The sequence below is a fragment of the Vigna unguiculata genome, chromosome 2 (assembly GCF_004118075.2).
Source record: "Vigna unguiculata cultivar IT97K-499-35 chromosome 2, ASM411807v1, whole genome shotgun sequence".
Classification (NCBI taxonomy): Eukaryota; Viridiplantae; Streptophyta; class Magnoliopsida; order Fabales; family Fabaceae; genus Vigna; species Vigna unguiculata.
In genome coordinates, this window is record NC_040280.1 from 15,986,025 (window position 1) to 16,058,113 (window position 72,089).

The 72,089-nt window shown below is 38.0% G+C and overlaps 4 protein-coding genes across 4 annotated transcripts; 1 reads left to right on the forward strand and 3 right to left on the reverse strand.

Annotated features, from left to right (window-relative positions):
- Nucleotides 1–24,069: 24,069 nt before the first annotated feature.
- LOC114174356 (putative pectinesterase 63) lies at nucleotides 24,070–25,773 on the reverse strand. The gene is made up of 4 exons (XM_028059194.1): nucleotides 25,257–25,773; nucleotides 24,977–25,183; nucleotides 24,643–24,884; nucleotides 24,070–24,523 (listed from the first exon to the last, which is right to left on the reverse strand). Exons 1-4 carry the CDS (start codon nucleotides 25,746–25,748, stop codon nucleotides 24,364–24,366), a joined length of 1,101 nt encoding a protein of 366 aa, XP_027914995.1. The 5' UTR covers nucleotides 25,749–25,773; the 3' UTR covers nucleotides 24,070–24,363.
- Nucleotides 25,774–26,741: 968 nt separating this feature from the next.
- LOC114174518 lies at nucleotides 26,742–36,208 on the reverse strand. Its single transcript, XM_028059354.1, has 9 exons — nucleotides 35,660–36,208; nucleotides 35,367–35,498; nucleotides 34,825–34,950; nucleotides 34,538–34,763; nucleotides 29,838–31,444; nucleotides 29,466–29,753; nucleotides 27,817–29,387; nucleotides 27,104–27,456; nucleotides 26,742–27,046 (listed from the first exon to the last, which is right to left on the reverse strand). The coding sequence occupies exons 1-9, from the start codon at nucleotides 36,206–36,208 to the stop codon at nucleotides 26,742–26,744; spliced, it is 5,157 nt and encodes a 1,718-aa protein (XP_027915155.1).
- A 2,562-nt stretch (nucleotides 36,209–38,770) lies between these two features.
- On the reverse strand, nucleotides 38,771–39,694 carry LOC114174520. The gene is made up of 2 exons (XM_028059355.1): nucleotides 39,598–39,694; nucleotides 38,771–39,447 (listed from the first exon to the last, which is right to left on the reverse strand). The coding sequence occupies exons 1-2, from the start codon at nucleotides 39,692–39,694 to the stop codon at nucleotides 38,771–38,773; spliced, it is 774 nt and encodes a 257-aa protein (XP_027915156.1).
- A 25,713-nt stretch (nucleotides 39,695–65,407) lies between these two features.
- On the forward strand, nucleotides 65,408–67,111 carry LOC114174350 (putative pectinesterase 63). Its single transcript, XM_028059187.1, has 4 exons — nucleotides 65,408–65,924; nucleotides 65,998–66,204; nucleotides 66,297–66,538; nucleotides 66,658–67,111. Exons 1-4 carry the CDS (start codon nucleotides 65,433–65,435, stop codon nucleotides 66,815–66,817), a joined length of 1,101 nt encoding a protein of 366 aa, XP_027914988.1. The 5' UTR covers nucleotides 65,408–65,432; the 3' UTR covers nucleotides 66,818–67,111.
- The last annotated feature ends 4,978 nt before the right edge of the window (nucleotides 67,112–72,089 follow it).

Sequence of the window (72,089 nt, forward strand, 5' to 3'; positions counted from 1 at the left end):
TGAGAACTCAAAAGGTATCCTGCCTCATGATCACACAGGAAGCTAAGTCGCTATGGCACAGAAAGTGTGACCACATAAGCTTGTGACTACTCTAAAGCTAAAGAAATAATGTCTCATAGGAGGCTTGCCATATATGTCCTTCAAAGACAATCTTCTATGTGAATCATATGTCAAAGGCTGACCTTCTCATCATGTATGGGATTCTAAATCGTGTTCCGATAAAAAGGTCTAGTTTAATTCTTGACACTATGCTCAAGGCTAAGAGGTACCCACAATATCCTCTCCCATATTCTCTCTTAATTTGAAGGATTTGCGAATACAAGGGAGTTGACACCACCGTCGAGCTTTGTCAAAGTACCATCCGTGCAAACGAGATTGTTGAGAGATCTCTCAAACAGTTAAAGCTCGTTCCTCTTGGTATAGAGATGATATGCCAAATTATGAAGTTGAAGATGAAGAACTCCCGCCTACTGATCCCATACCCCCTACTGCACCACATGTTGGATCTTCAAGTGGTGCTAGTTCATCCTTCTCTATAGAAGACAACATAACAAACATGAACAAACGACTAGAAAAATTATTTCTTCTGTCTAACTCTCATCATGAAGAGGATGTTGGGCTAATTAGGGAGATTGATACTAGAATTTCCCATCTAGAACATTGGTTTGATGAGGAGTTCACTCATGATGATGACATGAGTGCAAAATTTTAGGGGGAGAATCTCTAACTTATGTTTTACCACTGCTTGTATGTTTTATTTTTATTTATTTATGAATAAATTAATGATCAAGTGTTTCATTTTTTTTTGTGGTATAAAAATTATCCCAAATAGGGGGAACTTTCGTCCTTTTCTCTAATGATAAAAAAGGGGGAGAATAAGTTTAAAAGAAGAAGACACTATTTTATCTTAACTATTCTCTTTGTAAGTTTCTAAATTGCAGGAAGCAACAGGTACTTTAAACATATTTTTATCATCATCAAAAAGGGGGAGATTATTTGCAAAAAGAAGGAAGCCCATTGATTTTGAATGATGATCAAGAAATGAATGATGATCAAGCAAGAATGAAGACAAAATGTTTAAATGTTACTTTGTAAAATAAAGTAAGTGTATTGTAGAATAGTTTAATTAAACTTAGAATCAGCAACATTTCATTCGTCTCTCTAAAGGTCTCTTATTTTTCGAAAACCTACTGGAATAATCGATTATCACTATTGATAATCGATTATTTGTGCAAAACTTGTATTTTTTGAAAACCTACTAGAATAATCAATTATCACTATTGATAATTGATTATCCTTGGCAGTTGGAACATGACATTGCAGTTTTTAACCTAATTTTCGAAATCCTACTGGAATAATTGATTATCTCCTGAAATAATCGATTATCCTGTTCAAAATTTGTCTTTCAGGAAACCTACTGGAATAATCGATTATTCTTAATGATAATCGATTATCCTTGGCAGTTGGCACATGACGTTTCAGTTTTTAACCTAATTTTCGAAAACCCTATTTAAGGAGTTGTAGTTCAACTTCGAAAATACATTTTTAAGATTTAGAGTTCTTGTGCTGTGATTGCAAAGTGTTGCTCTGTGAGATTCTTAAAGAAAGCTTTGAAAAACCTAGTGTGAGTGAGTGATAACTTTTTCTAAGTGACTTCTTAGAAGATTGAGTGTTGTGCTGTTGCTAGGAAAGTTGGTCATCCTCTGTATGATTCAGGGGGAGTTTTGTTCATCTCTTGTGGTTGTTCAAGAGAGATGTTTTCTAATCCTTACTGTTATATAATCGGTTGTAATCTGTTTATTATAGTGATTGAGTTAATCTATTTGTTTAAGAGATTAACAACTGGACGTAGGGTCTTTTGATCTAAACCAGTATAAATATCAATGTGCCTCTTCTTCCCTCAAACTTTTTATTTATCTGCACTTTCTTTCAAAGTAATTGTTAATTAAGTTAATCAATTAAATTTGAGAAAATTTTTTAAAACCTGTCAAGATTTTTAAAAATCCAATCCACCCCCCTCTTGGTTTTTGACCGTTGTTTAGTCATTCCGCTGCGCGATACCAACAGATCTTAATCTTCTCACTTATGTCCCGTACTATAATTAGGTTTGTTATCAAAAAGTGAACCTACTAAGCCAGTTACATCACTATCAAACTCAATAGATTTACCAACCATACTTACACCTAAGCAGATACAAACATCATATACTGATAACCGGACCAACTGCTGCCCAACACGAATGAAGTCCCCATCAAGAACCCACTGATACAAAACTTCCCTAATCAAGGGGTAGTTAATTTCTAACACCTTTCCCAACTCCAAACACCACCTAAAAGGTGTAACTTGGATTCTTTTACGATGACTGGGTTTGAGTAGATTGTTGGCTTCAACCATATAATTAGTGTCACACATATGCACAATTCGGACCTATATTTACACGAGAAAACAATGTTACTCAAATATAAAAAATAAACAATTCTATTGAAATTAACACAAGGACTAAAAAATAACTTGTTCATCCTTGTCTTCCTTCTTTGTCTTCTTGCTTTTACTGCACACTTTTGGAGAAAGACTTACTTGGTGTTTACGACCCATCTCTAACAATTGTAAACTTAATTGATAACTAAAATGGCGAATAATTTACTCCTACAAAATCATTGCAAAATATTTACCATAGGTCATCACATAATTAAAAAAAATCAACACAATTTTGAATATAGCTTAAGTTACAATTCAGGTAAATGACATCAATCATACATTAATTAGAAGTACCCCATATTGACTCAAAAACATGATTGTTCAAAATTACCCCATACCACTATAACATGATTCTTCAAAAACTATAGACAACTCACGTTCTACCAAAAACTACATAACACGTCATCACTTATGTGCACAAACATCATCATATAAAATCAGGCAGATGGAATCAACCTAAATTAAATTTTTTGGGTCTGTTTTGAATTGGGTTTTTTGTCGTTGCTATTTTTGGAGCCATTTTGAAGGTGTTCCACGTGAGTCCTATTTCCCACCTGTTGCGCCTGACTGTTGATATGAGAAGCCAAGGTGGTTTGCTTCTTGAAGATTTGATGAAGATTGAATGAAGCTTTTTTGAACTATCTTGAAGCCATTACCATTGGAATGAAGCCTACATTGATGAAGGAAAGGAGATTTGATGATATCCATGGTGATCAAGGCTGGAACGTGTGCTTTCCATGTAGTTACATCATTAAGAAAGTGTATTTGTAGTTTGTAATTCATGTGGTAGACCTTATAGCATTAATTAGATGTAGTTTGGTCTTGATTGTGTTTTTAATTTGCTGAATGGTTTTTCAACAGGTTAAAATGTCTCTTTTAATCTATTGAATGATTTTTTAACAGGTTAAAAGGTTGGCTGCAGTAGTCTTAAAGTACAACAAATTCAATTAGTTGATTTAGTTTTTAATCGACTGATTTCACTTAAGTCAAGTGAAATCAACTGATTGATTTGAAAATCAACCTGTTGAATTTCGTAACAGTTTGACTATTTAAGCTGTGATTTTCGAAAGAGAGGTAAGTTGATCATTTTAGAGCACAATTTGGTTCTGGAAACTTGTGGAAACTCTCTCCTTCGTGATCATAGGTGTTGCAACTGTTGAAGATTGATCTTGGATCAATTTTTGGAGCTTTTGGCTTGGTTTGAATCTTGGAGAAGGTGGTTTGTGGTAGGCTAGGCTGTGCTACCACTAAGGTTTGATCTTTCTCAAGCTTTGTGTGTGTGCCTGGTGGTTTTTTAGGTCTGTAAGAGGGTTCTTGCTTGCTGGTGTGATTCTTGTGTTTTTGCATATTTTGGAAGTGTAAGGGTGGATACTTTGTAAAACTTTTGAAATAGTGCAAAGTCAAGCTAAGGTTGCCTTGACAAACTGGATGTAGCTCAGGTTTGAGTAAACCAGTATAAAAATTCGTGGTGTCCTCTTTTCTCTAACCTTTCTCTCTTGTATTTTCATTTTAAAGTTTCAAAAACTTGTGCTTTAACCATCTTTTTCATGTTCTTGCATGTTTTCATAGCATATGCAGCATTGAGCATGTTTGTATAATCATTTGGAACTGATCTTGATCATTCTTGAGCATTGTTTCAATCAATTGATTATACCAGAACATAATCTGTTTAGTAAAATCAATCTATTAACTCTGTTTTTGATCGATTGAAAGTGTATAGTTCAGTATCGTTTGCATCTTAACTTAGTGATCTATTTGATTCAATTAAAGGTGGTTTCTAGCTTGCAAAGATAACCTAAATTTTTAACTAGCCAATTCAACCCCCTCTTCTTGGCTTTTGGAACCATTTCAAAACTAACAATTGGTATCTAGAGTAAGGTACTTGAAATTTGATCAAGTAAGGTCCTAAATCTATTTTGAACTACTTGAAATGGTTGAAAACAAGTTACCCTTTGGTGAAGGTGCCTCAATTCATAGACCCCCTATGTTTAGTGGCATTAATTACCAATTTTGGAAAATTAGGATGAAAATCTTTATTGAATCAATAGATCAAGGGATATGGGATGCAATCATAAATGGACCATATACTCCTAAGCATATTTTTGATGATGTGAAAGTTAATAAGCCATGGACTCAATGGAATGAGGAAGAAAGGAGGAGAGCCCAATATGATTGCAATGAAAAGAATCACTTCATCTCTTAACATGGATGAGTTTTTTCGTGTTTCATAATGCAAGAGTGCCAAGGAAATGCGGGAGGTTCTTGAAGTGACTCATGAAGGAACCAATGATGTTAAGAGAGCAAGAAAGCATGCCTTGATTCAAGAGTATGAGCTATTCAAGATGAAACAAGGAGAATCCATAACGAATGTGCAAAAGAGATTCACTCACATAATCAACCATCTCATAGGCTTGGGTAAGGAATTTGACAAGGAAGAGTTAAACATCAAGGTGCTAAAATGTCTTGATAGATCTTGGCAACCAAAGGTCACGACTATCTCAGAAACAAGAGATCTATCCACTTTGACTACAGCTGCATTGTTTGGTAAGCTTAGGGAGCATGAGATTGAGATGCAAAGGCTTAATGAGCTTGAGTCAAGTGAGAAAAAGGTTAAGAACATAACCTTGAAGACTAACACCAAGAAAAATGAGGAACTCAAGGATGAGGTGGCTGAATCAAGTGAAAGTGAGAACTTGAATCTCCTTGTCAAGAGGTTTGGTAAGTATTTCAAAAGGAAAGGTATCAAAGGTAATCCCAAGAGGTATACTTCCAAACACAATGAATCAAACTCTTCTAATTTTACATGTTATAACTGTGGAAAACAAGGACATATCAAAATTGAATGTCCAAATGCTAACAAAGAAAAGGAGAAGAGTGTTTATAGGAAAAAGGAGAAGAAGCCAAAGGAGAAACGTGCATACATTGCATGGGAGGACAATGATGATTCAACAACAAGTAGCTCCTCACAAGATGAGAGTGAAGAAGCCAACTTGTGTCTCATGGTTGGTTATGAGTCATCTTCCTCAAGCCAAGTAAGTTCTCTAGACTTAAATGACTATAATCAATTGTTGCATAATTTTGAAGAGTTGCATAATGAAGCAAACAAGATTTCTGCATTAAATAATCGGTTGAAAGGATTAAACAATTGGCTGGAAAATAAAGTTAGTCAACTGAAAAAAGAAACAACTGATTTAAAAACTAATTTTGAATATTTGGAAATGATTTACAGTAATTCAATCGACTGTTTTAGAATCAGTCAGCTCAAAATCCTGTGAAAACTGCACAATTTTGAAAAATCAAGTGAAATACCTTATAAAGATCCGTGCAAGGTTCACAAGAGGAGAAGCAAACTTAGAGGTTGTTCTTAGTTCACAAAATTGTGTGTTTGGCAAAGCTGGACTTGGTTTTAATCCTTCTTTTCAAAAGAAAACCAAGAAGTTCTCTAGTTTCTTTTCAAAAAGTATGCCAAGTGACATGCCATTCATTTCATGCAACTATTGTATGCAAAAGGGTCATGTTATTAAGAATTGTCATGCTAGAAAATATGATGTTCCTAAAGGGATTATGAAATGGATCCCAAAAGGATCTAGAAAGGCATAACCATGATTGATCCAACATATCAAAGGGTACCAAATAATCCAAATATGTTTTGCAGGTAATGAAAAGTGATAAGAAAGATTTGTGGTACCTTGATAGTGGTTGTTCGAGACATATGACAGGAGATAAAACCAAATTTTCAAAGTTGGTGTTGAAGGAAGAAGGGTTTTTAACCTATGGAGAAAACAACAAAGGAAGAATCCTAGGAAATGGTATAATTCAAACACAATTTGATAAGTATAAGTCAACTATGTGATAAAGGCTTTAAAGTCATGTTTGAACCAAATAGTTGTTTGATATACGATGCACATGGTAGTATTGTTTTGATAGGCAAAAGTGTCAATAATATATATCTACTTGACCTGCATCATGCATCATTTAGCATCCATTGTTTGCTTACAAAAGAGGATGATACTTGGTTATGTCATAGAAGACTTTGTCACATACACATGCAACATTTCAATCGACTGAATAGAAAACAGCTGGTTGAAGGACTAGCAAAACTCAAGTTTGAGAATGGTGAAGCATGTCAAAAAGGAAAACAAACTAAGATCTCTTTTAAATCCAAAAATTTTGTTTCAACTGAAAGACCTTTAGAGATGCTTCACATGGATCTATTTGGTCCATCTCGAACCATGAGCCTTGGTGGCAATCTTTATGCATTAGTCATTGTTGATGATTTCTCTAGGTACACATGAACTTTGTTCTTAGCTGCCAAAAATGACACTTTTCATGCTTTCAAAAGACTTGCCAAGATGCTTGAAAATGAAAAGAGTTCCAAGATAGTGTCTATTTGAAGTGACCATGGTTGGAAATTCCAAAATGAAAAGTTTGAACACTTTTGTGAAAAGCATGGCATTAACCATAATTTTTACCAAGAACCCCATAACAAAATGGTGTTGTTGAAAGGAAAAACATGTCACTTGAGGAACTAGCTAGAACTATGTTGAATGAAAACTCACTACCTAAGTACTTTTGGGCTGATGCAGTAAATACTGCTTGCTATGTTTTAAATATAGTGTTAATTAGGCCAATTTTGAAGAAAACCCTTATGAGCTTTTCAAAGGGAGGAGGCCTGTTTTAAGTCACCTAAAAGTATTTGGATGTAAGTGCTTCATCTTAAATAATGGCAAAGAAAGTCTTGGCAAATTTGATGCACAAGCAGATGAAGGTGTTTTTCTAGGTTATGCTACACAAAGTCATGCATATAGAGTCTATAATAAGAGATTGGTGACTGTTGAAGAGTCTATGCAAGTTGTATTTGATGAAACTAACCCAAAGTTACAAGATCAAGTGCCAAAGAATGCAGATGAAAAAGATCTACTGTAGGAGCAGATTTCTGCTGTAAAAAAGTCCACTGCTGCAGGAAATCAGTTGGCTGAAAAGGAAAAACAGTCGACTGAAAAAGCTGTAGACAACAAATTGCCCAAGGATTGGATCCAACCTAGAGGTTTATCAAAGGACAACATCATAGGTGATATCAAACACGGAGTATCTACTATACGTAGGATTGTATTTTGTGAACATGTTACATTTGTATCTCAAATTGAACCTAAGAATGTGAATGATGCTTTGAATGATAGTAATTGGATTGTGGCTATGCAAGATGAACTTAATCAATTCATAAGAATTGATGTGTGGTTTCTAGTGCCTAAAACAAATGATATGAATATAATTGGAACCAAATAGGTTTTTAGAAACAAAATGGATGAAGATGGTAATATAGTAAGAAACAAAGCTACACTAGTTGCTAAAGGTTATAATCAAGAAGAAGGCATTGATTTTGATGAAACTTATGCACCTATAGTTAGGCTAGAAGTTATGAGATTACTCTTAGCATATGCTTGCATGTGTAACTTTATATTACATCAAATGGATGTGAAACGTACATTCTTGAATGGTTTCCTAAATGAAGAAGTGTATGTATCACAACCTCCTGGATTTGAGGATCATCTCTATCCTAACCATGTTTTCAAATTGAAAAACGCCTTATAGGGTTTGAAACAAGCACCCAGACAATGGTATGAAAGGCTAAGCAATTTTCTCTTATCAAAAGGTTATTTTAGAGGTCCAGTGGATAAAACACTCTTCATTAGAAAACATGAAAATGATGTTATACTTGTTCAAGTGTATGTTGATGATATCATCTTCAGTAAAATCAATCTGTTAACTCTGTTTTTGATCGATTGAAAGTGTATAGGAGTTACATGAAAATGGAATGAGCTAGTGGTCTTAACGTGAGAAGCAAATTTTCCGTGAAAAGTTAAGTGAGTTGCATCAGGGGAAGTGGTTTGGAGGCTTGTACCAAGGCTCGCGTTGTTTTTTATTTTTAATTTTATTGGTTTTATCATTGTTGGGGTTATTAGGTATAAGTATCGATGAGTAGAGGTAGCTTCTGGTTCTAGTTTTGGGAACTTGTGTATGGACTTCACTCCCACATGGGAGTGAGCGTGAAGGGTAAGTCGTTGTAGGGTTCTCCTTCATACCTAGAGAACTAAGGATGACTTTTTTGCCTGTGCAAGTTAGTGGAAAGGATCCTCTTCTTCTTATGTGAGGTAGTGGAAGATGATGAGTTTGAGTGTTGTACTCTCTTGCCTGTGCGAGGCAGTTGACACAGGAAAAAATGTTTTGCTCTAAGTTCCAGCTAGTTGTTGAGTATAGTGCTCGATGTGTGATTCACCGAAGTTGTTACTCGTAAGTCCTTGAGGAGTAGGGGAGACATGTCTGGTGTTGCGATGATAAGACGACTCGAACCATCAGGTTTTAGAAGAATGGATCATGTGGTAGGGAACATGTGACAAGAAAGCTAGAGTGGGGTAGTGATTATCATGCAGAAGTAGTTTTACTTGGTTGGATGTGATGTCTAGTATTACTTGTAATGTCTTTGTGAGGATAAATTTTGCTTTGGAACTTTGGGGTAAGAATTATGGTTGTGGGTTCTGCTTCTTTGGAATGCATTTGCAAGATTTAGTGTGATCATATATATGTAGTAAGGGAGCTAATCATTATTTATTTATTTTTTTGTTTTTGGTTAAATGCATAGTAATATTTTGAAGTGGGAATATGGAATTGTAAAGGAGGCTATATTTTTCTTTTATAAAATGTTTGAAGTTGGGATGATAGGATGAATTTTCTAGATGATTATAATATTATTTTTGGATGTCTCTTCTATTTTATGGATGAGTTTATGGTGAGATGATGATACCATGTTGTTGACGTAATAATTCTGTTGGAAAAAGTGGATTCTCTTGTAAGGTGAAATAATAATTTTTCTTTTTTTCTTAGGTGTAATCTTTGAGTGAAAGAACAAGTGATCTAAGAATTTATATTGGTACGGGAAATATTATTGTCATGGTTAGAATTTTTTTTTTAATGTTAAGTTGATATGATGAGGTATTATGGTTGTTGGGATATATGGAAATTTTTGTTATTAATATGTATTTTGATGGCATTTGATAAATATTTTTGTGTGGACAACAAAACATTTGTTATGAGAAATTTTTGGTTGCGGAGATTTCTTTATGATAGGTAAGTTTATTGATTTTGGTTCATGTTCATCTGCAGTTGTGGTAGGGATTCTTTGCATGTGAAATTGTTTGGTATTTTATGATTGAATTTGTTGTTGTGAATGTGATGTTGAAGTGAATTGGTGGTAAAATTATGTGCCTAACTTATAAGTGCATAATTATATTTGGTTCATTGTGGTTGTATGAATTGGTAAATGAAATGGATTCTCATAAGAGCATCGTTTACTTGAGGGCAAGTTTAAATTCATTATGTGCATTTTTCTATTCGTAGTTGTTTAATTAGTTGATTGAATCTTTGTTGCGGTGATGTGAAATACACCTAGAATGGAAGATTGATAGGCATGGTTCAAAGTTTTGTGGGTGGTTAAGTGTGGATTAGTGTGGTACAGTACTATAGGGTGTATTTCAAAGTTGGGTGTTTAAAGATTCATAAAATTGTGCAATTTCATATAAGTTTCATACGTTGGGAGAGTGTGTTTTTTTTGTCTGCACAGCTTTAGTAAAATTAAGTTTCCCGATTAGTTACCAGTTAGATTGAGCTAAAACTTTGACAATTGATTGCTAATATGTTGTTCTTCAGTTTGACCAGTGGGATCATCGATTAGAGGTGAAAAGTAGCATAGTTAGTTAGAAACTTCTCATGGGTTATTGGTCAAAGGCTCAATTCTTGGTGTGTGCATTTGGAGCAATTATATTTTTACAAATGTAAGACCTGAGAAAAACATAAAGTAATTCGAGTGAGGTTATAAAGTGACTTATATTTTAATGAGAACTTTTGTTGGCGTAGTGATAAGGTGCTAATAAAGAGAAACACATGAAAAAATTAATTGAAAAAATTAATTGATTGATTTAAGTTGTTATTTTATTCATTTTAATTAGTTATTTAATTATGGAATGTGAACTATATATGTTTATAATTTTGTGGTGTGCATATTATTATGAGAAAGCATGTGGCTTAGTGGTTGGAGATATGTGTTGGTGTGCAACAAGGGGTTTGAATCCGGCTGACCTAAATAAGGGTGCACTTAATAGGTTGGTTTTATATTTTCTTTTCTTCTCTCCAACTGTTGTTACCACTAAAAAGAAGAAATGACTAAGATGGTTGGCCTAAATATGGATGCACTTAATAGGTTGGTTTTAGTTTTTTTGTTCTCTCCAACCGTTGTTACCACTAAAAAAAAGCAAATGAATAATATTCTTTTTGTTCCATTTTTATTTTTTTCTAGATGCAAGTAACCACAAAAGCAAAGAAAATAAGTGGCTTTGATTCTAGGGTTTGGTAGGAGAGTGAGGGATAAGAGGGAAAGGCAATAATGAGGTTAAGGGGCTAACAAGAGAGGAGGACTTGAATGGTGGAGCGTGGAGGTTGAGGCTGGGAACAAAATGTGTCAGGAAGAATTATTAAGTAGGGGAAGTTGACCTTGTTTTCTAATTTTATTTTATGCTTGCCATAGATGCTTGAATGTCATATGTTTCCTTGTTATGTGTGTTGTTATTCAGAGTTTTATGTGAGCTAAATGGGTTTTGGGAAATTAATCACGTCCTAATTCCCAAGCAAAGGTAATAACGGTTTTGTTTAAAAACTATGCAACTGGTTTCCGCTATATCATGACCACACCATTTAGGTAACTAAATGAAAATTAGTGATAGAAAACTGTTGACAAAAAGAAGAAGATGGACATCTTCCTCCATTAAGGAGTTTTGATGATGATGATGACTTATGAAGAAGTATGGAGGACTTGATGATGATGCATGGAAAAATGTTGAAGACTTAAAAGAATGCTTCGATTCAAGAGATACATTGAAGACTTAGGAGTTTAGTTATTTAGGTCTTGTAATATGTGTGTGTTATTTGAAATAGTTAAATTAGTATGTCAAGAGTCAAACGGCAAAACTCAAGTAGTAGAGCACCAAGAGAATTTTATTTATTTGCAAAACTCACTGGAATAATCGATTATTCTTAGTGATAATCGATTATCTCAATTAAAACTGATTTTTGAGAAAAGCCTCTAGAATAATCGATTATCACTGCTGATAATCGATTATCACCTGTTGATAATAGGTTATCCTGACTGATAATAGATTATCACAGCGAGAAAAATATTTTCATAAAAGTTTATCTGATAATCGATTACCAGTTATGATAATCGATTATCTATGGTAGTTGCGACTTAACTTTTCATATTATTAACTGTACCGCACCTAGCCAAACTCGACCAAATAAGTAAACAATATGCATATCAAGGCAACCAAGTATCCAGCCTAGGCCGAGTTAGCCTAACCTGTACCGGTTTTAACCTAAACTAAACATCTAAGGGGACAACCTGAACCTCATATCACCAACATAAGCCATCAAGGCAAGTAGCCGGCCTAGACCGACTACTCCAGCATATCCGATAAGATTAGAGCCTAGGCCGACCACTTCAATAAACTCAGTATGATGGAAGCCCCCGCGTTCAATAAACCTTAAGGGCCCAGGCCCACTCACAGCCCAAGTTAGAGCCCAAGTCAAGGCCCATCCCATGGGATGATCAGACATAGACCCCAGCAATTAAAGGTACGCATTCATTAATCACTGATTTGACTTTAGGAGAACTTTGACTTACTTGAGCTTCGGAGACTCTTCTGCAGGTAACCCCTCCTGGGTCCAAGCTAACATGTATCGACCGGGAAGAGGCCAACTGAGGAGATAGCGGGCTACATGGTAAGGTGACGCTTGTGCCTAATCTATCTTATTTGTTTTTCTGCAGGAACAATTGGCGGCCACCGTGGGGCACGAGACGAACACCTCTAGTACCAGTTTTTTCTCTGAAGATGGTTTCTACCCGCAGCAGAGCTGGAGCGAACAAGCAAGCGGATGTTGGTCCCTCTGGACCTCCCAGCATCACCCTTGACTTGGCCGCCATCCTAGACGGCCAAGCAAAGATGCAACAAGAACTCGCAGACCTGAAGAAGCGCAGTGCTGAAGAAATGGAGGCGCTAAGACAAGAGAACTCTCGCCTCAGGCGAAGGATCGAGGCGGATCCCAACCTGAAGGGAAAAGCCAAAGAAACCTCTGAAGCTGTGAAGTCTCCGGCTTTCCAGCCTACAGAGGAAGAAAGTGAATACAATCCCACCCCCCACACCTTCACTACCACCCAACAGACACCCGTTACCTCTACCCATCCCCATCACTTTCCATCTGGTCAACCGGGGCTCACCGCACCCCCAACTCCCGCCCCCACCCTCCCTACCACCCACATCCCCTACAACATACCCACCGCCCTCCATACCACACATATCCCACCCTACAACTCACAATATCTTCCCACAACCCACATTCCTCCTCACAACATCACCTCCACCTTTCCTGCTATGATCAACCACCCACCCCCACCTCACATGCCCCCCCTCACCAGCCCAGACGCCGCCACCCATTCACGGATTTCATCACCAACACCCCTCTCCCGGCCCAGTAGGAACCATTCAACCTGGATCGCTATACCGGCGAAACTGACCCTGACGAACACCTGAAAGTCTACATCACCCATGTCGCCCTGTACACATCCCAAGACGCAGTCTTTTGCAAAGATTTCCCTACCACCCTCAAAGGCCCTGCCCTAGAATGGTTCACCACTCTCCCGCCCTACTCAATCGATAGTTTCGACATCCTCTCCCACATGTTTTCCACCAATTTCGCTGGAAGCCGCCCACATTAAACCACCACCATATCCCTACTGGGTATCAGACAGGAACCCAATGAACCACTCAGAGCGTTCATCGATCGCTTTAGTAAAGCCGCCCTTCGTACACCGCACCTCAACCAGGAGATGATCCTCCAATGTATGACTCTTACCCTACAACCCGGCCCTTTCGCCAACAACATCTACCTCCATGTACGAACTCAAGCTACGTGCAGCCGACTACGTCCGCATGGACGAAATGCAAACCCTTCACACCAAATTCTGTAACGACTACGCCGCCAACACCTCCAACCCCACCCCACAACCTCACCCACGCCCTGATACCCGTCCACGTGAACCCCGCCAACCTCGCTTCACCAGATATGCCCCCTCACAGTAGCCCGCTCCCGCATTCTAGACGAAGCCCTCCAAGCTGATCTTCTCCCCCCACCACGCAAGACAACCACACCTCCTAACGCCGACATGACCAAATATTGTCGGGACCATCGCAACCATGGTCACACTACGGAAGAATGCAAAGCACTCCAGGATAAAATAGAAGAACTGGTCCGTGCTGGCCACTTTCGCCGCTTCATCCGTAAGGATGACCATTCCTCCTCCTCTCGATCCCGCCACCCCCCGCGACCTGACCACAGACGCCAACCAAACGACGCCCATCACAATAGCCACCCTACCCAACCCAACAATCAACAGCCAAAGCCCGCCCACACCGACATCACCCCTGCCGACCCTCCCTTACGAGGCACCATTAACATCATCTCTGGTGGCTTCACAAGTGGAGGCTCCACCTCGTCTGCCAGAAAGAGACACTTCCGCCATATACAATCCATCAACCATATCACCTATTCCCACCACAGACGTCGTATGCCCCCCATCGTACTCACAGATGACGACTTCCACGGCCTCGACCACCAACAGGATGACCCCATGGTCATCACCGTTGAAATCGAAAATTATGCTGTTAAGAAAGTCCTTGTGGATCAAGGCAGCTCAGTTGACATCCTCTACTGGGCCACCTACCAAAAATTAGAACTTCCTGACACCGCCATGATCCCATATGATGAGCCCATATACGGCTTTTCCGGCGAACAAGTATCCACCCGGGGCTACATAGACCTCCACACCGTCTTTCGGGAAGGAACCCAAACCAAAACCATCCCAATCTGCTTCCTTATAGTCGATGCGCCAACATCTTACAACATACTCCTGGGCCGTCCTTCCCTCAATACACTTGGCGCAGTCATCTCTACCCCTCACTTGGCCACGGAGTTCCCTGCCCCATCCGGCGACATCCTGACCATACACTGTGACCAGCGCTTGGCACGCGAGTGCTACATGGCAAGCTTACAACCACAACTCCAATCCAACAAACCAACCATATCGAACGACCCCCTGGTTCCCGCATAGCCCTATCCGGCGAGGACCTTGACCCTAGAATAGGCCGGGATGTCCGCCTTGAACCAGTCGAGGACACCACTCCTCTGGAGCTCCCCAATGGCCACTCCATTAACTTAAACTCTGATGAGCGTGCCACAATCACACCCATCCTCATTAACAACACAGATCTTTTCACCTGGTCGGCCGCCGACCTCCCTGGAGTAGACCCCCAGGTGGCATCCCACAAGCTGTCCATATATAAAGAAGCCCGCTACGTATCCCAGAAAAAACGCAAGCTTGGGGAAGAACGTCGACAAGCGGCCAAGGTGGAGGCCGACAAGTTACTGAGCGCAGGATTTATAGAAGAAGCTCAATACACCACTTGGCTTTCTAACGTTGTCTTGGTGAAGAAAGCCAATGACAAGTGGCGGATGTGTGTAGACTACACAGACTTGAACAAGGCTTGCCCTCGCGACGCCTACCCCTTACCCAACATTGATCGACTCGTAGACAGCGCGGCAGGAAACAAGGTGCTTAGCTTTTTAGATGCATATTCAGGTTATAACCAAATCCCCATGGCCACAGCAGATATGCACAAGACCGCCTTCATCACAAACGATGTCAATTACTTCTATAGGGTCATATCCTTTGGCCTCAAAAACGCCAGGGCAACTTACCAGCGACTAATGGACAAAGTCTTCAGCCATCTAACAAGACACTGTGTCGAAGTCTACGTCGATGACATGGTTGTCAAGTCCCCAAGCCATCATCAACACGCTGAAGACCTGGCGGCAGTGTTCTCCGCGCTGCGCCAATATAACCTCCGCCTAAATCCCGACAAATGCGTATTTGGCGTCGACCGGGGTAAATTCCTTGGTTTCATGCTAACCCAACGCGGCATAGAGGCTAACCCTGAAATATGCAAGGCTATCATCGAAATGTGCAGCCCCACTACCATCAAAGAAGTCCAACGCCTCATCGGCCGCCTCACAGCCATCTCTCGCTTCCTACCCAAACTAGCTGAACAAACTCAACCCATAATCCAACTCCTAAAGAAATCCGCCCGGTTCACGTGGACTGATGATTGTGAACAGATCTTCCAAAAACTTAAAACAACCCTAACCTCACCCCCTATCCTCCACAAACCAGACACCAGCCAACCCTTACTGGTATATATCATGGCCACCGACTATACCGTCAGCGCAACGCTTGTTCAAGAAGTAGAAGGCACACAACATCCTGTGTATTTTGTGAGCAGAACAGTTCAAGATCCTGAAACCAGGTATCAGATGGTAGAAAAACTAGCCCTATCCTTGGTCCACGCAGCACGCCTCCTCCGCCCATATTTCCAAAACCACACCATAACCTTGAAGACCGACTACCCAATCCAAAAAATATTACAAAAGCCGGATCTAGCCGGACGCATGTCATCTTGGGCCGTGGAACTGTCAGAATTCAACATCTGCTATGAACCCCACGGCCCCATCAAAGCCCAGTGTCTCTTAGACTTCGTCAACGACCTACAAAAAACACCCGTTGAGGACCAGTGGACGCTTCATGTAGATGGCTCCTCAAACCCAAGGGGTGCCGGTGCTGACATCGTCTTAGAAGGCTCCAACGACATCCTCATCGAGAAATCCCTTCACTTTGCTTTCAAAACGTCAAATAACCAAGCCGAGTACGAAGCCATCCTCGCCGGCCTTTCCCTAGCCCGTGAAGTCGGCGTCAAGAAGTTAACATGCAAAACCGACTCCAAACTCACCCTAGGTCATCTAAATGATGAATTCCGAATCAAAGACCCCATCCTCCTACAGTATTACCATCTGGTCCGTGCGATTATTCAATCCGCTTTCGAACAAGTCCGTGTCGAACACATCCCGAGAACCGACAACGTCAGAGCCGACATCCTTTCCAAATTGGCTAGCACCAAACTCAGAAACCGTAATCGATCCCTACTACAACAAACACTCTCCACACCTTCCATCACACACACTTGCCAAACATTAACCCACACCCCAGCAAGCAACGTCACCCCCTCCCAAACCCAAGACTGGACCACCCCCTACATTCAATACCTCAAAACCGGCAACTTCCCCCTCGACGCAGACAAAACGTGGCTGGCTAAAGCCGCCAGGTACACTATGGTAGGCGATGACCTCTACAAACGCGGATACGGTCAACCCCTACTTAAATGTGTCATGGCAGAGCAAGCCCAATATATCATCAAAGAATTACACGAAGGAATTTGTGGTTATCATTCAGGCGCATGCACCATGGCTACAAGAGTTCTCAGAGCCAGATACTTCTGGCCCACTATAGAAGCAGACTGCCAGGATCATGTCAGGAAGTGCAAGCCATGCCAGAAGCACGACAACCTTATTCATCAGAAACAGGAACAACTACACCACATACTGTCCCCATGGCCATTCGCTAAGTGGGGAATGGACATCCTCAGCCCCTTCTCACCCAGCAAGGGGCAAGTAAAATTCTTAATCGCAGCCGTTGATTATTTTACCAAATGGATCGAGGCCAAGCCGCTAACCACCATCACGGCCCAGCAAGTCCAGCAATTCGTGTGGAAGGACATTATATGCAGATATGGTGTACCACATACCATTATAACAAACAATGGCCAACAATTTATTGACAAGGAGTTAGCCAAATTCTACACCGGCCTAGGCATCAAACACATCACAAGCTTTGTAGAACATCCACAAACCAATGGGCAAGCAGAGGCAGCAAACAAAGTTATTCTCGTAGAGCTGCGCAAGAGGTTGGATACCGCCAAAGGCCGATGGCCTGAAGAGTTAATAGAAGTACTATTGGCTTACAGATGCACCCCTCAATCATCAACAAACGAATCCCCATTCAGCTTAGTCTACGGCGCAGACACCATGATACCAGTAGAAATTGGCGAACCATCCCTGCGCTGAGAACTATACGACCCAACCCACAACCACCAAAACATGGCCTTACATCTCGACCTCCTACCCAAACTCAGAGAAAAAGCCCAAATACGCAATCTAGCTGCCAAACAACGAGCTGCTAGGAAATATAATGCAAATCTACACCCACGATCATTTGTAGTCGAGGACCTAGTATGGAGAATGGCCAGCAGTGCTAGAAAGAAGGATTGCAAGTTCTCCGCCAATTGGGACGGCCCGTACCGCATACGAGAAGATGCAGGAGGAGGAGCTTATCGCCTAGAGCAGTTATCTGGGGAAGAGATTCCCAACACATGGAATGTATCCCACCTCAAGTTCTGCTTCAGCTAAATGTATATTGTAATCGAACCCAATACTTGTAACCCCGAGTGTACTCTTTTTCCTCACTTTGGTCTTTTTTCCCTAAGGAGGGTTTTGGCCAAGGAGGTTTTAACGAGGCACCCCTATTCAATAAATAAAAAGAAGGGTTCCCTACTTTATGACTTTATGTCTTTACTTTTGGTTAATTCATTTAAGTTCCCCACCCTTACCCCAAGTAAGCGGCCTGGGTCGAACACCCTTTACTTTTGGTTAATTCGTTTAAGTTCCCCACCCTTACCCCAAGTAAGCGGTCTGGGTCGAACACCCTTTACTCATGGTTCATTCGTTTAAGTTCCCCACCCTTACCCCGAGTAAGCGGCCTGGGTCGAACACCCTTTACTTTTGGTTAATTCGTTTAAGTTTCCCACCCTTACCCCAAGTAAGCGGTCTGGGTCAAACACCCTTTACTCATGGTCCATTTGTTTAAGTTCCCCACCCTTACCCCGAGTAAGCGGCCTGGGTCGAACACCCTTTACTTTTGGTTAATTCGTTTAAGTTCCCCACCCTTACCCCAAGTAAGCGGTCTGGGTCGAATACCCTTTACTCATGGTCCATTCGTTTAAGTTCCCCACCCTTACCCCAAGTAAGCGACCTGGGTCGAACACCCTTTACTTCTGGTCCATTCGTTTAAGTTCCCCACCCTTACCCCAAGTAAGCGGTCTGGGTCGAACACCCTTTACTTTTGGTTAATTCGTTTAAGTTCCCCACCCTTACCCCAAGTAAGCGGTCTGGGTCGAACACCCTTTACTCATGGTCAATTCGTTTAAGTTCCCCACCCTTACCCCAAGTAAGCGACCCGGGTCGAACACCCTTAAACATACAATCGCTTACGCCGTACATAACATACACCACAAATCGTCAAAATTCGATAACATACAGAAACTAATCGCATTAAGCATGAACGCAAAGAAATGTACCAACGCAACGAACATATTATACCAGATAATACAGACATAGGCTCAATAATACTTTTACAAATTTAAAAAATCAATGTCCTACTCTACTAAATCATGGGCCACCTCTGCAGCCTCATCCGCTTTCCTCTCTCCCTCTGTCGTCTTCTCCTCCACCTCCTCAGCATCCCCGTCATTCTCCCTCATCAACTTTCCATCAACTATGTCCTTATCTACACCGAACCTTGAATTCGAGACGTCTACATCTGGATGGAAGAAGGCCGCCTGCCGCAACCCCTTCTCAAAACCATTGATATGCTCCTGGATGACGCTGTTCTTCAAATCATCAAGTTCCCCAACAGCCCCATCATACTTATCCTTCAGGTCCTCATAGTCTTCCTCCAATTCCCCTATACGCTTGTTCAGTTTATCCTCAGAATCCAAGCAACACACCTTCCATGTTGCCAGCCTTTTCCTCTCCGCTTACCAGCCTTCTTTCTCCTTTTCTAAAGCCGCCTTCTCCTCCTCCCGCTTATCCACCTTACCCTGCAACTCCCCAACCTCCTTTACTTCCCTTCTGTAAAGAGACCCTACACGCCGGCTCAGGACTAAGGCCTTGCTCCCAAACTCTACCATGGTTCTCACAGTATGGTCCACGTCCATATTATCGATAGAGTTAACAACGGTATCCGGGAGGTCGATCGAGATATCCTTCCTAACGGATATCTCCGGCAACTCGATCAACCCGGCTTCAGGCCCCTTCTCCCCACTAGCCGACCCCGCCCCGCTAGCCGTTCCAAGAATAGCTGCCCTTATCTTCTTCACATCTTTGCCCTTCCCGGGTCGAGGCGGAAGCTCAGCCTTCCTTTTTGTCCCGCCATGTACGTGCACCTCCACCACCGATTCCTGCAGGTTGGGAAAATCAGCTTTCCCAGCCGCCTTGGCCTTAGCGGCCATTTCTTTCCTCAATGATTGAAAGAGCGCCAGATTCTTCTTGCCAGATTGCGCCATATGCCCTACAATAACATATCACGACTCGGATCAAAACAACTTAGCATTATTAACACAGCTTAAGTAATAAGCAGATACCTTCAATATCTATTATCGAATGCACCGAATTATAAACCCTAACTAGGCCCTTAGTGGGCAACTTATCCACAAACTTCAACAACATCCCCACCACCTCCTTATCACCAGCCGACAACTCCTCCACTCCCATGTCTTTATATCGAGAAGGATTGTTGGTCCAGCTAAAGGGAAACTTGGTACTCCCATCCGCATTCAAAAAATGAGATTTACCCCCTTCCTTGATGATGACTTTGAAGTACCCGTCCTTGAAATGCTTGAAAGACTAGGAGAAGGCATCCAGTCTGCTGATGCTAGGGCGGCTTATCAAGGATAGCCAAGTAACCAGCCGCCGAGGTCTAGTATCGTAGAAATACAAAAAAGCGTAAGGAGTGGGCTCCAAGTATAAAGACTGGCACAGGATGCGAAAAGCCTGCAAATAAGCCCAACTGTTCGGATGCAGCTGTGTGGGTGCCACATTCAACGCCCGCAACACGCCCATGGTAAAATCGTCTAGCGGCAATCGTACATGAAGTTGAGAGAAGTGGGACATGTACATGTAGAAGAACTTTTCGGTAGCCCCTTCCTGCCCGTGGCATACCCGGTCGATAGCACTGACCCTCTCCAAAGAAACAATACCCCTACTGACACCCTTGGAGATAACAAGTGTGCAATTCAACCAAGAGTTCAGTAAGCGGGACCACCTGAACAGAGACGACTGATCACGAACATCACCAGCCACTCACCCGTAGTCGCCTTTCGCCGGCCAGTTGCTCTCCTCTAACTCTTCGGGGGGATCCTCCCGAACCTCCCTCACAACCTCCACTGGCATCCCACTGGTACCAGCCATAGAACTCGTACCCTCGTCACAACCTATCTTTACTCCTCTCCGACTTAGTACTCTCGCTACTACTAAACGTAGACATGCTATCACTACTAGACATACCTGGTTTTGTTTTTTACGAGAAGATGTCGGTCGAAAGTGGGAACTAGTCGGACAGTATTACGTGCACAAGATCTCTGGATTCAGAATTCTCGCAAATGAAACAAGTAACCTCCCATCTATTTTCAAATCCATATTTATAGTCCACGATCTCAAACGACGAAAATCGTCCCGCCAAAATGATACCCCAAACCAATCGACACCATCATTACGAAGGATATGACACTTCAAAACGACGGCGCCAAAACTTTTTCGATTTGACCAACTGACACCCCTTCACCTACCTTCTGACAGTTACAAATTCTTAGCCTTAACACTGTTCACCACACTTAAAGGCTGGGGGACTGGTGTATCACACCTAACCGGTTCCGCTAGCATATTAACACATATCACCCTTGGCTGACAACTCATATCGGACAAGGCTGGGGGACTGGTGTACCGCACCTAGCCAAACTCGACCAAATAAGTAAACAATATGCATATCAAGGCAGCCAAGTATCCAGCCTAGGCCGAGTTAGCCTAACCTGTACCGGTTTTAACCTAAACTAAACATCTAAGGGGACAACCTGCACCTCATATCACCAACATAAGCCATCAAGGGAAGTAGCCGGCCTAGACCGACTACTCCAGCATATCCGATAAGATTAGAGCCTAGGCCGACCACTTCAATAAACTCAGTATGATGGAAGCCCCCGCGTTCAATAAACCTTAAGGGTCTGGGTTAGGGCCCAGGCCCACTCACAGCCCAAGTTAGAGCCCAAGTCAAGGCCTAGCCCATGGGATGATAAGACATCATTAATGCTCTATAAATACACATGGACACCAGCAATTAAAGGTACATATTCATTAATCACTGATTTGACTTTAGGATAATTTTGACTTACTTGAGCTTCGGAGACTCTTCTGCAGGTAACCCCTCCTGGGTCCAAGCTAACATGTATCGACCGGGAAGAGGCCAACTGAGGAGATAGCGGGCTACATGGTAAGGTGACGCTTGTGCCTAATCTATCTTATTTGTTCTTCTGCAGGAACATTAACCTAATTTCTAAATAGGCTTCTATAAATAGAGTGGTAGGCTTTCATTATCAAAATACAGAAGTTAGAGAAGTCTGAGTACTTGAGAACTCTCTGTGGGAAGACTTTAAAAAAGCTAGTGGGGGTAGAGCGATAACTTTCATCAAGTGGGATCTTGAGTGATTGAGTGCTACTACTATTGCTAGGAGAAGTCGATGATCCTTTGTGTGATTCAAAGGAGGTGTTCATTCCTTGTGTGATTCAAGGAAGGTGTTTTCATCCCTTGTGGATTTCAAGGGAGGTGTCTTCATCTCTTGTGTGATTCAAGAGAGGTGTTTTCTAAACCCTAATCTTTCTTATCATTGATTGTAAGTTTGGTTTATTTTAGTGATTGAATTAATCTCATTTTTTAGAGATTAACAACTGGACGTAGGGTCTTTTGATCCGAACTCGTATAAATACTTTGTGCAATTTTCTCTTCTCTACTCTCTTTATTTTATTATGTTTATTAAAATAAAGGAAAGAATTTTAATTGATCTTTGATATTAAAAGGGAAAATTTTGAAAGCATAATTTTTATTAAGAACCCATTCACCCTCCCTCCTGGTTTTTGCCCAAACGCCAAACATTCTGCTCCGTGATACCAACAAAAACTAACTCAAACTGGATGGTGAATGCTCAGCATCCCAAGCGTGGAAATGTTTGCTTTGTAATTGGTGCGGTGGAGGACCTTGGTAAAAATGTCAGCAAGTTGATTGTTTGAACGAATCGGAAGAAGACGAAACAAGTTATGTTGAATCCTTTTGCAAACCACATGACAATCAATGTCAATGTGCTTGGTAGGTTCGTGGAAGGTGCGGTTGTGAGCGATGTGTCTTGCTGATTGACTATCATAGCACAACAAGGAGATTGGTTTGAACTTGTGAGTCTTGGAGGATATAGCTAATCCACTAGATCTCACATGTAGTGGTTGCAAGATCCATATATTCATCTTCTAAAGAGGACCTAGAGATGGTGCTATGCTTCTTAGTCTTTCAGGAGACCAACGAACCACCTAGAAATATGCAAAACCAGTAACGCTTCTTTTGGTTTATGGGCATGTAGCCTAGTTAGAGTCATTGAAATTGGGTGTTGACACTGGGGAAGAGAATGAGTACCCTAGAGAGGAGGACTACCGAATCATAGCAATCAAGAGTGTATAATTGAATCTAGGAGTGTTTGGAGTTGAAGTCTTTATAAATTATATATTTGGCTCTATAAGAACAATAACCAAATTTTGGTGTGTGCAAAAATAAGTTGAGAGGATATATTTTTCTCAACTGATTCCACCAAAATTAATAACAAAATCTTAAGGAAAAAAGATTAAAAATGCCTTTAGAGTAAATAAAAACTTTATTTAAAAATCTAATTGAATAAAAATATTTCCTAAATTCGTCAACTATTGTGAAATGAGCTCATATTTAAAGGAGGAGAGATATCAGGCAAGAACTTATAGAAAGAAGGTGGAGTGAGAAAAAGAAAAAAATAAAAATAAAAGAGACACCGAGAGAGAAAACAATGAAGGAAAGTCTCACACCCAATTTTTGTATTTTCAACATGATTTTATCTATTTTAAATGTTTTATTAAATAATTGTCTTTTAAAATAACGAAGGAAAATCTCAAACCAAATCTTTATATTTTCATCTTAAGTAAATGTACGTAACTGTATGTCTATTGATTTTAATCTTAATTCTTTTATATAATTATAATTGATAAATAATACTTATTTAAGTTTTACTTAAAGAAATATATTAATGGAAATACATTCTAGAGTGACTTTGCGTCTTTAGTTATTGTTGTTTTTAATTTTATTTATTTTGAATTTCTACTCAATAATTTATTTTTAAGCATATAGGTAAAATACTTTTATCCACATATTATTTAAAAGTTACTTCAGATATAACTTATTCTTGTAAATCCTATTCAAAACTTATTTTAGTACCTGAATTTGATAACTGAATTTCAAGCACCTTATTTAGGTAGTTAAATTCAGTAGCTTAGTAACGTATTTCTTATAATGTTGATGCAATAATTTTACAATATTGAGAAGGATTTATTGTACGTGCAACTTACTTTGTTGATGTTCACCATCTTCAATTTCAATTTGATTATGTATTTAATTAATTACAAATATAATCACAATAGGGCTTCAAATTAAAATATAATTCATATTATAATCGTAATTACAAGGGCATAATAACTAATTTAAAAGTATTATGCAATAAGAACGAGAAGGTTTCTTGAGTGATGAATTTTCTGAAGGGTGTTAAGACTATGCATGCACTAGGTGGCTATGGACTAATCATAATATACAATGATCTCACCTATAATTTGAAAATACTAAGCTAGACGAAATAAATTATAGGACACCACAATCGGAGAAGGTGACCAATATTCCAGCAATTCATGATGCACTAGAATGTGTTGAGTAGTAGTAATTAATCATACTTTGGGAGGAGGAAGTAACCATTTTGAGCCTTCTATCATACCAAGACCAAGGTAATGCTTAACCTCTGCGTATTTAAGTTTCCTTGTCAAATGAGAACGCCCTGTGGCATCTGCACCAGGTCCTGTGTTCATATACTCTCCAAAATAAAGAGTTCTGCAGTTGATCAAGTATGAAAACGAAATATTGTTTAGAAGTTTATAATTAAAACAAAGAAATAGGAAGTATTATGCATCACAAAACCATTGTCATGAAAAATTAAATTAGAAAGTTACTTGTCATATTCCTTGTGATTATTGTTACTCCACCCTGCCTTGTTGAAAATGTTGCCCATGTTACAGTAAGAAAAGATCACTGTGGAATAACCAAACCATGCTCTTCCCAAGTAAGCACCTGTTCCAGTTCCAGTAAGTTCACAATGGACAAATGAGAAGCCATTGTCCTCTTTCTTACTTTTTCTTGCTTGTGCGGTTATAAAAGTAAGCCCTGAATCACCTAGCGTTCTTATTTCACAATTCTGCATCAGAAAATAAAACCTCAATATTTATTGAAACTATATTTTGAGCACCATATATTAAATGTAAATGGAGTTTAGGAATTTTTATATACCACATATAATGACTTTCCACTTCCAAAAATGTAATCAACAGTTCCTTGAATGTAGCAGTCTTTGAAAAAATGTCTATTTGCATCATCCAATAATGTGTCTTGGTAACTATAAATCTGGCAATTATAAAATGTGGCTTTGTCTCCAGAAATTCGTAATGCAACTGCTTGACCTTTTACCGTGTTTAGACCAGGTCTTGGTGCGGAGTTCTAAAACATCAAATTCGTAAACCACATAAGAAATTTTTTAACAGAAATGTTGAGGCATTCATAGTATACTAACCCGGATTATTATGTTTGCCCCCACAAAATAGTCTGATAAAACAGACAATGTCCCACTTTCAACAGTGCCATATTGTTTTGCCGTGCCTCCATAGGTCAATGTTGGCATTTGCCCTGGGGTCCCATAGAAGGTGATGAAAGGTTTGTTATTTGGAACAACGATTTTCTCTTTGTAAGTTCCAGGTCCAATATGCAAAATTACACGCTTCTTGTTCCCGTTAGGTATGCTTTTAAGGGCATCGGTGATGGTCTTGAATTGCCCTTTGCCATCTTGCCTTACCTTAATCACCGTCTGACCTTGTTCAGCAGCTACTAATTGACTGTCTAGAGTACCCTTTCTGTTATTTAAAGGCTTTACATTATTTGAAAACCATTGTCCTAATTGAGTCTTATCAGAAGGCATTGGTGTATCGGCAGACAACACAACCTGGGTTGTCAGAAAAACTACCATCAGAGTCAGCTGAATGCTAAATCTTGTAGGTTTTGAGGCCATATTTGAAGTTATTTTCTTTTTTATGTTTTTTTTTTTTTTTTTGTTTTGATGAATACACAATTGCAACTCAATTTATAAGAGGTACAGAACATTAGGGACTCTAAGTTTGAAACATTGCATATATCTAGGAGAGTTATTTTCATTCAATGGCCCTTCTCGTTTGAAGCTAAAATTAACTCGGAAGTTAAAAGTTGAGGCAACTGAATTGTTACAGTAGATCATACACGTATATAAATTGAAACAGAAAATATTTTCTCCACACATAAAATAGCACAATATTTGATATGAACCTTAATGGAGATAGGATCGAATAAGGGTCTTGAATGGATTGGAACAGAATTGACATGGAAGAGAATTGGATACGAATCAAACTAGGACAGAATCACTCATCACTCAATTCCAAAACGCATCTGACTTAGCTATGGACGTTATTATTCATAGAGTAAAATCTGATTCTAGATTTTGAACCTTTTTATAATTTCAATGGAAATAGACCAGCGGATTTAACATTCAAAGGAAAGACAATGGAGTACAAAAAACCAGCAAAACTTACAAGACAATTGAGGATAGCATCACACCATCCCACACGCAACCATTATACACATAAGCTTCACACCTATGATGGCTGGATGTTCTTTGATTCACACAAAGATTAATGAGCATCACACTCACCCAAGTTCTTCACGAAAAATGGAGAATAAAATTTCATTCAAAAAAAATATCTGTCTGTTGTTTTCCAGCCACATTGTTTTTGTCTAAAAGCTGAATTTGCTACCCAAGGTAACCACCCACTACCACAATAACCGCTCCACTAAGTCTAGCAATGCGCCACATGGCTTGTGCTGAAAAAGGCACCTTACATACCAATAAAAATACACGGAAATAACCCCTAAACACATGACAATAACGAATTAAAACATTACATTAATTAAAACACACACACATAACACGCTAATAAGTCCCCATGCCACCATGTGCCACCAATCAATATTTTCACGCCTTTTGGAGCTCAACTTCATCCTTAGCTTCATCCTTCCAAGTGATCAAGTAAACAAGCTTATGTGTAGGATCCTTGACCACATCTTCTAAGAGATTTAGAATTAGCCTTTGTAATGTTGCCTTGGTTTGCTTGGCCTTGGATCTCGTCATAGGACCTCCTATCCCTTGTAGAGAGTTCTCCTCTTCTTTGGTTAGCTTGGATCCAGGCTGGTGAGAGATGTCCTCATCATTCCCTCCCTCTTGAACAGGATTGGTCTCCAAATCCGAACCATTTTTCTTCAAAGCCGAACCATCTTCACCTGCATCAAACAAAGATAAGTCAGCAACATTAAAAGTAGGAGACACATTATACTTACCTGGCATTTGGATCTTGTAAGCATTGTCATTGATCCTTTCCAAGACTTGGAATGGTCCATCTCCTCTAGGCAGCAACTTGGATTTCCTTTGTTCGGGAAATCTCTCTTTCCTCATGTGTACCCACACCCAATCTCCTGGTTGGAACACAACTCTCCTTCTACCTTTGTTAGCTTGTTTTGCGTAGCTCTCATTCTTCGTGGTGATTTGATCTTTAACTTTCTCATGAAGCTTCCGCACAAACTCTGCCTTTGCCTGTCCTTCAGTATGCTTAAACACAGAAATGTTAGGCACAGGTAATAAATCAAGTGGAGATAAAGGATTAAACCCATACACTACCTCAAAAGGAGAATGATTAGTGGAAGAATGGACAGCTCGGTTATAAGCAAACTCAATATGGGGTAGGCAAGCCTCCCAACGTTTCAGATTGTGCTTCAACACTGCTCTAAGCATAGCACCAAGTGTCCTATTAACCACCTCAGTTTGGCCATCTGTTTGGGGGTGACAAGTAGTAGAGAACAACAACTTAGTTCCTAATCTACCCCACAAACTTCTCCAAAAGTGACTCAAGAACTTAGAGTCCCTATCACTCACAATACTCCTAGGCATACCATGTATCCTAATGATCTCTTTAAAGACAAGGTCAGCAACGTGACTAGCATCATTTACCTTTTTGCATGGAATAAAGTGAGCCATCTTGGAAAACCTATCTACCACAACTAGTATGGAGTCTCGGCCAGTACTTGATCGAGGCAAACCAAGCACAAAATCCATGGACAAATCCACCCAAGGGTGTTCAGGAACAGGAAGAGGAGTGTATAAACCTTGGGGAAGAACTTTAGACTTAGCTTGTCTACACTCAATGCATGACTCACACAGTTTGGCTACATCCTTTTTCATGTTAACCCAATAGAAATGCTCATGCAAGATGTCATAAGTTTTAAGCACTCCAAAATGACCCATCAACCCCCCTCTATGTGCTTCCTTCACTAAGAGTTCTCTAATGGAAGATTGAGGAACACATAGCCTATTTGCTCTAAACAAGAACCCCTCAAATCTATAGTACTCATCCTTGGCCATCTTTTCACACTCCTTGTACCTTTGGCCGAACTCTTTATCCTCCTCATACAACCCCTTCAACACTTCCAAACCCAACAACTTGGTCTCAACCATAGATATTAGCGCATGTCTCCTAGATAGGGCATCCGCAACCACATTTCCTTTCCCTCTCTTGTACTTAATGACATATGGAAATTGCTCTAAGAATTCAACCCATTTGGCATGTCTTGTATTAAGCTTACCTTGACCCTTGAGATACTTAAGAGACTCATGGTCACTATGGATAACGAATTCCTTGGGAAAAAGATAATGTTGCCAAGTTTTGAGGGCTCTCACTAAGGCATAGAGTTCCTTGTCATAGGTAGAGTAATTCAAGGCTGCTCCACTCAATTTTTCACTAAAGTATGCTATGGGATGGCCTTCTTGAAGTAGAACAGCTCCTATACCTATGCCAGAAGCGTCACACTCTATCTCAAAGGATTTGGAAAAATTGGGCAATGCTAGGATGGGTGCACTCACTAGTCTTTGCTTAAGAGTTTGGAAAGCTTTCTCTTGTTTTTCCCCCCACTTGAAGCTCACGTTTTTCTTCACTAACTCATTTAAGGGGGCTGCCAAGGTGCTGAAATCTCTCACAAATCTCCTATAGAAACTAGCCAGGCCATGAAAACTCCTAATATCACTCACGGATTTGGGTGTTGGCCACTCTTGTATGGCCTTCACTTTGGATTGATCAACTTCTACCCCTTTTGAACTCACCACAAAACCCAGAAATACCACATGGTCTTGACAAAACATGCATTTCTCAAGATTAGCATACAACTTTTCATGTCTCAAAGCAGATAACACAGAATGCAAATGTTGAGCATGCAAGTCCAAATCAGCACTATAGATCAGAATATCATCAAAATACACTACCACAAAATGCCCTATAAAATCTCGTAGAACATGATTCATCAACCTCATGAATGTGCTTGGTGCATTAGTTAATCCAAATGGCATAACCAGCCACTCATACAACCCAAATTTGGTTTTGAAAGCAGTTTTCCATTCATCTCCTTCTCTAATCCTAATTTGGTTGTATCCACTTTTCAAATCAATTTTTGAAAACACTTGTGCACCATGCAATTCATCAAGTAAATCATCAAGTCTAGGAATGGGATGCCTATACTTAATGGTAATGCTATTCACACTTCTACAGTCACTACACATGCGCCAAGAACCATCTTTCTTAGGCACCAAAATCACAGGAACAGCACATGGAGATATAGAATCTCTTACCCAACCTTTCTCCAAGAGAGCTTCCACTTGCCTTTGTATCTCCTTGGTCTCCTCGGGATTGCTCCTATACGCTGGCCTGTTTGGAATGGTGGCTCCAGGTATCAAATCCACTTGATGTTCTATTCCCCTCAATGGTGGTAATCCACTAGGCAAATCCGAGGGGAATACATCCTTGAATTCCTGCAAAATAGAAGAAATAGAAGATGGCAAGGAAGTGGGAAATTCAGGGTTAGTATTCAAAACAGGTTTGCATATAAGCATATATAAGGGTTGCCGTGCTAACAACACCTTCCTCACTTCCCTCTCCTTTGCTATCTCTCTCACATTGGTGTTTCTCTCCTTGCCTCTCTTTTCCTCTCTCTTAGTGTTTGATCTTTTCTCGTCACTCACACTCTCTACCACGCTCCCACTCTCAACTTTCTTTTCTCTCATGATTTTCTCTTTCAACCTCACTTGATCATGACACACCTCTTGTGGGCTTAAAGGTTTAAGCACCACCTTCTTTCCTTGATGTGTAAAAGAGATCTTGTTGGAGAATCCATCATGGATGGTCTTGTGGTCATGCTGCCATGGTCTCCCCAACAATAGATGACACGCCTCCATAGGCACCACATCACATGAAATCACATCAGAATAAGTCCCAATGACTATGGCCACCTCCACTTGCTGCTTCACTTTAATTTCTCCTTCATCACTTAGCCATTGCAAACGGTAAGGTCTAGGATGAGGCTTGGTAGGAAGATTCAACTTGGATACTAGCCTTGTACTAGCCACATTAGCGCAACTCCCACTATCCACAATCACCATGCAAAGTTGCCCTTGGACAATACACCTAGTGTGGAAAATGTTGTCCCTTTGGCTTTCATCCATGGCTTGTATATGAGATCCTAATAGTCTCCTCACCATCAACAATCCCTTCTCGTTCATTTCTGGTCCAACATCCTCATCCTCCTCTCCTTCAGATTCTTCATTTGCATCTGACTCACTAGAATATCCTCCATCATCTCTAATCACCACAGTCCTCTTGGTAGGACATTCATATGCATAGTGCCCCTTGCCTTGGCATTTGAAGCATGTAATGTCTCTAGTTCTTTTTGGTACAGCTTCATTGCCCTTAGAAGGCTTAGGATCCGCTTCTTTGGTGGCCTTGGTACTCATGGCCGAACCGGTCTCTCCCTTGGCCGAATAGGGTGATGACTTATATCCCTCCCTCTTAGCCTTGTCCTTCCACCCATAAGTAGAAGACGACGCCATTCTCCTTGAAGCTCCCTTCCTTTTGAGTTGCTCTTCTACTTGGATGGCTTTATGGAGAAGATCCTCCATCTCCACAAACTCCTGCAACTCAACCACATCACGGATATCATTATTCAACCCATTAATGAACCTAGCCATTGTTACCTCAGGATCTTCCTCAAGCTTAGCTTGGATCATCAACATCTCCATCTCTTTGTGGTAATCCTCCACACTTCGGCTTCCTTGAGTAATTCTTTGAAGCTTAAACTTCATATCCCTTTGATAGGATGCAGGGACATATCTCCTCCTCATGAGCCTCCTCAATTCCTCCCATGTGTCTACTGGTGGATCTCCATCTCTTTGCCTCTCCCTTTGAAGCTTGTGCCACCAAATCAATGCATAGTGTGAGAATTCGGATGCTGCCAACCTCACCTTTTGTTCCTCCTCAAAGTTGCCGCAATCAAACACATTCTCCATCTTGAGCTCCCAATTAAAGTAAGCTTCGGGATCATTCTTTCCTGCAAAAGAGGGAATGTTTAGTTTAATTCCTTGGAGAGGATTGCTCCACTGCTCCCTATTCCTCCTTTCTTCATCATATCTCGCCACCCTTGTTTCTTGCCTCCTTACACCTCTTCTTGTTACTCCATCATTCTCCAACCTATCAATTCTCTCATGTATCTCATCATTGGCTTGTCGGAGTAATCTTTCAAGATGTTGAGTAAGAGCTTGCATTTGAATGGGACTAATGCCTGCCCCTCCTTCTTGGTTTGAATCTGCCATCTCACAAAATAATGCTTGTAGACAAGATAAAAGGTTAAGCCAAATAGAATCCAGCACCTAATCTACCTCACCAAATAATTTCCTCTCAAGTGTTTCTCTCAATTCGGCTTTTACTAATAATGTAAATTTCTCTCTAGCCTTTTACCACTCTTGATGCAATCAATCCTTGAGAGTCACAAAGTTAATTCAGCCACACAAAGATGATCTACCTAAATGCACAATGCGCATATAACAATTATAGTAATGATGCTATCACTAGAGACCAATAAAACAAGATACCAAAAACACATAAAGAAGGCAAAGAAAAAACGAGACACCAACAACACAAAGACACACTAACACAAAGCAATAGCTCACGGTGTTGACTCACAATACATACTTGAACATTTCAGAATCCAACAACTTTGAGCATACAGCAACTCGCAACATATCATGCCCATTCAGATTTTCAATTTGAACACACCACCATTTAAGGTTTTTAGTTTCGGACATTTGTGTATAGCAGCCCTAACATGTAATAGCCCTTGAGTTTCTTTTCTTTTTCTTCCAGAATTCAGAAAACTAACTTAACAAGTTGCAATTCAGATTTGTTGCTGTTCAAGTATACAAGACAAACCCTTAACCTGGCTCTGATACCAAATGATATGAACCTTAATGGAGATAGGATCGAATAAGGGTCTTGAATGGATTGGAACAGAATTGACATGGAAGAGAATTGGATACGAATCAAACTAGGACAGAATCACTCATCACTCAATTCCAAAACGCATCTGACTTAGCTATGGACGTTATTATTCATAGAGTAAAATCTGATTCTAGATTTTGAACCTTTTTATAATTTCAATGGAAATAGACCAGCGGATTTAACATTCAAAGGAAAGACAATGGAGTACAAAAAACCAGCAAAACTTACAAGACAATTGAGGATAGCATCACACCATCCCACACGCAACCATTATACACATAAGCTTCACACCTATGATGGCTGGATGTTCTTTGATTCACACAAAGATTAATGAGCATCACACTCACCCAAGTTCTTCACGAAAAATGGAGAATAAAATTTCATTCAAAAAAAATATCTGTCTGTTGTTTTCCAGCCACATTGTTTTTGTCTAAAAGCTGAATTTGCTACCCAAGGTAACCACCCACTACCACAATAACCGCTCCACTAAGTCTAGCAATGCGCCACATGGCTTGTGCTGAAAAAGGCACCTTACATACCAATAAAAATACACGGAAATAACCCCTAAACACATGACAATAACGAATTAAAACATTACATTAATTAAAACACACACACATAACACGCTAATAAGTCCCCATGCCACCATGTGCCACCAATCAATATTTTCACGCCTTTTGGAGCTCAACTTCATCCTTAGCTTCATCCTTCCAAGTGATCAAGTAAACAAGCTTATGTGTAGGATCCTTGACCACATCTTCTAAGAGATTTAGAATTAGCCTTTGTAATGTTGCCTTGGTTTGCTTGGCCTTGGATCTCGTCATAGGACCTCCTATCCCTTGTAGAGAGTTCTCCTCTTCTTTGGTTAGCTTGGATCCAGGCTGGTGAGAGATGTCCTCATCAATATTTTTGTGCAATAACAATAGGTCATAAAGAAATTAGGAAATATTAGAAGGTAGATTTTTATACATCATTAGGTAATGGAAACTTAATATATTTTGCTATTCCTTATGATTCTTTTTTGTTATTAAAAATGCTAGAAGGAAAATATATAAGAATGTATTTATTAACACACTTTGTCCATTTTCTCTTCATTAGTCAAAACATGTTTTTAAGTATGTTATTTTGGAACTTTAACACCCCATTTAATTAATAAAAATAATTAATGGAAGCGCCACACAAAAAAATGTAGAAACGCATTCCAAGAATTTAAACCTTACTCCTTACAGTATTCGAGGCACACCATGATGCCAAAACATAACAGAATACAAGAACCAAAGACTAACAATAGATGATAGGGTATTAAAGAGTAAAGCAATACATAGGCCATAACCCTAACGAAAAGCCCAAACAAAATGTGATGTCCAACCCAGACAGACTATGCAGCGCAATCATCTCTTCCTGGTTGACCTCGAGTGTCTCTCGCATCTGCTCACATTAACAAGTTGATGATCATCAAAAAAGAAGAATGACCACATACAAGACAATCAAACAAGCAAACAGGGTAAGCTAGAGTAGATACCATACATCAAGCAATCACATGATATTACACGATCCAAGCAGTACATATATCATCCAATCATGTTATGACTTCTCAAGCAATACACTAGACTCTGACTGAACTCATCCGGATATGTATAATCTAGTCAGATTCAGCGGATGCTTGCACTTGTGGTGGATACCTCTGCTCACCCCTGAGCTAAGTGTTACAATTGTTATAATGTTTCAATCCCCTACACACAAGGTTAGCCCTTAATGAGTTTCAGGCCTCCTACTACTCTCACCACAAGAGTCAGTTCGTTCTAAGTGAGACTAACTGACTCCTTAGAGTGTCAAGATGCAACCTTACCTTGAATCCTTACCAAATTATACGGATGGGGCACCACCATGAACACCCACTAACAGGAGTCATGGAATTACGTCCCGACCACTGAAGCACGACCTTGAAATCTCACCTAGAGATTTCAAGGAATTACGCACTGACCCATAACAAATATATTCAAACAATCAAATAACAATAATCAAGCATTCAAACCCCATGTCAACCATTGTAACCACTTCCCATTCGTATTCCATGTTGAATCCATACCATCTCATTCTTCCCAATTCACACATATAGAATTTCATCTCATATAAGATCACATGCATCATACGACTCATGCATAATCATTCTCCTCATGCTTTTAATATAACAAATCAGCTCAAAACAGTTGCCAATCATCAAAGAATAGAGAAAACAACAAACATTCCAGTACCCTCGCCCAACTCCTCGCTCAGGCCCAAAGCTCTCGCTTAGGCGAGAGGGACTCTCGCTCAGGCGAGCTCCCTTTGCCCAGGTGAGAGCTCGACAATCTGGAATAGGGGCCAATCGCACTAGCTCGCTTAGGCGAGCTCTCCTCACCTAAGGAGGCATTCTCTCGCTCAAAACAAGGACCACCCGCCTGAGCGACAGCTCGCGCAGAAGGCCTGGGTGAGCCTCTACCAGTCTTGCTTAGGCGAGCCTCACTGGCCTGGGCAAGATTATCAGTTCCCGTCCCTATTCTGACCTGTAGTAGTCTCATTTTCGAATCCAAACAGTCACACAAGGCATCCCACATATCCATAACAACGTACAATCCATACAAATACTAAGCATACCCAAGAACAGGCCAAACATAAATTAAAACTTGAAACCCTAACTTCCTTTACCTGGAAAGGGGTTAAAAAGGGGCTTTGGCAGCCAAGCGTAGAGAGCGCAACAACTCTATGAACGAACTGAAGAGCTGAAAGAAATAATGGAATAGAACTAAGAAATGGGTTACCATGAAACCCTAACTAGAAATACGAATAGGGGTAATGGAGACCAGTACAAGCTAGTAAAACGGATCTGAGCTAGCTTGAAGATGATGGTGCTCTAAACCCTAGCAGAGCTTCTGTTTTGTAAGGGAAAGGAGTCAATGTTTGATTTTGGCAAAGTGAGAGCAGAATAGGAGTCTTGGCTGCTTTAGGGGCCTTGGCACCCTATGGGCCAGCCATTAGGCCCATCTGCTTAGGACAGGCCTTTAAGACTCAGGGCAAAAAAGGAATAGAAATAAAAATAGGTCTTACATTCTCCCCAACAAGAAAATTTTAAACCTCGAAAATTGAACTTACTAGGTAAAAAGATGCGGGTGTGATTTCCTCATATCCTCCTCTAACTCCCACGTAGAGTCACATGTCCTCTGATCCCATATGACTTTGACAAGACTGACCGGTTTTTCCCTACGTTCCTCAACTTTTCTATCCTCTAACGCGATTGGCGGTACTTCTACAGTGAGGTCCTCTCGGATTCGTATATCCTCAGCCTCTAACACATGAGCCAGATCAAACACATACTTCCTCAACTGCGACACATGGAACATCGGATGAAGATTTGTAAACTGAGGGGGCAAGGCTATCTCGTAAGCCACTAGCCCAATCCTCTTGGAGATTTGATAGGGCCAAGGAACTTAGGAGAAAGCTTCCTTGAGCGGAGAGCCCTTCCCACACTAGTGGTTTGAGTCACCCTCAGGAACACATGATCTCCGGCCGCGAATTCTAAAGGTCTCCTCATACGGTCAGCGTAAGCCTTTTGTCTACTATGAGATGCCTGCATCCTGTCTCTCACCATCCTTACCTTCTCAGTAGTCTGCTCCAACAACTCTGGTCCGACAAGCACTGCTTCCCCATCCTGATACCAGCATAGGGGAGTTCTACACTTCCTGCCGTATAGAGCCTCATATGGCACCGTGCCAATACTCGCATGGAAGCTGTTGTTGTATGTGAACTCTATCAGAGGCAACACTTCATCCCACGCCCCTAGATGATCCAATATGCACGTACGCAATAGATCCTCAAGTGACTGAATCATCCTCTCAAACTGACCATCGGTCTGAGGATGATAGGTTGAACTCATGGTGAGCTTGCTACCCAAGGCACTCTGTAGCGTCTGCCAAAACTGTGAAGTGAACCGTTGATCTCTGTCTGATACAATGCTCGAAGGCACCCCATGCAATCTCACAATTTCTTTAATGTACAGCTGGGCCAACTTGACCATGGACATCCTCAAGTTCATCGCCAAGAAATGAGCACTCTTGGTCAATCTATCCACAATAACCCAGATGGTGTGATGCACCCTGAAAGTTTGTGGCAAATGGGTCACAAAATTCATGGAGATGCTATCCCATTTCCACATCGGCATCTCCAGAGGCTGTAGGATCCCATCGGGTCTCTAGTGCTCCACATTTGCCTTCTGACAGGTCAGACAGGCTGATACAAACTGGACCACATCTTTCTTCATCCCCTGCCACCAGAAAGTCTCCTTGAGATCCTGATACATCTTAGTCATGCTAGGATTCAAGCTAAGACGACTTTTGTGTCCTTCCCCAAGGATCAACTTTTTCACTTCGACGTTGTCGGACACACACACTCTGCCCTGGAACCGCAGTATCCCATCATCACCCATAGCAAAATCCTTTGCTTCATCTGACCCAAGCTGTTCTCGCACCCGGTTCAAGCTGACATCCAACAACTGTCTCTCCCTAACTGAATCCAGGAAATCACTAGATATAGTTAAGGTACTACACCTAATGGATTCGGATCCCAACTCCACCTGCAACTTCATATCCCTGGACTTCTCTAGTAGCTCCACCTCCTTGATCATAAGGTGAGTCGTATGTACAACCTTCCTACTCAGAGTATCTGCCACTACGTTCGCCTTCCTTGGATGGTACAAGAGCTCGAAATCATAATCCTTCAAGAATTCCATCCACCTCCTCTGTCTCATGTTCAGCTCATTCTGATCAAATAAGTACTTAGGACTTTTGTGGTCGCCGAACACACGAAACTATGCACCATAGAGATAATTCCTCAAGATTTTCAAGGCAAACATTATAGCTACCAACTCTAGGTCATGAGTGGGTAGTTTCTCTCATGCACCTTAAGTTGCCTTGAAGCATAGGCCACCGCCTTCTTTTCTTGCATTAACACACAGCCAAGTCCGAGATGGGATGCGTCATAGTAGACCTTGAAAGGCTTCCTGACATCCGGGATCACTAGTATCGGAGCACTGGTCAATCTCCGCTTCAGCTTTTGAAAGCTTTCCTCGCACTTATCCGTCCAAGTGAAGCGTTGGTCCTTCCGAGTAAGCTGTGTCAGAGGTGCCACTATCTTGGAGAATCCCTCTATGAATCTCCTATAGTAGCTAGCTAACCCCACAAAGCTCTTAATCTCAATTGCAAATTTGGGACTCTCCCACTTAACCACCACATCAACCTTTTCTGGATCCACCGCTATCCCCTGAGCGAATATCACGTGCCCCAAGAACTGTACCTCATCCATCCAGAATTCACACTTGGACAACTTGGCATACAACTGTTTCTCCCTCAGAACACCAAGCACCAACCTTAGGTGTTCTACATGCTCCTCCTGAGTCTTGGAATAGATAAGTATATTGTCTATAAAGACTACAACAAACTTATCTAAGAATGACCAGAAAATTCTGTTCATGTAGTCCATAAACACTGTTGGAGCATTGGTCACACCAAAAGGCATAACCACATACTCGTAGTGTCCATATCGAGATCGGAAGACTGTCTTCTGCACATCATCAGCCTTCACCAATATCTGATCGTATCCCGACCGTAGATCTATCTTTGAGAATACTGATGACCCATGCAGCTGATCCATCAAGTCATCAATTCTCGGGAGAGGGTACTTTTTCTTTATTGTCATCTTGTTCAGTTGTCGATAGTCCACACACAGACGTGAACTCCCATCCTTTTTCTTCACCAACAGCATTGGTGCTCCCTACGCGAAGTACTGGGTCGGATGAACTGCTTCTCCATCAGCTCCTCTATCTGTTTCTTGAGTTCCACCAACTCTGTCAGAGCCATACGGTATGGAGCCATCGACATTGGACCGGTTCTTGGTACCAGATCTAGAGAATTCCATCGACATTGGACCGGTTCTTGGTACCGCGAGACGATAACAACTCAGGTTCCTCTGAGTTGGGGAATAACAACTTCTTCTCTCGGCAGTCTATAAGGATGCGATTGGTAGAGAGCCAATCCATTCCTAGGATGACCTCCAACTCCTGTAGATGTAGGCTGATCAAATTTACTTTGTACCTGCGTCTCTCGACCTCCACTAGACACCTAGCACACAAAGACGATGTTCTGACCAAACCTGACGCTGGAGTAGACACCACAAGTTCACACTATAGCTCACACACCGGTAGACTCAATCTTTTCACAAATGCATCTGACAAAAAAGAGTGTGTCGCTCCAAAATCATACAGCACACACAAGGATTCACCAGTAATCATGCATCGACCTAAAACAAGATTACTTGAGCCGACAGCCTCTGCTCCTGTCATGGCATAAACTTTACCCGTCGCTTGAGGCCTGTTGCCTCTGTTCCTCTGCTAGTTTTGCGCAGGAGTCTGAACTGGAGGTCGTGTCGCTGTTCTAGCAAGGGCGGGACAGTCTTTCCCAAAGTGGCCTTCCTTGCCACAGTTGTTGCACTGACGATAGCCTTCCATGCGCGGGCAAGCGCTCCTCAGATGAGGGTCTCCGCATATGTAGCACTACACTCGGCCTTGCTGGGGAGGAAGGCTCCTAGACCCTTGGGACTGATGTTAGGGTCTATCATATGGTCTCCTTCGCTCCTCATGTCTCAGCTTGGACCCAGATGGTCCACCAATCCTCTGGGGTTGCTGTGGGCGCTGGCCTTCCACTTCGTTCTTCATCTTTTCCATCACTTGCACTTTCTCCACCAGTGCAGCAAAGTCCTTGATGGATAGAGGGGCTACCATCAAGCGGATGTCTCCCCTAAGGCCGTTCTCGAATTTCCGGCATCTCCACTCCTCATCAAATGGCAAGGTATAGCAGCGGCTGAGATGCTTGAACCTCTCAGCATAATCCGCCACGGTCTTGCCTCCCTGAGTCAGCTGGAGGAATTCCACCTCCTTGTCATACCAGACGCTGTCTAGGAAATATTCCGAGAGGAATTTCCCCCTGAAGGCCTCCCAAGTCACTGGCTCCTCTCGCTCTTCCATGATGGATTTCATGCTGATCCATTGATGCTCAACTTCCCCGGTGAGCATGTACACTGAGAACGCCAGCCTATTCTCCACAGGGCACATCTTCGCATCAAAGATCCGCTCTAGATCCTTCAGCCATTGGTCTGCGGCATCAGGACTAGTCTTCCCATTAAATTTCACTGGATGGTGTTTCAGGAAGTCTTCCAGACTCCACTCTCTGACTGGCAGTCGTGGCTCAGGACCAAATGCAGGTGCAGCCGCCCTGTTCTCCTCTAACTAGCGGAGGGCCTCCATATGCTGCCTGTGAGAATCCTCAGCAGCCACTCTTGCAGCCTTCCTCTGCTGCATTACCAACTGTTGTTGTTCTAGCGACGCTGTTTGTCGCTGCATCGATGCCTAATGTTATTGCATCATCGCCATACTCTGCTGCGTCATGGCCGCCACCATGGCTTCTATAGCTCTAGCGATATCCGGTGCATCGCCTTGAGAGGATTGAGAGTTCTTGCGATGAGGTGCCATGATTCACTGACACACAGGAGATCACTTGGTTAGGCTTGATAAGACAAGAATTTAACTAAGAACACTCAGAAAGACACAGAGAAAGCTAAGCGGACATCCAAGTATACAAACCTAAGGAATGACCGCTCTGATACCATAAATGTAACACCCCATTTAAATAATAAAAATAATTAATAGAAGCGTTACACAAAAAAAAAAGTAGAAACGCGGTCCAGGAGTTTAAACCTTACTCCTTACAGTATTCGAGGCACACCACGATGCCAAAACATAACAGAATACAAGAACCAAAGACTAACAGTAGATGATAGGGTATTAAAGAGTAAAGCAATACATGGGCCATAGCCCTAACGAAAAGCCCAAACAAAACGTGATGTCCAACCCAAGTAGACTATGCAGCGGAATCATCTCTTCCCGGTTGACCTCGAGTGCCTCTCGCATCTGCTCACATCAACAAGTTGATGATCATTGCAAAAGAAGAAGGACTACATACAAGACAATCAAACAAGATAACAAGGTAAGTTATAGTAGATACCATACATCAAGCAATCACATGCTATTACAAGATCCAAGCAGTCAGTGGCGGATTTTGATCAAAATTTATGGGGGAGCCAAAACAAGGTAATCTTCACTCATTTTTTATCAATTTTAAAAAATGAATTTTTTTTCATTAATATACCTATTTAAAAAACAAGTTCAAGACTAAAAAATAATTTATCATAATATAACCAATAATTGAGAGACATAATTACTAAAAAATTATGATAAACAAGTCACAATTAAAAATTGTCTATATATATATATATATATATATATATATATATATATATATATATATATATATATATATATATATATATATATATATAAATATAAATATAAATAAAAGGGTCATGAGATAAAAAGATAGTGGTAAATATTAAACGTATTTCAGTACCAAGTGAGACCGGAGAAAATTATTTTTTTTTTCTTTTTTAATAATGGAAGGAGAAGATATAAAAAATGAGGAGATAAATAATAATTTTTTTCTTCACTTTTTTTGTTTCTTCATAACATAACAAAATGAAATTAGGTAAAAGTGAGAGATAAATACAACATGTGGAAAACTAAAACGACAAATAGAATAAAAAATAAAATTTATCTTAATAATTTATTTACTTTATTATATTTGATTTTATATTTTATAATTTATTAACATTAAATGTTATACTCTATAATAGAAATAAAAAATACCTAATTTTATTTTTATTAACTTTTCAATATACTATTAGCTAATTTAAAAAGATATGCATTTAAAAAAATTTAAAAATAAATAATTAACAAATTTTAAACATATATAATTTAAAAAAATTAAAAAATTGAAAGAATGAAAAAGTTTGGAGGGGCCGTGGCCCCTCCCTGCCTCAACTATGCTCCGCCCCTACAAGCAGTACATATATCATCCAATCATGTTATGACTTCTCAAGCAATACACTAGACTCTGACTCGACTCATCCGAATATGTATAATCTAGTCGGATTCAGCGGATGCTTGCACTTGTGGTGGATACCTCTGTTCACCCCCGAGCTGCTCACCATCGAGCTAAGTGTTACAAGTGTTATGTTTCAATTCCCCACACACAAGGTTAGCCCTTAATGAGTTTCAGGCCTCCTGCTACTCTCACCACAAGAGTCAGTCCGCTCTAAGTGAGACTAACTAACTCCTTAGAGTGTCAGGATGCAACCTTACCTTGAATCCTTACCCAATTATACGGATGGGGCACCACCATGAACACCCACTAACAGGAGTCGTGGAATTACGTCCCGACCACTGAAGCACGACCTTGAAATCTCACCTAGAGATTTCGAGGAATTACACACTGAGACATAACAAATATATTCAAACAATCAAATAACAATAATCAAGCATTCAAACCTCATATCAACCATTGTAACCACTTCCCATTCGTATTCCATGTTCAATCCATACCATCTCATTCTTCCCAATTCACATATATAGACTTTCATCTCATACAAGATCACATGCATCATACTACTCATGCATAATCATTCTCCTCATGCTTTTAATATAACAAATCAGCTCAAAACAGTTGCCAATCACAAAAGAATAGAGAAAACAACAAACATTCCAGTACCCTCGCCCAGCTCCTCGCTCAGGCCAAAGGGTCTCGCTCAGGCGAGAGGGACTCTCGATCAGGCGAGCTCCCTTCGCAGGCGATAGCTCGACAATCTAGAACAGGGGCCAATCGCACTAGGTCGCTTAGGCGAGCTATCCTAGCTTGAGGAGGAATTCTCCCGCTCAAAATAAGGACCACCCGCCTGAGCTAACAGCTCACGCAGAAGGCCTGGGCGAGCCTCTGCCAGTGTCGCTTAGGCGATCCTGACTCGCCTGTGTGAGATTATCAATTTACGTCCTTGTTCTGACCTGCAATAGTCTCATTTTCGAATCCAAACAGTCACAGAAGTCATCCCACATATCCATAGCAACGTACAATCCATACAAATACTAAGCATACCCAAGAACAGGCCAAACATAAATTAAAACTCGAAACCCTAACTTCCCTTAGCTAGAAAGGGGTCAAAAAGACGCTTTGGCAGCCAAGCATAGAGAGTGTAGCAGCTTTAGGTACGAACTGGAGAGCTGAAAGAAATAATGGAATAGAACCAAGAAATGGGTTACCATGAAACCCTAACTGGAAATACGAAGAGGGGTAATGGAGACCAGTAGAAGCTAGTAAAAAAATACTTACACGGGGGAGAAAATGGATCTGAGCTAGCTTGAAGATGACAGAGCTCTAAACCCTAGCAGAGCTACTGTTCTGTAAGGGAAAGGAGTCAAGGTTTGATTTTGGCAAAGTGAGAGCAGAATATGAGTCTTGGCTGCTTTAGGGGCCTGGGCACCCTATGGGCTAGCCATTAGGCCCATCTGCTTAGGACAGGCCCTTAAGACTTAGGGCAGAAAAGGAATAGAAATAAAAAGGGGTCTTATAGGAACCGCCTAAAAGATTTTCTCAAGCCACTTTGTGTAAATTCTTGTGATAATACATGATATTATCCCATTATTTTCATCAAAACTTCTCCTAATTGAAGAAAAAAAAATATAACCACTTTAAAAGACCATAAACAATGCTTCAAACATTCAATTTCCTAAAGGTATGTAACACATAATTTGAGAACAAACCTAATCTTAGATTCCTTCCTTTAAGGAGCACTAACCTGAAAGCTAGATACATGAAACATCATTTTTTTATAAAAAAAGTATATAGGAGAAGCCATTAAGCAACAAATATATCTTTTGTTATACCTAAGTTCCATTTAAAATCTAGTCATTTGCTTAATGAATAACCCAAACAACTTACCATTTTCAAATGGATTATTTGTTATAGGCCATGGTGGAGTAAACATCTCAAAAAGACCTATTAGAATAAAAGGCTAAAAAGCAACATGAATGAAACTTCAAAAGATAAAATCAACTTATTCACTTAGTTCTTATTTAAGAAGTTACAATAAATGACTCTCAAGAAAATGCATGTTAAATCTAATTCACAAGATATGATTATAGTAGGTCTAGTTCTAGACTCATCATTACACATACAACAAAATAACTATGACATGCACATTACCACAACAAAAATTGGTTTTAGTTGGAGTTATATTTAGCGTTTCTGAGGTTTTAACCCCAATTAAAAGTATTACTTGCAGTTTGACTTACTCCTAATAAAACCAGCATAGCTAATGGATTACTAGCAGTTTTTAGTAACCCCTAGGAAAGAATAATTTCCCGATGATTTTGAACCCTTATAAATTACCAACGATTTTGAACCCCCATTACTTCCCAGGGTCTTAAACCCCATTATTTCTTAGGGCTTTCAAACCCATTCTACGTGCATGTTTATTTTTAGTTGTTTTTCATGGGGGTTTCAAAACCCTATTAATTTCATTAGTTGTCTTTTTTAATGCATTTTTGAATGCACATAAATACCTAAGACAATTAAAAAAAGACAAAAGACAAATATTCTAAAATGATTGTATTATATTGAATATAACATTAACTATTGGATATAGATAAAAAGTTTACAACTTGAAGCTAAAATATTGTAAAATAACACTAAATTCGTTAAAGAAATTGTTTTCCAAGCACTGCTCTTTGACAACTCCAACACCCATCACTAATAATGCAAATGAGACTAAACCATTTTTGGCTCCTAACATTGTTGCACACACCCAATTTGCCCTCTATGAATCATCTATGTTTCAATCTTCAATTTCTTGGTTTTGTTTTGGTTCCACCCCAATTGCATAAACAAGAATTTCAACATGATTCAATGAAGTTTCATTTGTTTTCTGGACATTAAAGGAAGTGGTGAATGATATCACTTAACAATGGCATAAACATCATTTTCATTAAAATACCAAAATTCAGAAAAAAAACTTCTCGTTGAAATCCTCCTAGTTTGCTTAATTGTGCCTTGAATCAATATTGTGATGTTGAACTGTCTAGATCTTCACTCTGGCACTCAATGCATGTCAATTAGGTTTAATTTCGTTTTCTTACTTAGCTTTAAATATTTTTGATCTCATGTTTTGTCTTAGGTTTTTGTGTAGCTGTTTTACATGTTCGTTAATTCCATAGCAATTGTACCTAATTTTTTTAGTATTGTTCACTGTTTCATATTTGCTTCAGTTCATGTTTAGTTTTCATTCGCATAATTAGGTTCATGTGTTTGTTCTGTATGTTCGAGAGTTGCCCTTAGATCTTTAGCAACTATTTGCACTGCATATTTTCACTGTTCTTGTTCATTCGTGCTGATTTTTTTTCTTGCATTTTTTGTTAAGTTTGAATCTGTTGTTATTTGAAATTCATCTGTTGGCAAATGATTGATCCAGACCGAAGCACTTCATGAGCATTCCACCACTGTGCTATCTGATTTGTATCAAAATATATATGTGGAAACTCAAGCTTGGTCATGTGAATGCATAGGTTGTGTTAGTGTCTTGTCTTGAGCAATTTGTATTCATTGACTCTGTCATGTTTCATTATTGACATATGTGTTTTGGTGCTATTGCTCGCTTATTACTTTGATTAAGTTTGGGCGCTACCTCAGTCTAGCATCCATGTGTTTTGTGTTTCTTTTTGCAATTCAAATTTGCTTTGATTGACTCATATCCAGATTTTGAAAATATTGATTGGTCTTTGGCAATTTGAATCTGAATTACAAACTACAATCATGTCTATTTGCTTTGAATACTAGTACTTGTGTTTATCTTTCTTTCCAGTACTGGTTTAGTATCCATTGTTCTTCAATTTAACCATATGTCTACTTCGCCATGTGTGTTTAGCCTTGCGTGAAAAAAAACTGCTCTAGTTGATAGTTGAATCTAATTTGTTCATGATATCTTGCTTTGAATAAGTTGTTCCAGTGATGTTTCTTAATTGTTGCACTAAACTGAGACATGAGGAATTTGTGTCCAATATCCTACATCTCATTGTGGTTTGACAACATTGTGGAGTGAATATTGGATTCACTGTGAAACATTGAGTTTGGCTATATCAGTTTCAGTGCACCACATCTTTTCAATTTTTTTTCACTCTCTTTGTGTCATATCCAATTTGTTGATATATTAATTGCATCCAATTTTCATTCAGCTATTTCATTTTGTTTGAATCACAGAGTCAGTTTTGTTTGAGTAAAATCTGATGCCTAATTCTGCTAGTTCCCTGCACTAGCCATTACTTTCTTTGTTGATCCTTTGTTGAGTATTGATTGAAATCAGATTCATATGCATTGCTGTGATGTAGTTTTTTATGTTGACTGTTTCTTAAAGAATTTATACAAAATATGTAAGCATGTCACCACGACAAAAATTGGTTTTAGTTAGGGTTATATTTAGCGTTTCTGAGGTTTTAACCCCAATTAAAAGTGTTACTCGCAGTTTGACTTACTCCTAGTAAAACCAAAATAGCTAATGGATTACTAGCAATTTTTAGTAACCCCTAGAAAAGAATAATTTATCGACGATTTTGAACCCTTATAAATTATCGACGGTTTTGAACCCCCATTACTTCCCAGGGTCTCAAACCCTAAACCCTAAACTACAAGAAAAATCGCAATTACCGATGGTAGTAATCCATCTATAACGACACAAATCTGTCGGTAAAATGGTATTACCGATGGACTACTGATGACCAGAAATCCGTTAATTAACGCATCGTCAGTAACAATTTATCGACAGATGCTTGAGATCCATCATTATTTACCGACGGACACATCCTTCGCAAAAATCGTCGATTTTTACCGAAGGATACATCCGTCGGTAAAATCAATGCATAACCGTATGTAGTTTTTGACGGATTTGACCGTCGGTAATCTGTCGGTACGTAAATAATTGTTTCCAGCAGCATTTGTTTATTCAACATTTCCCAATTACTTGCATATAAAAAACTCTAACACAATTCCAGACAATTCCAGCATTGCAAATAATTGAAGCATTTCATTATACCCATGAAATTCCATCCTACATGACATTTATTGCACCAAACATACCAAATAATCTGTAGCATAACATAACAATATTTGTTAAGTAATATATACATAACCACAATACCTAGTAAAAACATAATAAAACACAAGTTTATTAAAAGTACATGCTAAATATTTTTCTTAATGAAATGAAAAGCTAATAATCTTCATAATCTGGAGAAGATTCTCCATAATCTTCGTCTTCATTATTTGTTGTTGAGACTGTGGTTGAGGGATTTCAGAGTTTTGTTGAGTAGGGTTTGACTCTTATGGTTGTGGTTTTGGCTGTTGAAGACGAGCTTGAACATTAAGAGGTAGATATTGCAGAACTAGTGATTGAAAGGATCAAAACTCAGACCTCAATTGTTCATTTTCCTTTAGGCTTCTTGAGATTTGCTGCCTAATATTTGTGAGGTCCTCGGTATTAGAGGAGGAAGAAGTTGGTAGTTGGTTCAGGCTTACATTTGAACTTGTATATTTTGAAACAAGTTGGCCAACCCCATAAAGTCTTCCTTTATTTTTTCTCCAACCGTCTCAATCCAACACCTAGTCCTGATATTCTCGTCTTGTGTGGGATCAGTAGAGGATTGCTCCTGTGTTCCATCAGCACAACATAAGGATACCTCAGATCTAACTTGGAAAAGCCTAGTCTGAAATTCTTCCTATTATTTATCATTATATGGTGGTGAATGTATATATATATATATATATATATATATATATATATATATATATATATATATATATATATATATATATATATATATATATATGTAAAGTTTAAGAGTACACCAGTGCAGGAAAGCAAAATGATAGCGGTTATTTTTAACTTTTGGTTTCGGGTGCGCACTCGAGGCATATATTGTCGAGGTAAAAAGACACTACTTTATGCCTCGGTTATCAACCCGAGGCATATTTGAATCATTACTGCCTCGGTTTTGATTCAACCAAGGCATATTAATTATTAAAAAAAATCATTATAAAACCCACACCTCACTCACTTTCTTTTCTCTCACACACATGGGACCCACACCCCACACATTTTTTTTTGTTTCACGTAGCACTCTCTCAACTCACTCATAAAACACACACTATTAACTTCTACACAAAATTCTTTCACCTCACAACACCCATTCTCATCACCGCACAACACATCTCTCACTCACAACACTACACTCTTTCTCTTCTCTCTCCCAGGGCCTACTCACTACACCACTATCTTTTTCTCATTCACGCTACACTCGCTCTTTTTTTTCTCATTCACGTAACCCACCCATCACACACACTCTCACGGAACCCACACCATACCCCTACTAACCTTCACTAACCCACACAAAACCCTCACTTCACTCACTTTAATGCACCACTCACACCTCACTAAAACCCAACACACACACACAACTTCTTCAAATAATCAATTAAAGGCTCAAAGTAAACATCAATAAAGGCCTTTGGATTTGATGGTCCTAGTATAAGACAACTCAAAAACATATAAGGTTTTGACATGCAAATTTTAGGAGGAAGATTGTATCGATTAACAATCATGGGCTAAGAAGAATATGGTGAAGATGAAACCTGAATGTAAGGATTAAATCCATCTGAACATAGGCCAAGTTGCACATTGCGTGGATCAGACGCAAAGGTAGGATGTTTACGATCAAAGTGCTTCCAGGCTTCACCATCAGATGGGTGGCGTAGCATTCCTTGTCTTTGGTTTTCATGATGCCAAGTCATATGTGGCGCGGTTTGCATAGAAGCAAACATTCTTTATAATCTTGAGATTATAGGCAAATAGAACATTGACTTAACTGCAATTGGTTTTTTGCGCCTTGATCGTGGGTGATATCTTGGTTTATGACAAAATTTACATTCAAGCAATGCTGCATCTTTTTTTCCACTATCATTGTCATAAAATAACATATAACTACTCACACAACAATCAATCTTCTTAGCCTCCAATCCCAACTTTGATATTAACCTCTTAGCGTCATAATAACTCTTTGGCAAGCTCATATTTTGTGGTGTGAGATCTAACAAAGTTTGGTGAAACCCTCTAAGCATTGGTTGGGAATATTCCAATTAAACTTATAAGATAGAAGTCTAACATATACTGAAAATTTAGAGTCTCTCGCCCCTTCAAATAAAGGTTGATTTGCCTCCAGCAACAAATTATAAAAGCTTTGTGTGGATTCATTAGGACACTCTTCTAAGTTAGTGTCATTGGGTTGTTGGGTTGATTGAAATTGACACAAACGTTATTGACCATCTCTTCCATGTCACACAATTGCTCCATTTCAACAGTACGTACACCATCTCTAGGGACAAAATTATCACCTTCATGTAAATCAACAATTGGCATATCTTCACCGTGTAATGTTCAAATCCAATAATTTGGTATGAACCCTTTTTTATAAAGGTGAACTTTGACAACCTCATCTGTCAAAATCCTTATACAGTCACACTTAATGCAAAGGCATCTAATTCCACCTTCAAGTTCAAAATATCTAGACTGTCTTGCTACTCGGACAAACTCTTCAACGCCTAAGACAAAAGACTCCTTCGACCCCCTTCTACCACTATAACAACGATCATACATCCAAGCACGATTGAAAGGAGGTTCGCCCATGTTATAAAATAATAAAGGGAGAATTAGAATTAAGTGGAGCAATGTGGGAAATATCTCACTTATTGTGTAATATATCCAAATAGTAACCAAACATCATTGTCCTAATTGGAATGCAAGTCCCATGACTATGCAGACCAAAAGTATTGATTGTAATTACCTAGTTATAGGAATTCCAATAGTAATTACATAATGATAGTAAAATGGATCCAAGATGGATCCAAAATCACATTCAAAGCATAAGCATATTCGAAGCATAAACATATTCAAAGCATAAACAGGCATAAAAAAACAATCAAAGATCAAAATAAGCCACTCACCTTTACTTTGAAGCTTCAGCGGAACACACTCACCACCAGTCAACAACCTTACTCACAAACACCTACATTGGCACAAATCATAACCAATAAAACCAAACAATTAGTTTGAGCAATTAAAACCAAACAATTAGTTCCAAAAATTACAACAAAAGAATTAGCTCCAGCAATTAAAACCAAAGAAATTCAGCAAAGGTTCACATTTCACCCACTATAAAATTCACTTTTGTTGGAGAGTTGACCCAAAGGTTTACTTTTCAAGTCAAAGTTCCAAATCAATGTTTGAGCGTCTTAGCATCTTGGTTTAATGATTTAAAACATGTTTGAGCCTTTAATTATCTCATTCCAAGCATTTTACAAGTTTTGAGTGTGATATGCTCATTTAAGGTTTTCTAGACTACCTAGAATTAGGATTTATATTCTCCACTAGTTCTTTAGGAAAATTCACTGTTTTAGTAACTCATTAGCATCATATTAACCATGTATATATGGTAGAATCATGCATTTGCACACTGCTACACGTTTTGACCCTTGATCACACAAGCATGTGCATAATTGGCTTAGTTTTCTTACTTAAAAGTGGGGTTTGGATAGTGATTTCGTGCAACTATGATTGTTGGAGGGTTCTCACAGTTATTTTACCTATTATATCATATTGAAATGTGTTCAAAGCATTTACAACACTTGAAACTCATTTTTTGTCTTCATGTGCATTTTAGGCACTATTTACAAGCCATTTTGCACTTACTTTACTTGAACTAGTCATTTTTTAATTCTATTTATATTTTGTTCACTTGTTTGTTTCTAAAGTCCACTTGCATCATATTATCCATGGACAAAGGATGAGAATACCATTTTCATACCCCATTTTAAACCTCACACACTCAATTTCAAGAAAAATCCTTATTTTAAGTCTTTAAATATCTTTATGTGTTTGTTGTTTTGAATTGTTTCATTAGTATTATTGATTCATTTTAGAGTACATTTTGCTTTCCATTTACTAACAACTAACCCTTAATCTGCTTTTTACTAGTTTGAGACTAATTAGTTAGCCTAGTTTAACCTTGTTTTCTTGTATATAGGGAACTAACACTAATACATGAAAGTCTATTCTAACTAAATCTAAAATGTAGAATTAGATTATAGAATGGATAAAAACAAAACTGTAGTGAATATTCATTTCACACATAAAAAATTCACGTGTTACTCTAATCAAGACAACACCCCAACTCAAAAGCATGCAACTTTTGCATATGCTCAAAACTGCAACAGTAGAATAATGTTAAGAATATGATAGTAGTTATTTTTACACAACACATCAGTATAACTTGCTCTGTGACAGAAGTGAATCAAGATGAATTCATTCAATTATGCATAAGTGTTGAAACAAATGCATAGTATGCTCCAACAATGGCCCTTGGACAAATATGATGAATGAATTAAAGATGATGTTGAACTACATGAGCTTACGTGAATTATAATGGCACATTCAACAAGCATATATCACAACAACAAACCAGCCTAAAATATATCTGTGACAGTATTAATTTAGCACCTGGCAGCAACAAAATTATTGACCAAATTCATATCAAAGTGAATTGAATCAATGTAGTAAAAATGTGAGTGCATATGCAAAACTGGTATGATGCAGTTTGGATGTAGAACTCGTGAGAAGACTGATTCTAGTATACAGTAGAGAAACTAGACCTCAACAGCAGAGAAATTAGACCTCAACAGCACAAATTCTCATTAAATCACTCAAATGTAGGTTCAAACACTATATAGCAACAATAAACTAGCGACATAGCTACAACCAGCACCAAACAAGCAGACTAAAATAACCTAGAATCACATTATATTTAAATTTGTATGAATATGAAATGTGAATACAAATGCAGATTGGGTATTCAAATCACAAGTTAGATTGCATTTAGGATGATCACATTGCCTTTTCATACCTTGGCACACTTAGTTAGTATTAGCTTTTCATCAAACATCGTAGGTGCATTGTAATTCATGTAGGCATTTCATCAAACAATTTGCATTTTAATATATTCATGGCATTTTAATTTCGTTTGAGTTCAGTTTTAAAAGATTTTGATAGATTTCCTCATTTTCATAAGACAAGTTCAATAAATCATTCCTTTGCCTTTGCCTATCCTTCAGATTGATTGTTGGTTGATCACTATGACATATTAGTTAGTATAAGTGAGGAAATCAAGTTTTGATTAAATCTCTAGGCGATAAGAGGTTTATCAATAGGTCTTGAGTGCGAGGAGAAACAACGTTAAAAAGGTCGTGATAAACACCATAAAGATGTTGAGTGTCATTGGTGTACAATAATTTGACTTGTTTTCATATTTCATAACACGTGTCGTAGGCACTAAACATTTGTTTTAAAGAAGATTGAATGGGATTCTTAAGAACCATGCATAAGTGAGCCTCACTTCTCTTCCAACCGGGAAAATCATCAGGAGCAATATTGGTCACTTTGAGAGTACCCTTGACTCTTAAGCCAAAGTTTAACGTCGGGAGCCCAAGTTGCATAACTCTTGCCATCTAACTTATCAATGGCCTAGTGTACATTGACATGAGTAGTAAAGGCTGATGAGTCAAACATATTTGAGGTAGAAGAAATATCAGAACTATAAATCGCAGTTGGAGCGGAAGATGCCATGGAGGAGAGAGAGAAACCTTAAAAATCCAATGTGTTCCCATGTAAACACCAAGCATTGATCTAGAAAGAGCAGGTTGAGGCGAGTTCGTCAATGTTGATTGGTGTTAGAGCCAATGACGCACACACTACCATGCACAATTGAAGTGGACGACAGCTAAGATCATTGAACAATGCGTGGGAGGGCATTTGAACTTCGATGACGGCGAAATCAACAAGATATAGTTTGCCTGGTCGAGACAAGCAAAACTGTGTAGTCATCGATCAAAACTGGTCGTCTAATGGATGATACTAACAGAGGCAACGAAAAATAAATAGTAAAAGAACCTTAGGCTTTGGATACCATATTGAATATAGTGAATGGGTTGGAGATAATCTCTCTCTTGTGTAAAAATACACATAAGGTAATGTATTTGTAATAAAGGAGACATGGGCTAAGCCCAATATGCAAAATAAAGACTAATAACAAAGAAAATAGAGATAGAAGATAATGATAAGATATCAAAAATATCTAACAAACATTATTGTACCAACTATGTTGGATTCATAAGGTGTGTTGTAGTGTTATATTCAGATCTGACTCGAGTACTGCATAACAAAAGACCAAATTGCAAATATTTTTACAAAGGGCGTTACCAAGACCAAGGTTTGAACTACTACGCGTTATGCTTGGAATTACCAAATTTGAATCAAGGAAGAGTATTAAAATGTAATGCAAATTCTAGAAGAATCTAGAAAATCCTAAGATAAAAGTATTGAAATGTAGAAAAGCCTAAGTTAGAATGTAGAAAATGTAGAAAATGTAGAAAATTAAAAGTATTGAAATGTAGAAAATTATAAAAAAATCAAGAACATTCTACATAGGTAAAAATCTAGAACATTTTACGTAAATTCTAGTTAGAATGTTCTAGAATAATCATGTAAGTGAGATGGGGTATATAAATACCCATGTACTCCATTTTATAAAAAGGACAACAAGTAAGACAACATCTAACACACCATTCACAACTACATAACATACTACTTCTAACTACTACTTCAACATTCTACTATCTCCATAATTTTCTCTATCCCATCAATTATTCCTTTCACAACCTCAAAATGATATCAACCATTCTATGTGCTTTCTTTAGCTATAATATTTTTTTGTATTTACTATTGGCACAAATTTCAGAAACACCAGGGTTGGCGTCTCATGGTGAAGTATTTCCTTTATTCGAATACATGGTTGGTTTTCTTTGGAATTCAACTTTAGGAAGAATTTAGGTTCGATATGTTACTTTATATGTGCCTTTCATGTAAAAAGTTTTATTTTCTGAAAAGTGTTCTTCCTAAGAATTAATAGGTCTGAAGAATTTTTAAGATAAATTTACATGTTGTTTACAAGGCTTCTTGGGTTGTTGTTTTTCATTTGTGGATGTAGGGGTAGCTTGTTGTTTCCTCTTTTAATTGAGAAAAGTTTTTATTGGTGCTTCCTATGCTGGCTACTTGGAGACATACTTTCAAAACTCCTTACTAATTTATCTAACTGGTCAGTTAGTGATTAGTTTATTATTTCTGTTTTTTGTGTTTTAAGTAGATAAGTATATGTAAAATTTATATAACTTTTGATGATGCACATTCTTCATAACCAGACTAGAAAAAGGGAAATGAAAACATAGATATTTGGAAGTTCTCCACGAGATTGGTATAATGGATGGAGTTGCATGAAGACTTTGATAGCTAAGGGAATAATTATGAATTCAATCAACCCTGCTAAGTATGGGTTTCCATTGTGCACACTAATAAGGCTTTTTCTTCATTATATTAAGTTGTAGTTTTGTTTGGACTAATTGAGGCTTAAAGTATATATATTTATGATGCAGGAGGAACTAAGGTTAAGAAAATGTGGAGATTGAAGATAGGAGATGGAGGGAAGAGTCCATGCATATTCAACACAAACAAATTTGTAGGATGACAAATATTGGAGTTTGATTTTAAATTAGGAACGAATGAAGAGTGAGCCCAGGTGGAAGATGCTCGTCAACATTTCTATCAACAATGTAGATTGAGGTACCAAAAGAGATTACAAAGCTTAGAAAGCTACACCAATTTTTGGGTAGCCTAATATCTTTCATTACAATGAAGGATAATCTTGGAAGCTTGACATCGCTGGAAAAGATACATGTATTGAAAATAGATCTAGATGGAGTGGTGATTAGAAAGCTTGGAAAGCTAAAGCAATTAAGGTATTTGAGGTTTGTTAGTCTTAGGGGAAATCATGCTGCTACTCTTTGTTCCTCAATAAACGAGATGCCACTTTTATGGGTGTGAAGCAATTGACCTGCACATTAGGTCATCCTTGTCCAAACTAAAGAAAGCTTCACCTTTATGGTAATTTAAAAGACTTTCCAAATTGGATTTCATGACTCCAAAATATTGTGAAATTGTGTTTGGTTAAATCTAGGTTAACTAACATTCCATTGACACATATGGGAAGTATGCCACATATTTAGTTGCTATCTTTTGACTCTAACTCTTATGGAGGAGAAATTTTGCATTTTCAAATAGAGGATTTCATAAACTAAAGGAACTACAACTCAATGGTTTGGAGCAATTGAGCAAAATCTTTATTCATAGTGGAGCGCTGCAATCTTTGGAAAAGCTTAAGATAATGACTATTCCACAACTGAAGACGGTACCTTTGGCATTCAACACTTATAGAAACTCCAAGTTCTCAACATCTTATATATGCAAACAAAATTTCTACATAGGATTGACCTCAATGGAGGTGAAGAGCATTTGATGATCAAACATGTGCCCGATGTACATATTAGATGTGATCTCTTTATCTTTATTAAAAGTTCTATAGTTTATATCTAGAGATGACAAATAAACATGTCCCTGTGGGTATTGCCCGAACCCGTCCCCGTTTTGACGGGGAATCTCCACATTGACTGGGTATGGGTATGGGTATGGGGATGTACATATCCCCGCCATAATACCCGTCCCCGCCATATCTCCGTCTCCATTTAAAATTATTAAAATATTCATAATTAATTAAGTAACCATATATATATATATATATTTTTTTTTTTCTATTTTTTATTTCTTCTAATTATTTTGGTTTGTCATGAAACTCATTCCTATCTCAAATATATTTTTCATCTTATCATAACCTTTATGTAATTATGTTAAAATGATGTATGTGAATTAAAAAAATTTATGTCTCATATTTGAATATTTTTATTATTTTTTAATATTTTTATTTATTGTATATTTTTCTTTCACATGAGAATGTTTAATAGTCTCAATTTAAGTGTTTAATAGTATAAACTTTTCATTTACTAAGTAATATAAAAAAAATTATTTACTTATTGTTATTAATTTTTGTTTCATTTGAAGAACTTTTGTTTCGCTAAAACAATTTTCATTATTTCTCAACCATTGAGTATATATGTTGATATTTGAAAAGTTTTCTTAGATCTCTAAGGTATTTTTTATCTTATCATACCCTTACTTATACATTTGTTTTTCTTTGTGCGATTTTTTTCGATAGTCTCTCAAATTGTTTCTAAGACACAAATTTGTTAATTTTTTAATATTTTTATTTGTTGTTTATTTTAATAATGTACAATATTATTTCGATATATTTTATCTAATTATTTTTATTTTCTAACCCATTATCAATCATACTGTAATTTTTCACTATCATTGTATAAATAACGTTTATTTACTATAATATAAAAATTTGTCATGAATTTTTTTTACCACCAACCACATATATTGAAGTTCAAAAGGTATAAGCTATGTCAAAATTTTATTATTATGTTTATTATTTGTTTTTTGCGTTATTTTAATCAAGTGATGTATTATAACTTTTATTAGTGTATAAAAAAGATATTCATTAAAATTTTAAAAATTGAAGTAAACAAACATTTAAAATATATTTTAATTTGAATATTTTTTTCTATTTTTTTAAAAATATTTTTAAATTGTATCAACTAGGTTTTTGTAGTTTGCAAATTTAATAAATGTTTTGGTTTTGATGAATTGGTATTCTAATATAAAATGTAAACAATTATAATTTATTTCAAAGTATTTGATATCAAAGAAACAATCATCTTCCTATATTTGATAATATTATGTTTCTTTTACCGTAATTTTTTATTATTTTATAAAAATTAATTAAAATTAATATTGAAGTAGTAAGAAAACGGGTATGGGTATGGGTACGAGATTATACCCGTTACCCGGTGGGGATGGGGATGAGAAAAAAGCTTGATACCCGTTGGGTTTGGGATGGGGATGGGAATGAATTTTTTCTACGGGGATGGGTATGGGATAGTGAAACCTGTCCCTGCCTCCCCCCGTTGTCATCCCTATTTGTATCCAAAAAACTTTATTTTCTAATCTCAATACGTGAGAACGTCTTGTTTTAGTTTCTGTCCATATCAGTTTTAGTCCTTTTTATAAACTCCTTACATTAGACTAAAATGAATTATAATTATATTTTTAAGGACTAAACTGAAATCTTTATAATTATGAAGAATATAAGTTAACGTTTTTGTAACTACAGGAACCGAGGAAGAAATTAAACCTATTACCTAATCTCGTCCTCACAATCCTTGAAAAATTAAACATATTACCTAATTTATGTTCTGTTCATAGTAAGCATTTAAATTTGAAGTTTTTTATGTATGGAAATCAATGTTGCTTATTGTTGTTAGGATGATCTTTGGGCATGCATGGAGAAGTTTGTTCTGAATTTTGGTATTTTAATGAAAATGATGTTTATACCATTGTGAAGTGATATCCTTCACGACTTCCTTTAATAGCCAGAAAACCAATGAAACTTCATTGAATCATATTGAAATTCTTGTTTGTGCAGTTGCAGTGGAACCAAAACAAAACCAAGAAATTGAAGATTGAAACATAAATGATTCATAGAGGGCAAATTGGGCGTGTGCAACAATGTTAGGAGCCAACCATGGTTTAGTCTCATTTGCATCATTGGTGATGGGTGTTGGAGTTGTCAAGGAGTAATGCTTGGAAAACAATTTCTTTAACAAATTTAGTGTTATTTTACATTATTTTAGCTTCAAGTTGTAAATTTTGTATCTATATCCTATAGTGAATGTTATATTCAATATAATACAATCATTTTAGAATATTTGTCTTTTGTCTTTTTTTAATTGTCTCAGGTATTTATGTGCATTATAAAAAGCAATTTATGTGTATTAAAAAAATGCATTAAAAAAGACAACTGATGAAATTAACAGGCATTTGAAATCCCCATGAAAAACAACTAAAAATAAACATGAACGTAACATGGGTTTGAAAGCCCTAAGAAATAATGGAGGTTTGAAACCCTGGGAAGTAATAGGGTTTTAAAATCATCGGTAATTTATAGGGGTTCAAAATCGTCGGCAAATTATTCTTTCCTAGGGGTTACTAAAAACTGCTAGTAATCCATTAGTTATGTTGGTTTTACTAGGAGTAAGTCAAACTGCAAGTAATTCTTTTAATTGGGTTTAAAACCTCAAAAACGCTAAATATAACCCCAACTAAAACCAATTTTTGTTGTGGTGAAATGCTTACATATTTTATATAAATTCTTTAATGTGCATGTCATAGTTATTTTGTTGTATGTGTAATGATGAGTCTAGAACTAGACCTACTATAATCATATATTGTGAATTAGATTTAACATGCATTTTCTTGAGAGTCATTTATTGTAACTTCTTAAACTAGAAATAAGTGAATAAGTTGATTTTATCTTTTGAAGGTTGATTCATGTTGCTTTTTAGCCTTTTATTCTAATAGGTCTTGTTGAGATGTTTACTCCACCATGGCCTATAACAAATAATCCATTTGAAAATGGTAAGTTGTTTTGGTTGTTGATTAAGCAAATGATTAGATTTTAAATGGAACTTAGGTATAACAAAAGATATATTTGTTGCTTAATGGCTTCTTATATATACTCTTTTATAAAAAATGATGTTTCTTGTCTCTAGCTTTCATGTATTTCTAACAAGCATATATTTCTAAACTACGACTCAACTAATCCGGATACATGCATTGAGGTCGGATCCAGTCAGTTATGCACTTGTAGTGGCATCTCATGCTCTGCAGAGCGAGAGATTAAGAGTCAAAACTCTACCACATACAAGGTCAGTCCTTTAACACCTATGGTCAAGGAAAAACCCCTAGGCTAGGACCTCCTGCTCCTCTCACCACATACCCCATTCCTCTCTACTTGAGAATTTGAATGGTTATTAGAGCGTCAGGATAACTGTCAAGACAATCCCTACCTCAATGCATACACTACCACAATCACTACTAATCCTCCTTGGGTTAGCATTAACCAATCTCAACTCAGTCTCATACAAGCAATCTCATATCATATACTCATCATACATAATAATTACAAAGCTTCTATGATAACTAAAGTACCACCCAATTTAACTTAAAAATACAAGTTTCAGGTTCTGACACACTCGCCCAGCTAGTAACACTCGCCCAGCCACTGGCCCCAGCTCGCCTAGCTAGTACCACTCGCCCAGCCACTAGTCCAAGTATGGAAGTTCCTGACTTGGACATTAGCCCAACGAGTAGCACTAGCCCCGCCACTGGCCCATGCTAGCCCAACGAGTATGCGAATCTGCATAATTATGCATATTAGTGTTCTGCATAATTCTGCAAATAAACTAATTCGCCCAGCGAGTAGGCTCGCCCCGCGAGTCAGCAAATCTGCATAAGTCTACAGAAACTGATTTAAGCAAAATTATACCTATTCAACCAGTCCATACAACTTCAAAACCTCCACCAAAGACCATTCGAGTATCAAACATTAATTCTATCAAAATATTCACATCAATTGCATCCAATTGCACCCATAGCATACAATTATTCTCAAACAACATATAAAACATAAGCATTTATCATTTTCAAACATCACAACTCAATTCACCTATCATACACATCAGCCAATTACATAATAATCATATAATAACATTCTTAACAGGTTTGTGAGACATAATAGACATTAGCTTCCCTTACCTGGTTTCCTGCTTAAACAACTCTATAAACGTCAAACGTCTCTAACTCCACAGGATGCTCTATCTACATATAGAAACATCACAAGAACGATCAGGACATATCATTATGATCATTGATTAGCAGAGACTCATATTGATAAATAAAATAGCACATGCAAGCGAAAGAGGGCTTACATGCCATAGAAAACAGAAAAGACCAAAAAGACAGCGGAAACTTAACTTACACGAACGGAGAAACTGATCGGTCCAAATTGAAGAGCTCGCCGAGAGGATCAATCCTACGGTCTCGGTTCTTCAATTAGACGATCGGAAAGATAGAACTTTTAGAGAGAAGTCAGAGAGCTCTAGAAAAGTGGTTTCTAGAGAGATGATGTGTTTTAAAATAATGAAACTCGTTTATAACAATTCTATTTATACTAAAACCTTTTTAATATTAAAATAATCGAGTCTCACTATTTTTAAACCACTATCACTTCTAAAATACCATTTTCTAGGATTTTACATTCTCCCCAACAAGAAAAATTTTCGTCCTCGAAAATTCACTCATCATGTAGAAGAAAACTATGCTCTCTTCATTTTCTCTTATAACAACCACCTAGACTTGGCTGACGTAACACTTCAACACTTGAACTCACTGAAAAATTTGCCTCTATGCCAAGCGATATAGTGTTCAATAGTGTAGATTGATCTAGCCCTTTCTCTCACAATAACTTCTCAACTCCAAACCTCAAACCTGAAAGATCTTTTATGTCTTGAACAACCAATTAATGTATGATATACCAACTCACCTTCCATAAGTTTCATCATAAATCTTGTAGGTTCTTACCAAAATATAAAGATGGTCTCAGATCTTCAACTTAACATGTTAGTTATCACTTCACCTCACCTTATCCCTTTCTTGAAACATCACTCCACTGACTTGATCACACACGACTTCTGATCTACTGCCACACATTAATAACCTTAGCCACTCTTATTCATAAATACCCTTATAACATCTTGCTTCCTTTACTTACTTTGACCAAGGATAACAAAGTTCACAACCAAGTTATTCCACTTCCAACTAAAACTTTTAACCGTTGCAACCACTAGATTTTCTCGGCACTCCATCTTCATCAATAAACCACTGACTTGTAACCATCCCTTAAAAGAAATCTTAGAACCACATATTTTCTTGACTTGAAATTTATAGTTTGATTGGTAGTAACTCTATGATACATTTCAAACTAGGATTGTCCACTTGGCTTTTTCTCAACCATTTTGAGAAACTTAATAGTTTTAGTCAAATAACTATACTAATGACACCTTTTCATCACTCCACTTCTCAACTCAGATTCCTATACTTCACCAACTCTTACTCTTACCTCATCAAACCAAATCTTTGACCCATTTTCCTGGTTAAGCATCCCCTCTTACTTTCTCACTTCTAAGTTGGCATCCCATCGTGAAACCATAACTTTGTTCATCTTCTAATTTTCTTGTCCGACTTCCTTTGTGCAACTTCACACTTCTGGCTTTGGATGATCACTGAACGCCTTTTACTAGTCCACATACTAATGACACCTTTTCTATTTTTAGAGAACTAGTTATCACATCAACCACTAGGTCATGAGTACAAAATTACTTCTCCTCATGTACTCCCACTATTGATAAGCATGCCCTATCATCATTCCGCTGCGCGACTCTGATCAACAAGCATTCTCACATCTAGTTATTTAGTCACTAAAGACCTCAAAGACTTACTTGTACCAAGAATGATCAACTTTGAAACGCCAATTCTGCTCTTCTTCAACATCTTGACGAAACTCTTCATACATGAGAAACTTGCCACAAAACCTTGATAACAACAACAACCTACTTGAAAAAACCTTGCTTAGAGTCACTCTTAGAACTTCCTTTCCTTCCGCATGTTTCCGCTCCTTCTAATCATCCATCATAGAAGATTCACCTCTTTTAAACACACTTACGCTTGTATATCTTAACGTACCACCACTTCTCTTTCCAAATTGTTATGTTGTAATCCTTAAGGTGACACACTACAACTGAACCACTAACTACTCCACCTATCGTCTCTACTCCACGCTTTTAGAACAAACCCTCCAGTAAGGAACTATTGACATTGATTCTGCTTCAAACTCCAATGCAATAACAACCTCACTGCTTCAAGGTTAGATCTAGTATCTGCTTCAGAACATACCCAAAAAAGTTTCTCCAACACAAAGATCTCTCACGTCTGTTCTTCAATGGCCTTTTCTAGATAAACACTCATAAATGTAACACTTTGTTTTCTCTTTTCAACATTATACCATACTTGATGCACATCCACTTACTCACCTTCTTGAAACAAGGAACATGACTTCCTTTGACATCACAATCCTCAAGAATGAGCTTGGAAAGAAACCCAATTACCCTGGAGATTATACTCCAAACTTTGCTAAGGAAACAATTTACGTTGACTTTCAGTTTGAATCCTTTGATCACCACGAGACAAACTACACACCCAAGAAAACTTCACTTGTCTGCAACTGTAACAAAACCACTAACTTAAAATCTAACTCCCCTCTTGTAGTTAACCATGACTCATTTACCATATCAACGACAGTAAAAAATATCCTAGCCTAAGCGAAACTCAAACCTTTAGTCCAGCCACCACCTTTATACCTTGTATCCTTGAATCTAATCATTTGCGCTCACTGTTCCAGCAACAACTACAATGAACACCATCTCGACCACTCTTGACTTTTCTTCTCCTTGACTGTGCTCTTTCTTTACTAGTTTCTGCCATTCTCACAAGATTAAACTCAACAATGCGCTTCATCTTTCAATACTTGAATTCCTCTTCCTCATACCAAGGTCAATTTTTTTTTCTTCTCATGTGAACTACTTTCTTTGCAACATCCCTACTATACTTGACTTTGACGCTGCTACCAACTGAAAAGATCTAATCATCTTTTTCTGATTTTTTTTAACCTAGCATAAAACTTTTATGCCACCTCAATATCATCCACAATTTGTTTCTCCATCTACTTAGGAAACATTAGCCTACCTGATTGATCCTCAAACTCTACTCCATCTTAACCTCCCACAAGAGATTTGTCGTCTTTACACACATTCGGTGTCTCCTGCTTTTCTTAACTCTCTCTGTGCCACACAACCTCATTATCCTGCGACCTAGGATCTTCCATCTGCTTCTCTTTTACCAATCCAAGAAAATCAATGGATATGGTCATATGACTATATCAAATGACATTTCTCCTCGAACCTCTTGTATTTGCATATCTCTGAACCTGAACACTACCCGAAGGTAAAACCAAGTTAATTTTCTCAAACATTGTTTCACTGGCACACACTGATATCTTCCCCTATGCTAACCTCTAGACTTAACTCCTTTTGTAAAGCTTGTGGTATCTGATCCCAAGAACTTGTCTTAAACCTCTTTCATTCCACACGTTGTTGCTCAACTCCAACATCTTAGTCTACACACCAAAAACATAGCTTTCCCTCACTCATCGATAAGCATCATACAACAACTTCATATCTTTGAGGCAAGAAGTTGTTTCAGAGATCCCTTCCAACCTTCATAAAGGTTAGTAGGTCAAGTTGACCTTGAATCTGCATCTCTTTATCACTATAGACACTAAACACAAGGCACAGAAGTGCAATGAAGACAAACCATAACATAAAAAACAAAACTCTAACGTCTACTAACAGCCAAAACCTTTGGTCTATCACTCTTATATCCCCAAACCATTAGAATTAAGAAAGGAAAACTACCTCTGATCTAGTCATGAGTGTGCACCCTCACTACTATATCAAGATGTTTTCTGTTGTTAATACTTCTAGTTTCACAAACGAATTCTACTAAACCTGAGTACTTAAACCTACAAGACATGACGAACCCACAACCCTCAAGTCATCCTAAGGACGAACTGCTCTGATACCAAAATGTGACATCCCAATTTTAGCAGCTTAAAACTAATAAAATAGGATATTCCACCTTAGTATTCAAAACAAATAAACAAATGTATAAAGTATATTAATACAGTCTTACAAATGATCAGACTATATAAATATATGTTATACATACCAAACCTTTCTAATCCTAAACACAAGCTAACAACTTACAACAATTTCTCATTGAGACCTCCTTCCGACCTAAAAGATGACTCCTCAACCTCTAGAGGTGCCTCTGAAACAGCATCCACCACTGCTCCCACCGAATAGGTGATCATCGTAAAAGGAAAACATACAACACAAGACAAAAACACAGAAGAAGGGTAAGCTAATGACTTTTAAAGAATTTTCTTAAACCATATAATATTGATATATCTACAACTACAAACAAGCATATATCAGTCAATTACAGAATAATCATATAATAACATTCTTAACAGGTTTGTGAGACATAATAGACATTAGCTTCCCTTACTTGGTTTCCTGCTTAAACAACTCTATAAACGTCAAACGTCTCTAACTCCACAAGATGCTCTATCTACATATAGAAACATCACAAGAACGATCAGGACATATCATTATGATCACTGATCAGCAGAGACTCATATTGATAAATAAAACAGCACATGCAAGCGAAAGAGGGTTTACATGCCATAGAAAACAGAAAAGACCAAAAAGACAGCGGAAACTTAACTTACACGAACGGAGAAACTGATCGGTCCAAATTGAAGAGCTTGCCGAGAGGATCAATCCTACGGTCTCGGTTCTTCAATCAGACGACCGGAAAGACAGAACTTTTAGAGAGAAGTCAGAGAGCTCTAGAAAAGTGGTTTCTAGAGAGATGATGTGTTTTAAAATAATGAAACTCGTTTATAACAATTCTATTTATACTAAAACCTTTTTAATATTAAAATAATCGAGTCTCACTATTTTTAAACCACTATCACTTCTAAAATACCATTTTCTGGGATTTTACAGGAACTATAGCTAACTATGATCCTTCTAGCATTTTTAATAAAAAAAAAGAATCATAAGGAATAGCAAAATATATTAAGTTTCCATTACCTAATGATGTATAAAAATCTACCTTCTAATATCTACCTAATTTCTATATGTGTGAATTGGGAAGAATGAGATGGTATGGATTCAACATGGAATACGAATGGGAAGTGGTTACAATGGTTGACATGGGGTTTGAATGCTTGATTATTGTTATTTGATTGTTTGAATATATTTGTTATGGGTCAGTGCGTAATTCCTTGAAATCTCTAGGTGAGATTTCAAGGTCGTGCTTCAGTGGTCGGGACGTAATTCCATGACTCCTGTTAGTGGGTGTTCATGGTGGTGCCCCATCCGTATAATTTGGTAAGGATTCAAGGTAAGGTTGCATCTTGACACTCTAAGGAGTCAGTTAGTCTCACTTAGAACGAACTGACTCTTGTGGTGAGAGTAGTAGGAGGCCTGAAACTCATTAAGGGCTAACCTTGTGTGTAGGGGATTGAAACATTATAACAATTGTAACACTTAGCTCAGGGGTGAACAGCTCAGGGGTGAGCAGAGGTATCCACCACAAGTGCAAGCATCCGCTGAATCTGACTAGATTATACATATCCGGATGAGTTCAGTCAGAGTCTAGTGTATTGCTTGAGAAGTCATAACATGATTGGATGATATATGTACTGCTTGGATCGTGTAATATCATGTGATTGCTTGATGTATGGTATCTACTCTAGCTTACCCTGTTTGCTTGTTTGATTGTCTTGTATGTGGTCATTCTTCTTTTTGATGATCATCAACTTGTTAATGTGAGCAGATGCGAGAGACACTCGAGGTCAACCAGGAAGAGATGATTGCGCTGCATAGTCTGTCTGGGTTGGACATCACATTTTGTTTGGGCTTTTCGTTAGGGTTATGGCCTATGTATTGCTTTACTCTTTAATACCCTATCATCTATTGTTAGTCTTTGGTTCTTGTATTCTGTTATGTTTTGGCATCATGGTGTGCCTCGAATACTGTAAGGAGTAAGGTTTAAATTCTTGGAATGCGTTTCTACATTTTTTTGTGTGGCGCTTCCATTAATTATTTTTATTAATTAAATGGGGTGTTAAAGTTCCAAAATAACATACTTAAAAACATGTTTTGACTAATGAAGAGAAAATGGACAAAGTGTGTTAATAAATACATTCTTATATATTTTCCTTCTAGCATTTTTAATAACAAAAAAGAATCATAAGGAATAGCAAAATATATTAAGTTTCCATTACCTAATGATGTATAAAAATCTACCTTCTAATATTTCCTAATTTCTTTATGACCTATTGTTATTGCACAAAAATATTGTGCTATTTTATGTGTGGAGAAAATATTTTCTGTTTCAATTTATATACGTGTATGATCTACTGTAACAATTCAGTTGCCTCAACTTTTAACTTCCGAGTTAATTTTAGCTTCAAACGAGAAGGGCCATTGAATGAAAATAACTCTCCTAGATATATGCAATGTTTCAAACTTAGAGTCCCTAATGTTCTGTACCTCTTATAAATTGAGTTGCAATTGTGTATTCATCAAAACAAAAAAAAAAAAAAAAACATAAAAAAGAAAATAACTTCAAATATGGCCTCAAAACCTACAAGATTTAGCATTCAGCTGACTCTGATGGTAGTTTTTCTGACAACCCAGGTTGTGTTGTCTGCCGATACACCAATGCCTTCTGATAAGACTCAATTAGGACAATGGTTTTCAAATAATGTAAAGCCTTTAAATAACAGAAAGGGTACTCTAGACAGTCAATTAGTAGCTGCTGAACAAGGTCAGACGGTGATTAAGGTAAGGCAAGATGGCAAAGGGCAATTCAAGACCATCACCGATGCCCTTAAAAGCATACCTAACGGGAACAAGAAGCGTGTAATTTTGCATATTGGACCTGGAACTTACAAAGAGAAAATCGTTGTTCCAAATAACAAACCTTTCATCACCTTCTATGGGACCCCAGGGCAAATGCCAACATTGACCTATGGAGGCACGGCAAAACAATATGGCACTGTTGAAAGTGGGACATTGTCTGTTTTATCAGACTATTTTGTGGGGGCAAACATAATAATCCGGGTTAGTATACTATGAATGCCTCAACATTTCTGTTAAAAAATTTCTTATGTGGTTTACGAATTTGATGTTTTAGAACTCCGCACCAAGACCTGGTCTAAACACGGTAAAAGGTCAAGCAGTTGCATTACGAATTTCTGGAGACAAAGCCACATTTTATAATTGCCAGATTTATAGTTACCAAGACACATTATTGGATGATGCAAATAGACATTTTTTCAAAGACTGCTACATTCAAGGAACTGTTGATTACATTTTTGGAAGTGGAAAGTCATTATATGTGGTATATAAAAATTCCTAAACTCCATTTACATTTAATATATGGTGCTCAAAATATAGTTTCAATAAATATTGAGGTTTTATTTTCTGATGCAGAATTGTGAAATAAGAACGCTAGGTGATTCAGGGCTTACTTTTATAACCGCACAAGCAAGAAAAAGTAAGAAAGAGGACAATGGCTTCTCATTTGTCCATTGTGAACTTACTGGAACTGGAACAGGTGCTTACTTGGGAAGAGCATGGTTTGGTTATTCCACAGTGATCTTTTCTTACTGTAACATGGGCAACATTTTCAACAAGGCAGGGTGGAGTAACAATAATCACAAGGAATATGACAAGTAACTTTCTAATTTAATTTTTCATGACAATGGTTTTGTGATGCATAATACTTCCTATTTCTTTGTTTTAATTATAAACTTCTAAACAATATTTCGTTTTCATACTTGATCAACTGCAGAACTCTTTATTTTGGAGAGTATATGAACACAGGACCTGGTGCAGATGCCACAGGGCGTTCTCATTTGACAAGGAAACTTAAATACGCAGAGGTTAAGCATTACCTTGGTCTTGGTATGATAGAAGGCTCAAAATGGTTACTTCCTCCTCCCAAAGTATGATTAATTACTACTACTCAACACATTCTAGTGCATCATGAATTGCTGGAATATTGGTCACCTTCTCCGATTGTGGTGTCCTATAATTTATTTCGTCTAGCTTAGTATTTTCAAATTATAGGTGAGATCATTGTATATTATGATTAGTCCATAGCCACCTAGTGCATGCATAGTCTTAACACCCTTCAGAAAATTCATCACTCAAGAAACCTTCTCGTTCTTATTGCATAATACTTTTAAATTAGTTATTATGCCCTTGTAATTACGATTATAATATGAATTATATTTTAATTTGAAGCCCTATTGTGATTATATTTGTAATTAATTAAATACATAATCAAATTGAAATTGAAGATGGTGAACATCAACAAAGTAAGTTGCACGTACAATAAATCCTTCTCAATATTGTAAAATTATTGCATCAACATTATAAGAAATACGTTACTAAGCTACTGAATTTAACTACCTAAATAAGGTGCTTGAAATTCAGTTATCAAATTCAGGTACTAAAATAAGTTTTGAATAGGATTTACAAGAATAAGTTATATCTGAAGTAACTTTTAAATAATATGTGGATAAAAGTATTTTACCTATATGCTTAAAAATAAATTATTGAGTAGAAATTCAAAATAAATAAAATTAAAAACAACAATAACTAAAGACGCAAAGTCACTCTAGAATGTATTTCCATTAATATATTTCTTTAAGTAAAACTTAAATAAGTATTATTTATCAATTATAATTATATAAAAGAATTAAGATTAAAATCAATAGACATACAGTTACGTACATTTACTTAAGATGAAAATATAAAGATTTGGTTTGAGATTTTCCTTCGTTATTTTAAAAGACAATTATTTAATAAAACATTTAAAATAGATAAAATCATGTTGAAAATACAAAAATTGGGTGTGAGATTTTCCTTCATTGTTTTCTCTCTCGGTGTCTCTTTTATTTTTTTTTTTCTTTTTCTCACTCCACCTTCTTTCTATAAGTTCTTGCCTGATATCTCTCCTCCTTTAAATATGAGCTCATTTCACAATAGTTGACGAATTAGGAAATATTTTTATTCGATTAGATTTTTAAATAAAGTTTCTATTTACTCTAAAGGCATTTTTAATCTTTTTTCCTTAAGATTTTGTTATTAATTTTGGTGGAATCAGTTGAGAAAAATATATCCTCTCAACTTATTTTTGCACACACCAAAATTTGGTTATTGTTCTTATAGAGCCAAATATATAATTTATAAAGACTTCAACTCCAAACACTCCTAGATTCAATTATACACTCTTGATTGCTATGATTCGGTAGTCCTCCTCTCTAGGGTACTCATTCTCTTCCCCAGTGTCAACACCCAATTTCATCTCGACATATAAAATGTTTAAAAGAAAAATAATAGTAAGAAAAATAATATTAAATGGAAAAATAATAAAATAATTAAAATAAATGAAGGAAAGCATATTAAAATAATTATTGTTGAGGTTTTAATTCATCTATGTCTTTTATCCTTGAAACAAGTAAAAAGTAATGATTTTAAATCTATATGCATGTTGATCATATGAGTTCAAGGGTTTTTAAATTTAATTGAGACTTTACTTTGATTTTATTTAGAAACTTTCATGTGATTGAATGAGTTTTTACCAATAATTGAGACTTTACTTTGATTAAAGGTATTTACTCTAATTAAAATTAATCGAGACTTTACTTTGATTAATTAAGCTTTTTATTTGGTGAGGAGATTAAAGAATAGACATGATTATGCATAGTAAAATTTGATTGAGACTGTACTTTGGTTGAATTTACTATGGATAATCTAAAAGTTCTCACTTTTAATTGAGACTGTACTTTGGTTAAAAGTGAGAACGCCAACAAATTATTTGAGACTTTACATTGATTAATTTGCAAATCTACAACAATAATTAATTGAGCAATAATCTTTAGATAACCGATGATGAATCTATTTTGAAAAAACAATGGAATCAATCTATTTTCTTTACTATTGTTTTTATCTCCTTTTATCTTTTCTATTTCTTTCTTGTTTATCTTAATCCTCTTATATTTTTATTATTTTCTTTGACTAACTCTTTTGTATAGATTTTATAAGAACTAATTTGTTAAAAAGAAATTTTGTGTTCGTTGGGAGACGACTTTAGGTTACTTTACCCTTTTTATTTTATTGACTACTATCTTAACAAGACTGAAGTTGTTATAGATAAGTAGTATTAATTTGATCGCGTCAACGACAACGTTATCACCTAGGTCTTAACTCATATGCTAAGTGGTAAGAAACCTATAGGGTGTAAATGGGTTTTTAAAATTAAATACATTATTGATGGGACTAAGAGAGGTGTAAGGCTAGGTTAGTTACTAAGGGGTATTCTCACCTTGAAGGAGTTTTGACACTTTTTCGCCTATTGCTAAACTAAGCACTTTAAGAATTCTTCTAGCCCTTGCATTTGCCAAAAACTGGCACCTACATCAACTTGATGTTGATAATGCTTTCCTTCATGGAGAGCTAAACAAAGAAGTTTATATGACACCCCACCTAGGTTGAATATATCTAAACAGGGGCAAGTTTGTCGTTTAACCAAATCCCTATATGGTCTCAAGCAAGCAAGCCGACAATGGTTTGCCAAACTATCTTCTTCTTTTATAATACTTGGATTTTTTCAGTCAAAATCTAACCATTCTATTTTTGTTTAGAAATCTAGTGATACTTTTACTACTTTACCAATTTATATAGATGACGTGATTTTAACTGGGAATTCCATGGAAGTCATCAACAAAAGTAAGAATTTATTCCATCAAGCTTTTAGAATTAAGGACCTTGGCAAATTAAAATTTTTCATTGGCTTTGAGGTGGCTAGAACAAGGAAAGGAATTCACTTATGTCAGCGGAAGTGTGCTTTGGACATCTTAATCAAAACTTGAATGCTTAACAGCAAACCATGTCTGGCCCCTCTTGTGGGTGACACTAAAGTCATTTTTGACACTAGTAAACCTACTTGCAAAACAGAATCTTATCAACGTTTAATAGGGAAGCTTCTCTATCTCACTCATTCTGGGCCTGATATTAGTTTTTCTGTACATTTACTCAGCCAATTTGTGCAGGGACCAACCATACACCATCACCAAGTTGCTTAACATATCCTCAGATACATTAAGGTTGATCCAGGTCATGGTATTTTCTTCCCTGCTGTAACTGATATCCAGATTAAGGAATTCAATGACTCTAACTAGGCTACATGCCCATAAACCAAAAGAAGCGTTACTGGTTTTGCATATTTCTAGGTGGTTCGTTGGTCTCCTGAAAGACTAAGAAGCATAGCACCATCTCTAGGTCCTCTTTAGAAGATGAATATATGGATCTTGCAACCACTACATGTGAGATCTAGTGGATTAGCTATATCCTCCAGGACTCACAAGTTCAAACCAATCTCCTTGTTGTGCTATGATAGTCAATCAGCAAGACACATCGCTCACAACCGCACCTTCCACGAACCTACCAAGCACATTGACATTGATTGTCATGTGGTTTGCAAAAGGATTCAACATAACTTGTTTCGTCTTCTTCCGATTCGTTCAGACAATCAACTTGCTGACATTTTTACCAAGGTCCTCCACCGCACCAATTACAAAGCAAACATTTCCACGCTTGGGATGCTGAGCATTCACCATCCAGTTTGAGTTAGTTTTTGTTGGTATCACGGAGCGAAATGTTTGGCGTTTGGGCAAAAACCAGGAGGGAGGGTGAATGGGTTCTTAATAAAAATTATGCTTTCAAAATTTTCCCTTTTAATATCAAAGATCAATTAAAATTCTTTCCTTTATTTTAATAAACATAATAAAATAAAGAGAGTAGAGAAGAGAAAATTGCACAAAGTATTTATACGAGTTCGGATCAAAAGACCCTACGTCCAGTTGTTAATCTCTAAAAAATGAGATTAATTCAATCACTAAAATAAACCAAACTTACAATCAATGATAAGAAAGATTAGGGTTTAGAAAACACCTCTCTTGAATCACACAAGAGATGAAGACACCTTCCTTGAAATCCACAAGGGATGAAAACACCTTCCTTGAATCACACAAGGAATGAACACCTCCTTTGAATCACACAAAGGATCATCGACTTCTCCTAGCAATAGTAGTAGCACTCAATCACTCAAGATCCCACTTGATGAAAGTTATCGCTCTACCCCTACTAGCTTTTTTAAAGTCTTCCCACAGAGAGTTCTCAAGTACTCAGACTTCTCTAACTTCTGTATTTTAATAATGAAAGCCTACCACTCTATTTATAGAAGCCTATTTAGAAATTAGGTTAATGTTCCTGCAGAAGAACAAATAAGATAGATTAGGCACAAGCGTCACCTTACCATGTAGCCCGCTATCTCCTCAGTTGGCCTCTTCCCGGTCGATACATGTTAGCTTGGACCCAGGAGGGGTTACTTGCAGAAGAGTCTCCGAAGCTCAAGTAAGTCAAAATTCTCCTAAAGTCAAATCAGTGATTAATGAATACGTACCTTTAATTGCTGGGGTCCATGTGTATTTATAGAGCATTAATGATGTCTTATCATCCCATGGGCTAGGCCTTGACTTGGGCTCTAACTTGGGCTGTGAGTGGGCCTGGGCCCTAACCCAGACCCTTAAGGTTTATTGAACGCGGGGGCTTCCATCATACTGAGTTTATTGAAGTGGTCGGCCTAGGCTCTAATCTTATCGGATATGCTGGAGTAGTCGGTCTAGGCCGGCTACTTCCCTTGATGGCTTATGTTGGTGATATGAGGTGTAGGTTGTCCCCTTAGATGTTTAGTTTAGGTTAAAACCGGTACAGGTTAGGCTAACTCGGCCTAGGCTGGATACTTGGCTGCCTTGATATGCATATTATTTACTTATTTGGTCGAGTTTGGCTAGGTGCGGTACACCAGTCCCCCAGCCTTGTCCGATATGAGTTGTCAGCCAAGGGTGATATGTGTTAATATGCTAGCGGAACCGGCTAGGTGTGATACACCAGTCCCCCAGCCTTTAAGTGTGGTGAACAGTGTTAAGGCTAAGAATTTGTAACTGTCAGAAGGTAGGTGAAGGGGTGTCAGTTGGTCAAATCGAAAAAGTTTTGGCGCCGTCGTTTTGAAGTGTCATATCCTTCGTAATGATGGTGTCGATTGGTTTGGGGTATCATTTTGGCGGGACGATTTTCGTCGTTTGAGATCGTAGACTATAAATATGGATTTGAAAATAGATGGGAGGTTACTTGTTTCATTTGCGAGAATTCTGA

Bases quoted from the DNA above. Each gene is read 5' to 3' on its own strand.
- LOC114174356 (XM_028059194.1), bottom strand. From the start codon at position 25,748: ATGGCCTCAAAACCTACAAGATTTAGCATTCAGCTGACTCTGATGGTA. The intron at 25,184-25,256 runs GTTAGTATACTA...TTGATGTTTTAG, and splicing joins GGGCAAACATAATAATCCGG to AACTCCGCACCAAGACCTGG. The intron at 24,885-24,976 runs GTATATAAAAAT...TTTCTGATGCAG, and splicing joins GTGGAAAGTCATTATATGTG to AATTGTGAAATAAGAACGCT.
- LOC114174518 (XM_028059354.1), bottom strand. From the start codon at position 36,208: ATGAACTTGAGGATGTCCATGGTCAAGTTGGCCCAGCTGTACATTAAA. The intron at 35,499-35,659 runs GTGACTCAAACC...CATGTGTCGCAG, and splicing joins GAGATCATGTGTTCCTGAGG to TTGAGGAAGTATGTGTTTGA. The intron at 27,047-27,103 runs GTAAGTATAATG...TGTTTGATGCAG, and splicing joins TTACAAGATCCAAATGCCAG to GTGAAGATGGTTCGGCTTTG.
- LOC114174520 (XM_028059355.1), bottom strand. From the start codon at position 39,694: ATGGCACCTCATCGCAAGAACTCTCAATCCTCTCAAGGCGATGCACCG. The intron at 39,448-39,597 runs GTATGGCGATGA...TCCGCTAGTTAG, and splicing joins GGCGGCCATGACGCAGCAGA to AGGAGAACAGGGCGGCTGCA.
- LOC114174350 (XM_028059187.1), top strand. From the start codon at position 65,433: ATGGCCTCAAAACCTACAAGATTTAGCATTCAGCTGACTCTGATGGTA. The intron at 65,925-65,997 runs GTTAGTATACTA...TTGATGTTTTAG, and splicing joins GGGCAAACATAATAATCCGG to AACTCCGCACCAAGACCTGG. The intron at 66,539-66,657 runs GTAACTTTCTAA...GATCAACTGCAG, and splicing joins AATCACAAGGAATATGACAA to AACTCTTTATTTTGGAGAGT.